Source organism: Lolium perenne, chromosome 2, assembly GCF_019359855.2.
Source record: "Lolium perenne isolate Kyuss_39 chromosome 2, Kyuss_2.0, whole genome shotgun sequence".
NCBI classification, from domain to species: Eukaryota; Viridiplantae; Streptophyta; class Magnoliopsida; order Poales; family Poaceae; genus Lolium; species Lolium perenne.
Genome location: NC_067245.2, coordinates 283944404 through 284007800, shown reverse-complemented (window position 1 = coordinate 284007800; position 63397 = coordinate 283944404). Strand labels below are relative to the sequence as shown.

General features: G+C 47.2%; 3 protein-coding genes, 1 long non-coding RNA gene and 1 pseudogene across 4 annotated transcripts; 2 read left to right on the top strand and 3 right to left on the bottom strand.

The window, feature by feature from the left end:
* The first annotated feature begins 5945 nt into the window (after positions 1-5945).
* Positions 5946-7942, top strand: LOC127329508 (uncharacterized). Its single transcript, XM_051356016.2, has 4 exons — positions 5946-6017; positions 6103-6655; positions 7044-7429; positions 7727-7942. Exons 1-4 carry the CDS (start codon positions 5946-5948, stop codon positions 7940-7942), a joined length of 1227 nt encoding a protein of 408 aa, XP_051211976.2.
* Positions 7943-15864: 7922 nt separating this feature from the next.
* Positions 15865-18196, bottom strand: LOC127329506 (uncharacterized). Its single transcript, XR_011752712.1, has 3 exons — positions 17702-18196; positions 16382-16538; positions 15865-16043 (listed from the first exon to the last, which is right to left on the bottom strand). It is a non-coding gene; the product is annotated as an uncharacterized lncRNA (long non-coding RNA).
* Positions 18197-33886: 15690 nt separating this feature from the next.
* LOC139835088 (uncharacterized) lies at positions 33887-35436 on the top strand (annotated as a pseudogene).
* Positions 35437-35508: 72 nt separating this feature from the next.
* LOC127329505 (subtilisin-like protease SBT1.4) lies at positions 35509-36267 on the bottom strand. Its single transcript, XM_071825069.1, has one exon. The coding sequence runs from the start codon at positions 36214-36216 to the stop codon at positions 35509-35511; it is 708 nt and encodes a 235-aa protein (XP_071681170.1). The 5' UTR covers positions 36217-36267.
* Positions 36268-43057: 6790 nt separating this feature from the next.
* On the bottom strand, positions 43058-45394 carry LOC127336596 (subtilisin-like protease SBT1.4). Its single transcript, XM_051363428.2, has one exon. The coding sequence runs from the start codon at positions 45310-45312 to the stop codon at positions 43165-43167; it is 2148 nt and encodes a 715-aa protein (XP_051219388.2). The 5' UTR covers positions 45313-45394; the 3' UTR covers positions 43058-43164.
* Between the last annotated feature and the right edge of the window lie 18003 nt (positions 45395-63397).

Here is a 63397-nt window from a genome sequence, read left to right as displayed (position 1 = left end):
GCATGTTGCCCGCCGAAAGGCGATGCGTAGTCGGACACAAACCGAGACGACGCGTTGGAAAACCTTGAGCTGAAGCGCTAGACTCTACATGGTTCGTCGAGAACCTGACAACACCCAAGGTGCCAAGAATTAATCCCACATGAAGAACCAAAGGGGGATATGCTTACACCAAGTACAAGAACACATTGGAGTGTCTATGGCGCGATCCAAAGGCATTCAATATATAAGAGTATGTGACGGCAATCGGTGTATGCATATTCCCCCGACCACAAACATGCGGCATCAAAGTGTTGTCACCATGGTCGAAAGTCGGCGCCACCCCAAGACGCCCAAGCAATTTTGCATGGAACACCATAAACACAACCTAGTGGCTATTTTGGGTTTCTAACGAGTTTTTGGTGTGATGTCATGTGTCCCCTAATATACGACTCATAAATATTCTATGTTTTCTTCCAAGCGGTGACTTTGTGTGAATTTTCTCTTTGATAGTAATAATATCATATGACATAGGAGCAACACCAACTCAAAAATAGTCCATGCAAGCGGAGGAGAGTTCCCGACCTTTGCTCGCATATATTTCATGTGAAACCCTAATTCGTGGGTTCTACGATGTGTACCCCTAGCTTTTTCATGTAAAATGCTTATTTCATGTGACTTAATTACTCCTTATTTATGTTAGAATATGTCATAAGGGCATGACCAACACAAAAAAGAAGTTACGCCGCGTCCAAACAAGCGTTAGGTCGATGGCCTCAAAGTCTACATTATAAGTATGGAACCTTCTTAAATGATAATTTTGTTCGTGAAGCAAGTGCCACTTTAGAGTTGAGCGCTAGTTTTTTCACTATACAGCACCCTATATACCCATATAAGGACCTCATGCAAGAGTAGGAGAGTTCTCAACCCTTTCTCACACGTTTTCATGAGAAGCCACGACTCGTGAGCAATATCACCCCTACCTTTTCACTGAAAGTGGTTATTTCACGCGACATAACCTCCTTTCTTCTAGAATATGTCGTGGCAACGCAAGCATCGCAAACATAGGCCATGTGCAAACAAGAGTGGGGGCGATGGCCTCAGAGTGGGAGGTTGCACTATACGTTCACAATCGTCCTAGTGAGTAGTTTTTCTTGCGGAGAACTTGCCAGTTCATAGTTGTATCACTAGTAGGAATTAGCTTATAGGCGTAAAATAATAGTAGTAGCGCACTATAAAAGTTCCATGATGTCGGTATTTGGATAAAATACCATCAGCGTACACAATATTCAAACACCGCTAGTAGTGGCATATCAACGGTGTAGCCAGGGCATGGCACACTGTCACTTTTGTGGGCCCCAGCAACCTGGCCCGAACAAAAAAAAGGGCGGCGTGGCCCACTAAGCTACGCCGCTGACACATACCAGCTATGTAGCCCATTGGGCCAGGCCGCCGACTTTACCACATGACCTACCAACAAAAACCACAACATCCTCTTCCTCGCCTCCCCGGCTCCCCACACTACTTAATCCCACATGTTTGGCTCCCTCCCACTCCCACCCCTGCCCCGTCCATCGCGCCGCAACCATGCGTATATACTTAGGTGTCCACTGTTTGTGTGCATCATGTACACATGACCGGACATGCACGTGACTGGTCTGACTAAGAGCCTAGACAAGGTGCATGCAAGCATGTCGCGAGACAACCCCTTTGAGCGTGACATGCTAGGCTTTGAGACCGCTACCTCACCCCCGAGGCAGTGCGCCCGATAGTCATTCCGCCCATCGATGCTAATTTCGTCAAGAAGAGGTCTATAGATGTCAAAAGATAATAATTATGTGTTTGAAAAATAAAACCGATTGTATTAGTTTGTGAAAGTGGAAAAATGGAAAAAAATATTATTAGTGGATGTTATTGCATTTGCTAAAGGAAAAAAAAAAGTAGAAGCTAGAGCATATGTACCCATTGGTACATTTGATCACAAGGATTAGTCATGAACAAAGAGTGAGTATCCATGAGTGGCCTTGCTAGCTAGAGAAAGAAAGAAAACCAGAATTTCTCAACAAAAAAAAAGATAATCAGAAGCAGTTACATACTAATCAAACCGGCTGACATGCATGCATGTAAGCTGTTAAGGCATCAGCTAGCTAATGGCGACCTCGAACGCAATACTAATAGAATAGATAGTGTAGTGGAGATGGAAAATAGAGAAAATGTGGGCCGGGGTACAAAGCCAAATTCGGCCAACCTGGAGCAAGGAGGCCCGTTACGCTTCCTTCGCGCTCGGCACCGTTCGGAAGATCATCGTGCGGAGTTGATTTATTCGGCCAACCCTAAGCCTACCCACCATTTTCCTCTCCGCTCCCCTTCCCGCTCTGTCCCCTCCAGCGACGAGAGAGAGGCGGCGGCGCTCCAACTCGTCGGCCGGAACCATGTCGGCGCTGTTGGCTTGCTCGCCGGCGCGCGCTGCGTCGTTGCGCGCGGCACCGTCTAGCTCGCCGGACCGCGTCGCGCGCATGGCCGTTGGAGCCCGACTCCTTGCCGTGCGCGATTCGCCGGCGTCTAGCCGGGACGCCGACGGCAATTAGGCCATGGCCGTGCGGCATGTGGACGCGTCCGCGCTCATCCCCGAGGACCACCACGGCCACCAAAGGTCGATTTTTTTTGCCTACTACTGAGGCCAATCTAGCTGTACACCCAAGATCTTGGTCATTGTTGGAGCAGAAATAGAGCTCCTTTCCACGTTTTGGGTTGCAGATAGATGCAAACCAGGTCTATGTGAACATTTGGGAAATATGCAATTTGAACAATTTATAAGGAGATTTGAGTTGTTTCAGTTTAGTAAATTAAGCATGGATTTTTCGTGTGTTAGCAAACTGTCCCTTATCTGCAGCTATTTAGTCAACTAATTTCTATTGTTTAATACTAGTTTCCTCACCAATTGCTCTAATTAGTTAGCTGAAACTTTAGGTTGGTGAAAATAAGATCAAAGTTTGTTTTTTATTGAAGTGGACAGGGTAGTGCTATCAGCTGTTTATGTTATTGCTTTGGCATGCTAGGAGGTCGATTTAGTAGCTTGTTAATTTTATTATGTTAGGAAGTTCACTTATGCTAATCGGCTATTGAGCAGCTCGAGCAGTAGGTGGATTGGACAAATCTTGTGTGGAAATCTTGGATTAGAGTCTCATGTACATATCTAGCTTCCAAAAAATTGTTTCTTTTCTCCTGTTGAATGAAGTGAATTTGTAGGCAGCAGAGGAAGCCTGCATGTATGGGTTACATATTTTTCAGGTTCATAGCATATCAGAGGTCCACCTCCGCCCTCGCTGGCTTGCGCTGGCATCGGAGGCCTTCTTCTTCGATGCCCATGGGTTTCGGTAAGTTACTGGTTCCTACCATTTAGCCTATGTCATGAACATGATTATTTGAAGTGTTTATTGGCATGCCATGCATCAGGTCAGGCTGTTGTATCAGAGTGATGTATAACCATTTAATGGCATGGAAAGTTTTTGATCTGGCCACGTATCGAAATGTACACAATTTGGCTGGGAGTTGCAACATGGGCCTTTGGTGTATTTATGGACCGTCCGTGTGAAGAAGAGCTTCTATGTGTTGGCAGTTTGTCCTTGCCTGTCATGTTAGGATGCCCGCCTTGGCTGAATCTGGTTGAATTTGGTCGTAGTGATCATGCAACTATGTAGCAAATCTGTTCCTGTTGTGTTTCGGCTTTTTAAATGCAAAATGAATGCATATACACGTACCATGTGAGCAGCATGTATACAAAATGTTTAGTGTTGCTGGCATAATGTTTTGCTGAAGCTTTGCTTGTTGAAACATGGCCTTTGTTGTTTTAATTGTATCCATCTGTCGGAAGAGTGTATTTTTGAAGAGCTGTAGAGATTTGCGAAAGTTTAATGGTGTTCCAAGTACAAGACGGCGTGGGTGAGAGTGAGGCTCTGCTGCTTCTTAATTAGAGATGATGCTGTTGGTGCCGTGTTTATGTAAAAAAGATTAGTGTTTCAAGTCTTGTACTGTAGAGTCTTATTTGAGAGATTGTAATAATTGATAGTATCTAAGTAGTAGGTTGGTTTGCAACCTTAGTAGTAGTCGGTTTAGACTGCGTGCTTGAGAATTATCTGGGAAGTGTTGGAATTATTTCTAGATCCGAATGTATCTGGTCTGGATGAATTATACACTGTGTATCTATCTATTTACAAGATATGTGTAGAAACATGTAAATTTGGGACAAGAATTACGGGAGAAATGTAGTAGGTATTTTTTGTTGTATTGAAGAAAAAAATCCTCCATTTCCTGGGCGTTTCTTATTAACACTTGATTGAGTAGTATGTTTGGACGATTAGTTTCTGTAGCAAGGTAGGTAGGTTTGGGTAGTGGGTGGTGCGGTTGAGGTTGAAAGAACAAAGAAGCAAAGCAAGTTTGCAAATGGATGGAGGAAGAGGAGAAAGAATAGGTTTGGTTCAATCGGGAATTCGGCGCGTACAGATGGATGGATGAAGAAAGAAAATGATTGTTTTATTAGTAGGAAACATCATAAATGGCGTGGAGTAGTAGCTGCTGCTGGCGTGCACTTGGGCGAGTTTGAAAATCAATCGACGCAGTTTGCGTGGCGCAGAGTAAAAAAACCAACCCGCGGGGAAAAGCGTCAAGCTTGATTGAATAATAGTACAGTACTAATCAATTAACCGAGCTTAGCAGTGCGTGCGAAACTGCGAACTCCGTCAAGCCAGCCCGGGCCCAGCAGCAGGCGCGCGCGCCCGTGGTGAGAAAAAAGGACGCGGACTTGAGATGGACAGAGAAACAAAAGGACCGACCGAGTCAATCGCGGGCGCGCGGGCGTGAGAGGAGAAGCAACGAACGCGCGCGCGGTGCGTTCTGAATCTTCTTGGCGGCGGCGAACGTACATAGCTCGAGGGCCAGCTCGCCCAACTCCTTGGCGCGAGTGAAGATAGCTTGCCGTTGAAACTCGTACCCCTCGTACAAGGCCTTGGCTCCGACGAGTTTTTTTATAAAGTTTTTCAAACTGAATTTGTTTTCAACTCGGTACAAACCTAAAGTATACTATATTGATACTGTATATCCAAACAGGGCCCTAGGAAAAACCTACACAAACGCAACGGGGGACGAAACCGAACAGCATCGACACCGCTCCCCCGAATCAGGGACTGACGTACCCCGACTCAACGACAGCTCCAAGCTCCCGCCATGGCAGCAGCTTCCGTCGCCGCCGCGACCTCGCGAGCGGTCGAACCCCACCGCAACGCCTCCGCGGAACCGTCATCCCAGGCGCCATCCTCGTCCTCATCGCGCGCCGCAGAGGCAGAGGCGGGACCGGTGTCGCATGATGGCTGCGCCGAGGAGGACGTGCTCCACCTGGACTCCCCGTGGGTCGCGGCGGCTGAGGCGGACTCGAGGCTGGAGGAGGCCGCGGCTGCCGCGGGACTCCGTCTTTGCGCCGAGAACGAGGCAGAAGCAGATGAGATAATGGACAACCTGCAGCGACAGGACGACGAGGTCGGTCTGCTGAAAATCAAATCGGAAATTTTCATCACTAATCTTACCTATGATTTTGATCTGAGCTATAGCGAAAAGTTGCAAAGCATTTTCTCAATTCGTACGGTCGTGACGCTGCGTGTGATTTTGGAAGGTTCTGCTGAAAACTGCATAGAGTGGAGATTATTAGATTACTACTGTAAAACTGGGATATTCTCGTATTTTACTTTCTAAGAAACGAAGTTTAGCTAATTTTCCTTATAAGTTGCACATATACTGCAAAAAAAAGGAAAAAAAAAATGATCGACTTTGTGAGGTTGTGATGGCGTTGCTTTTGGAATTGCACACTGCGTCGCTTCAGGGTTTGCGAACTGCGTTGCTTCATTGTACCATTTGATACTTCACACGATACTAGCATGGCTAATTTTTGCTTCCTCATTTGATCTTCACTACAGATGATGGCACTGGAGGCAATATACGGGGACGATCTCGCTGTACTAGAAAACAAAGGAGCGCTCCGCCATTTTCAGGTTACTTATACTGTCCATCAGTGTTTTGTTTGGGCGATAAAAACTTTGTTTTGATGATTTTTTTTTAAAATTTCTTTAATTCCAGATTTACATACGGTACGAATTGCAAAATGCCGCTGAAGTGTGCGCTAGGTTTTCTCCAGTCAATAGAATTGGAGAAGACAGAGGATGTCCTGATGATTGTCTAGAACAACATGAGGAGGATAAAGGGGATGACTTCTCCTATTCTTGCAGCTTTGAGCACCTACCCCCTCTAATATTGACATGCTTGCTCCCGCAGTCCTATCCAAGCAAAGAGCCCCCATATTTTACAGTCACCGCTAAATGGATGGACGGGCCTAGTGTTTCTCAGCTCTGTGAGATGCTTGACACCGTTTGGGCAGACCTGCCGGGGGAAGAAGTTGTGTACCGATGGATTGAGTGGATACACACTTCTTCTTTGCCACACCTCGGGTTCGACAACAAAATAACATTAGGTCCAGATATTCCTAAGCACAAAGGAGATAGCCGTGCAATCTCTAGAAGTCTCTCATTGGAGTCTGTGATCCCTTTGATGCTCAGTTACAATAGTAGGAAGTGTCATCAAGTTTTTCTTGAGGATCTCCACATGTGCATGATTTGCCTTAACCAGAGCAAAGGTAAGCTTTTTCTTTTTTTTTTCTTTTTTGACTTCTTTTCTGTTCTGCAGTAGTGCCAAATAATGAGCATGCCTAGTTATTATTTTCTGCCGTTGGTGGCTTTATTAATTTAAAGCTGGGCGTAATGCTTTATGTTTAAAAAAAGTTATTATTTTCTTTTATTGGGTCTTCCTTGGAAGAATACCACTTGTTCTATGGCATCTATTCCACGCTGTGCTAGCACTTCTTGAACTGACCCACGGTGGTACCAACCTGTAGTTAAAATTTTCATAGCTCACAGTAGATAGTATAAGAACCGTCTGGCTTCTAATTAAGCATATTAGGAAATTCAATTGGGCTCATGGCATTTTATCCTCCTTGTAGACTAACTTTCATTTGGAAAAATCAGGTTCAAACTTCATCAAGCTTCCGTGCCAGCACTTGTTCTGTGTCAAGTGCATGGAGACCTTATGCAGGATGCATGTGAAGGATGGTACTTTCTTTCAGTTGGTATGCCCTGATACTAAGTGCAATGTTTCTATTCCGCCGTATTTGCTAAAGAGGCTTCTGGGAAAGGAAGAATTTGAGCGTTGGGATAAGCTTACTCTTGAGAAGGCATTGGACTCAATGTCAGACGTGGTCCAGTGTCCAAGGTGTGCAATCAGTTGCTTGGAGGACGAGGATAGCAATGCGCAATGCCCAAAATGTTGTTTTGTTTTCTGTTCGGTGTGCAAGGACCCGCGCCATCCAGGAAAGTTGTGTCTAACTCTGGAAGAAAAGCTCCAGCGGCAGCAGGTAGAAATACATCTAAAATCTTTAATGTTGTATGTTTGAAACTTGCATCTGTTGTTATACCGCGCAATTGGTCCTCACTTTCGTAGTCGGGGTCGGTGTACCTTCATAAAATATCTGTTGTTTTCTTTCCAAATCTTTCAAATATCCAATATGCATTTGATCTGCAAATCTCTCATAGATCTTCGTAGAGTGCCATACGCTTTTGGCACCTCCTTGGGGGCATTACATGTCATATTGACTGCTGAAATATAACTTCAGGTTACTGAACATCTGTCGTCTTCAATTTTATCTTTGCAGGCATCAGGCAAGATGGCCACACGGGGGATGGTGGAGGACATGATTAGTGTAAAACTGCTTTACAACAATGCTAGATCATGTCCGAAATGTCAAATGACCATCAGCAAAACTGACGGATGCAACAAAGTTGTGTGTAGCAGCTGTGATCAGACATTCTGCTTCCGCTGTGGCAAGGCTATCATCGCTGGCTATGCCCATTTCAGGTTGGCAGTCTGAACTATGCAGGGTCTTTTATATAAATAAAGACAAAGGTTCATAATCTAGGCTTACTTATCTTTATGCATGCATGTTTTAACAAACTGCAGCGGGAGATGTGACCTCTTTCATCATAAAGAAAAAGATACAACAGACTGGGGGTGCTGGAACAGTTAGAAACAAGAAATCGCGTACGTACTGAAAAACAACCTGTAGGCAGTACCATAAAATGTCCAAAATGCCGTCAAAAAATTTATAAGGTAATGAACCACATCATTTTTCAGACTGGAACATTCTGTTCCACATTACAGATCAGCCTCTATTGCATCTAACCAGTGGCCATATGCATTCAGGATGATGATAAATATATTTTCTGCTGGTCGTGCCAAGCCAGCTATTGCACACTGTGCAAGAAGCAGGTCCAGTTTGCTGGGGAACAAAGCGAGCACTGGGGCTCACAAGATTGTGTGAAGATAAAGTTCTAGTGTCATATCCCTACTCCCACTGTTACATTCTTTCAGATTAGGTTGCAGTATTGCAGGTTAGGGCTTTCACATTTGATGTATGTTTTATTGGGACACTTTTCTTCTATTCTGAGTAATCATATCCCTTTTTTGCTAGTTCTAGTCGATCACAATTAAGTTAGTTCTAAGTCGACTCTAGTACCGTTAAATTTGTATCGTGATTCATGCACATGAGAATTGCACATATGTGTGCAATTACACATATTTTTCTCAGTGCACATGAATTGCACATAAAACTTAGTGATGTCATAGAATTTATCTAGTTCTAGGTCGAGCAAAGTACTAGCCGCATGCAATCAATTAAACATGACATGCGTGTATAACAACAAAGGGTGATTACTTACTCCCTCGGTTGGGTTTATTAGTTTTGCATTATCCCTAAGAATCAACTTCACCTATATAATATAAATCACATCTCAAGTTTGTAGTGATATATTTTTTGCAATATATATGAGTGGAATTTTTTTTGGCTCCAGGGCACCAAGATCCTATTATTTTAATAAATCCGGAAATCATATTTACAAATTTCAAAATAATTTGAAAAAAATCTGGATGTACCCAATCATGTATCCACAAACGTGCAAAACATTAATTTTAAATACTTTGTATTCAAAGCTACACAACAATGACAAACATGTGGATTTGAGTATGCATATTTAAAAATATTTAAATTTTATCAGAAATTTTCATTTTTGTGTTGCCCGCAATACAAACAATTTCGCGTTGCGATTTTGCATACTTGTAGTTCACTTCATTGGCTATGGTAGGATTTCTTTTCAAAAAAAAATTAAACTTGTAAATATATATTTTTTATACCCTTTATAACAACGGGTTCACTAGTGCTCAGAAGGCAAAGAGACTTTTCGTAATAAGTAAATTGATAATTTATAGGAATACTAATATACCCGACCGACGGGAGTATGGTCATGCATGGTATGTTACCTTTATTTGCTGGAACGGAGATGCATGCGATTGCAACACCTGGATGCTATATTTTGAATTCGTGTTTGTATGTCAATCCTATATTTTGAAGCGCATTTCTATCATATTCTTGTGTTTTATTTATTTATTATGTTTGTAGAATTCTGCAAACCAAGCATGCCCTCAACGAGAGAAGCCCTAAGTACCCATCACAAAACTACAAGCAACAATAACACGAAGTGCAAGGTTACATCATCTCTACCGACAACCCCAAATAGAAGCCCAAAACAGCATTTGACAAGCCGTTTTGGGGGCACCAACACAATGTCACTCTATTGTTGACATATATCCAAAGCGGCGCCTCCAATACAGTCTACCCCAAAAAAAAAAGTTAAAAGCAAAATTCAAACAGACCAACAAAAAAATAATCAAATAGTTAGAAATTTATAAAAATCTGAACGGAAAATTTGAAACAGCCTAAAACCTAGAGCTGCTTGCGGACACACTCCGGTCTAGGACGCTATTGTCTGCATTGTCGCCATTGTCGTCGTTGTCATTGCCATCCCAAAAGGACGACGAGAGGTTGCTAGGGCTATTCGGGCCACTATTTTCGCTGCTACCATCGTCGTTGTCGGCTAGGTCGATGACCGCGCGTCAACCACCATTTGTTGAACTCTTTAGTCGCCAACAGAACAACATCCACCAATTCACTAAGAGCATGCTTAACCACCGACTAGTTGGTCGGATTGTCTAGATCGTATAGTGTTGCCTGCAGCCGGAGATCCTTTAGCCACTTATCCTCCAGCTACGACTTCACCTTCTTTGGCGGCAATGGCAGGAGTTGCCTCCTTCTCCTTCTTGGGGACGAGGAGGGGAACGTTCTCCTACTTCGGGGCGACTAGCGGCATTCAGAAAGGTGACACCAGATGTGCTAGCTAGGCATTGGGGTAGATGAAGTGCGCGATGCGGAGGAACACGACGATGAAGACCTCGACACAGAGTGTGGAGGCTTGGGGATGGGGATAGCAACCGGTGTGCATCGTTAGGTAGGACATGCCCGTAGCGGACGAGGATGATGTCCATATCCCAACGTCACACCATTAGGGTCGTTGTGTTGGTCCAACGGCCCGCTATAGAGCGTCGTGAGCTTGGATACCCTCTCCACCTAAAAGAGTGGCATGCCGTGAGGGGCACGGTGGGGCTTCTGCCGGCGCCCGGAGGTCGGCCGGCGGTGCAGTCCAGGGTTGCGGCGGGTGTGGCGGCCGTGATGGTGATGGTGGTTGAGGGAAGGGAGGTGGTCTGGCCAGAAGCATGAAGCAGGATGGCGTGATAAGCTCCGGGCTAATTCCTTGTCCTCGGTGGCTGGCCGGCCGCAGCTGGTCGAGGCCGGCGATGGCGACGGCTTCGGGCATCGCTTCCTTCTTGAAGGCATCGCCGAGGTGATGTTTTGTCATCCTGTCGGGAAAAGCTCCGGGGTAATCCCTAGATCCGCCGTGATCGGTCGATGGCGGCGCTCTTGTGTCGTCTTCCCTCTTGAGGGCATCGATTTGGAGCTGCTTTGGTCGGAGGGACCCGTGGAAGATGGTTGGTGTTGGCGTCGTGGGCTGTGTGGCAACGATGACAATGGTGAGCGGATCGGAGTTGCGGCATGTCCTTCGTCACCCCTGCCGTGATGGTGAAGTCGGAGCTGCGAGGCGACTTGTGGCAACGATGCCACTTGATTGGTGCTTGCGTCGATGCAAGGAGTGCAACTTTCTCCTATGAAGGTCACGGTTGAAGTCGGAGTTTCCTCCTCCTCGACGTGCTTGGGGGTCGACTGTTTGGCATAGGCTCACATTGGCTCCAGTGTCGTTCGTGGCGAGGGTCTCGGTGGCGGTCGTCTAAGGTGAAGTCGGAATCGCTGGCTCGTGGAGGAGTGACGACGATGACGCTCGATGACATCCTCATCGATGGCCTTTCTTCTCGATGGCGTGTGTGCTCCGTGTGGGTAGCCAGGCTGGCCAGGATGTCCAGTGTGTGTTGTTGGTTTTCGCCCAATTTTCTTCTAAAAATTGGGCATTTTCTTCTTAATTAATGGATGAGGTAAAGGTTTTACCTCCGTTTTAAAAAAAACATTTATGGGGTTGCCGCTACACCCGGCCTTCCCATCGTTGCACGCCACGAAAACCTACGCGGTGGGTGCTGGGAATTGGGAATGGGGAGGGGAGACGATGCAAGGATACCAGCAGAGAAACTAATTGAACGGCTACTCAATCATAAGTCGTGCAAATAGAAATGATGAATATGGCATGTGAAGTTTCCAGCGATACGATACAAGCAGCGAAACTAATCAATCTACTGAACCATACATCAAGTCAACAGGAGTGAAATAATGAATATGATAAAATAAGGCAAATAACACAACACATCTGATAGATTATAAATATGCATATGATAAGGTTATTGGTATTTCATTTCCCAGGCAAAACATTCTACATAAGTTGCAGGTCGGAAGAGACATGAAGGATGAGCAAGAGTGCCTACAGGAAAGGTCGAATCCTCATTGGGGCCGGCCGGCCGGCGATCCATTGCCTCTTGCGGCCACCCCCAGTCTCTTGGTAGGAGATCATGTCGACGACGAGATGTACGTGTAGATGAGCTTCTTCTCACCGGCCATGGCCATCTCATCTCATCTCCTCGCCGACGCCAAAGTCCAAAGTCACAAGTCACACACACGATCCCCGCACGCGGTGTATGACAATAGACTTGTATTTATAGAGGAGGGAGGCAGGTTTGAATTTTCATCGAGGGAATAGCTGAGCGGGAAAGAGTTTTCAGCTCTTCTCTCCTCTGCTCTTGGTTCGTAGCTTGATGGTTGGTTTCATGGATTACTTATGTGAGTTGCCTAGAGAAGACAAACAAACACCCTATAAATTAGGCACCCTTCCTTAATTATGCGAGCTAGCGCAGAAGTTGAGCATACGATGGGAGTAATTGCTGGTGCAGGTCAGGGGCTGGATTCCTGTCCCATATTGATTAAGTAATTCCTTAATTCACGGACTGGTTTCATATCCAAGTTTCTTTTTTTGTGTCCCCAAGGTCTTTCCTTATCTACCATTTGCCAGTTCGGCTGAAATTAGTGCGTGGGCAGACTCGAAAACCCTTCATATGGATTAATTTGCAAATATTCACTTTCTCCATTATCTTGCCTAGCTATTTCATCAATCACAATGGTTGGCGTGGTGGATTCTTCCGCATGTCGTACGATCGGTCAAGATTCTCTAGATGATGCATTGACCTCGTGAAACATGGACTAGAGTAGTTAAGTAGGCCCAGAATTTGGGAACCATGAATCACACAATCGAGGTTACCAAATCAGAGCACCCTATCTATGAGGTTGAAATCCCAGATAAATAGACATGAATCCAGCATGTAAAATATTCTCTTTCAATAGTTTTTTATTTAGCCTGGTAGAAAGGACTTTTTTGCAACCGCTAGCCCCACGCATAGTCAACTCGAGCTAGCAAGCTCATCAGGCTTGTGTAACGGTGACTTGCAGGATTGACCATGGTGTGGGTGGGGTTGACCGCGATAAAAGGAACAAGACATATCAGGTCTAGCTAACTTGTAAAACCAACATGACTTGAAATATTCCTGGTATTAAAAAGATGAAGCACGTTGGTAATTACTCATGGAAGGAGCTCAATCGACGGCTGAAGTGTTGGAAATTGCCGACATGACCTTAACTCTATTTTGGACATCCACATCACTTCGCAAACAAAGAACTACTAGTACTATGCATAACTCATAGGTATTTAAGTATACATGGAGTATATGAATGTACTAAAGATGACAAGTGCAAGTAGAGAATAAAGAAATACAGAGGGAAAGAACTACACCTACTGATTTGGACGACACAATTCGACTACTTAGTGTTACAACAAATGGAGCAGTACTGCATACGCCGCCGGGTCAAGGCATAACGGACCGGAGGCAAGCCGCACCGCCCGAGCCAGTTGGCGATAGACCATGTCTGCGGAGTCGCACGAGGACGGGCCGTGTAGTGTTCCAATGACTACTTCTTTACAAGACACCTTTACAAAATGTTGCCGCCTGGATGAACTTCCACCACTAGGGCTGCACAACATACAAAACAATGCTATAAGACAATAGCAAGGCTAGAAAGAAAGTAGAACCAACAACATGTTAGAATCTCTTCTGCTTGTGGCCACGAACATGCATAAAACAATTTATGTTGATGGATTTCTAATCATAAATAACTTCAAAATGACTAGTACCTACTATCTCCTATTCACATCAAGCACTGGCTTAATGTATCACCACCACCTGCTTAAATATATTTGTCCCAGATGATGAAAACCAAGAGGCTCAGGTACCAGCAACCAAATGTAACAGAATTTAAGTCACATATGTAAAGATGCATTATTGCAAGGGTTGGACGTGTGCCTTGTAACATAGTATATGTTTTATTATAAAATCATATAAGAAACTAGTGTCAACACCTATTAAATAAGAAACCAACATATAGAGCAAGACCACACAAGGTACAGTAGTACCAGCTATGCATCAGTAGCATAGACTCAAATCCCAAGCAATGATTTGTATTAGAGTAAAGTCTGATTTCAATCTTGAATTCGTAGTAGATGTATGGATCAAACCCTCAACTCTCAATCCCTGAAATCACCACCCTGTATTTATCAATACCAGTCAATCTAAACCTTAAACATGTTGAGTTTTGTTTGGTGCACTGGAATCCCAGCCGGGAATACATTGCTCTCACGGACTACCATAGCCCATACGCCATGTTTATCTTTCTTTATATTCTCCCAAATCAATTCCCCTTTGCCGTGCTAACCTCAATCAGTTATCCTCATTGCATCCCTAGCTAGCCTCACGGAAGAACAACGGCAAGCTCGAACTCGTAGGCGGCGACATCTCTGAAGTTTCTCTACCAGTGGAGCAACGGCGGGCGGGCGTCTAGCGGCGCTGCATCGGACCTCGCGTCAGCGCCGCTCCTACTCGGAGGCCTCCCTATCCCTGGCCTCCTCCCAATTCTGGCCCTCCCCATCCTCCTGCTCCAGCGGCGGCTCCAACCGCACCTCTCTGGCCTGCCGCCAACATGCGTCTCTGCGGACTCCCTGTCTGTCTGCGGACTCCAGGTCCTCCAAGATTGAGGCGTGTGTAATCTATTTGCCTAGTTCAGAAATATCTCGGAGCCAATTTGTAATCAGATTTGCGGCGATGTCATATTGATATCGTTGAGCAGTAGCTAGCAGGGAATGGGAAAGAGGATATTTATGCCGAGTGTGGAGTTGAGAGAGAAATAAATAAGAGAGAGATATGAACATGACATACAGTGAGGTAGAGAGCTATCCTGGCCAGGATCTTTTCATTTCCGGTGTGCCTAACTTCCCCGAACTGTTTCAGGGTTTAGATTGAACAATATTTTGCCCTCAAATTAGCGAAAGTGCCCATGCTCAAATTTTGATTAAGGAAATTAGTTAGAGAAACTAAAAATCTAATCTTTCCATGCAGGAATCACATTTTCCCACTAGCAAACATAAACAACACAGTCAACGGAAAACAGGGAGACCTTCCGAGGGGGGACGTTGTGATGTAGGAGATGTCCAGGTCGAAGAAGGCAAGGGCAGCAGGTCGTACTAGACTGCCAGCAGCACCAGCGGCAGCAGGAGTTCCCGTGGTTGCCGGCAGCAGCTCCGGTGAACAACACCACCAGAGGACACCACCACCAGAATACCAACGGAGGGCACCGCCACCAGAACACCGACGGAGGGCGCCAGCGCCACCACACCACCACCAGAACAACAACTTGACCTGAGCAAAATGGAATCGAAGCATGCATTCAAACGCAGATCTGAGCCAAGCGGTTCAAGGAGGAGGGAGATGGAAAGAAAAGTGCTTACTTTTGGGCATGGGGACGCAGTTGGAGCATCAGCTCCAGGTCGAAGAAGGCAAGGGCAGCAGGTTGTACTGGATGCCAGCAACACTAGTAGGCCAGAGCTCACGTGGTTGCCGCTAGCAGCTCTGGTGGACAACACCACCAGAGGGCACCACCACCGGAACACACAAAGGGCACCACCACAAGAACACCATCGGAGGGCACCAACGCCACCACACCACCACTGGAACAACAATGTGACCTGAGCAAAATGGAATCAAAGCATGAATTCAAATGCATATCCGAGCCAAGCAATTCAAGGAGGAGGGAGAATAGAAATAAAGGTGCTTACTTTTGGACACGGGGACGTAGTTGGAGCATTAGTTCTCCTACAGGTCAGAGAAGCAACAGGCCTGGTCGATGTAGTGAGCTAGCAAGGACGAGCACAAGAACAAACTAGTTACTTCAGGTCTTAGCTCTTTTCTTCTTTACCTGAAAATCACAAATAGAAAGATCAGCCTCAAATGTTTAGTATATGAAATTACAATTTGAACTCCTAAATAAATGTACAGAGTTCGAGCCAAAGAACACAACCAGTCACCTTCACGGTAGTGTTTGAACTAGGTTTAGAACCATTGTTCCCCTTGGCGTTCCTAGCAGAAGTAAAACATCTTGTTGTGCACATGGAGTCTTCTAAGTGGAAACTGCTACATATTGCTCGACATGAACATAATGATGGCCTATGGAGTGCTTTTGCAGACCAACTCAAGACCCAGACCTGAAACACAGTTATGCTTACATCAAGTAAGGTGGTTGTGGTTATGGAGTAACACATTTGATTTTTTGGAGACACGAATATAGGTATTTCACGAAGGTCTGCTATTGAAAAACAAACAAGACATGAATTTTTGGACTAGAACAACGTTCTTGGAGACCTAGAAACACTACAATTTTAAATGAATATATACAAGTACAACCTCATGTGTCAAGGGGTATTCAAACATGTCGTCCTCATCAACATCAACACAAGACGCACACGAACACACACACTACCAGGCCAGGAGGGCCATGATTTAGAGCACCACAGGGGGGTTGCAAGATAGAAGGAGCATGTACCGTTCGGTTGTAGCAGAAGAACACCACCGCCTGTGAGCCCACCACCATCAGGCTAACGGCGGAAAGAGATCAATCAACACGAGAACAGATGCTCAATCTTGCATTCCACGACTGTAGATTCAACCTCCAAACTATTCAATTAAACAAAGGCCGAACCCTGCATTTCATAGTTGGTGAATCAGTAAGAAGCTACACCTCCATGAGTATCAAGTTTGAAAAACACTCTGGCTGAAGAAGAAAACTAATGAGCATATGTGAAAAATCCTCAAAAGCCAACAATTGCACATATGAATGGCATATCAGTCTACCAGACTTAGTACATCTTTCATCAACAAGAATGTAAAGATGAATGTATTCAGATATTTGAATCCACCATTCTAAAACGAATAAGAAACATGCACAAGCTTCACTAATATATGCATATATATATATATACTTACCAGAGAAGCATCACCCAGACGGACATACCATTGATAATTCTTGAATAGAAATCTCAACAAAATTTATTTATGGACGATGCATAGCCATTCTGGACCAACAAAATCTCACCCAGACGGACATAGCCATTCTGGACCAACAAAATTTATTTATGGACGATGCTAAAAATCCTATCAGTCTAACATATTAAGCTCAAACTCTTGCATCAACAGGAAAATAAAGATGAACCTATTTCACAATTTGAGTTAACAGTTCTAAATCACAAGCACATGCTTCCCTTTCAGTCAATACAATTAATCTTCATGCTGACTCTGTGTACATAGACATGCACATGCTTACACAGCTCATTCACTTGTCCCTCAAGAAAAACATGGACACACTACTGGCATCTGATGATGGCTCGAACATGTTCTTCCAACGGAACTTGGGGAGAATGCATATTGTTTTTTGAATCAAATCAAATGAATGGCAAGACACTTTCTTTAGTCCATGCACACGCTAACCAGTAAATATCAGCACTAAAGCATACAACAATACCGAGTATACCATCAGATCAACTTTTTTGCCAACAATAGAATTTCAGTATAAAACTTGGTCATGTACTACCCATACTGCACCCCATCTTCTTTTGGCTATCTGCTGCTTCACTCACTCCACCAAAGAAAATGATAAGCAAATAATGGTTTCAGTCAAACCAATGAATAATAAATCAAGAATGTGTATTTTCGTTGTGTTTGAGTGAATCAACACTTGCTTAAAGACACAAAAATTCTGGCAGCTGAATTCTTATTCTTGTCTAACCTATTTATTTGCATTTGGCAAGAAGATAATGCACATCTGAAGTAACAATAACAAAGCGCCAGGCTTAAGAGAGTAGATTACCTTTATGCCATTTAACTTGCGCTCGAGCTCATCCACAACCAAGCAACAAGACGTTGGCAGTGGCCTCTCCGCCGACATCACAAAGGGCAGAAACATGTGTCCCATAGAGCAACCAAGGGTGCGTTGCAGAAAAAAACAGTAGGTACAGATAATCATGATAAAAATTAATTGCTATAGTTCAGTACATGAAAAGTATAAGCATGCATGACATTCTCTATGCTTGGCATGCAGAATTTTCAAGAATAGAAATTAAATGCTAAAAATCAGTACATGTTCCTAAATAAAAAGTATTACCTCCATTCCGAAATATGAGCCTTATATTTTGGAATGGAGGTGGTATCACTTTATCATGCTGATTGAACTACAATTGCTTAAGTTCTTCTAGATCCAAAGAGATGATTTTTTTTCCAGGAGAGTAAAAATGCTGAAGTGGGTGGTATACAACAAGGTCTGAGATTCCAAACAAAGGACAACAGACCATCTCAGACTCAATAGATTGCTATATTTGATGTTGTGCAACTTAAAAATGAATGGACATGTTCATGTAATTTTCTCCCTATAGCCGCTACACTAAATAGCTCATGTTTCCCTACTGTAAGAGGGTTTCCTAACGCAAACAATCTCTTCTATGTCCAGACAAACAAACCAGCAATCTAGGTTCACGTATCCATGAAAAGGTACTAGCTAGTCAAATTGTTAAAGTAGATAAGTAGAGAAAAGCTTTGGTTTAGCTAGCAAAATATGAAACTTTACCACGGTATGGTAAGCAGGCTCATCCTCATCAGCCCCCCCCCCCCCCCCCCACAGAATAAATTCTTGAGCTCAGAGCGGAAAACAACACATCAATCAATAGTAATAGTCACGAGAAAAGAAAGTTTATCTGGCAGCACCGGACATGCCACGAGTTCTACTTGCCACTGGGAGAAAGTGAGGTCCTGCTAGTCAGAGGGAAGCTCAAAGAGGAAGGCAAGACGAGGGGTGCCGCCCTGGAACTCGTTCCTAGTCGCCCCCATCGCATTGGCAAAGTCGAACTACCGAGGAAGAGCCTCAAACACATGTACCCAAGCTCCGATCTTGTCGCCTAAAGAAATCAACATGTCAAAGATAATGAGGGGGTCGCTAAAAATTGACAACTGAAAGTATTATCAGGTGACCCGAAACAGTGCTTCTTTTGTTTTTTAGTGTTATCATAGAAAAAGAACATGGTTATTCTAACTACCATGCACTCTAGGAAATAAAAATTAACAGCTGCTAAAGGGAAAGATATCTATATCCATTAAGGATACAAAAAAACTTCAAATCTAGCTTGGATATCTGACATGTAGCTTTGACAGTCATAATCTTTTCAGAACCACCAAAGATGGTTACCAGCACATATATCTAATGGGAATGTAAGAAAACACTAGTGAATCAAACCTCAAATAGATTGTGAAATAGATTGTCACTGATATGATATCTTACTTCTAGTTTCAACTTTCAACATCATACATCAACATAACATGCAACCTGGAGGCTCGGACCAGCTAGAAGGTGACTAGGTCTAGGTGGTATTAAGATAATATCGGAACAAAAATGTCAAGGAAGTAATAGATAGGAATGTACCAATCAAACAGAACCAAAACCTACATGTCAGCTACTTGGCTCAACACAAATCAGATGATCTTGAAAATTAATGATATATCTAACATTGTCACAACTTCACAAATTACAACAGGATGTGACAAAGCATTTTAGACAAATACAACTCAATTTTATAGAAGTAATTTTGGTCAAAATTCACTGAATTTGAAACACAATTCAGTCATATCCCAAATAAATTCGGCAGACAATCTATTTATTTATACCATCTCAACTTGGACATATTCAAATCAATTTCAAAAAGATATGAACTCTAAGTACAGATAATGAATGCATCTTGGACTGAAAATGAGAGAGAAAATAACTTAGTAAACATACCTACTATCTACACAGATGAGCATGAAAAGCCAGTTACTATCGACAAAGGCAGACAATAGCAGCGTTGGGTCCGTCGCACGCCTCTCAGCCCTTGGTCTGGGTGACAGGGAGGCTCAGGCAGGAGGGTGGAGGTGCTGGTCACCATTTGGCGTCGACGCCGGGCAAGAGCACCGATGCGGTCGTAACCGCGGGCAAGCTGCAGAGCTCCTCTCCAGCTCAATATCTCTCCCACAAGATGGTCAAGATGACATTGATCTACAAGTCGGAGAAATATTTCATGCTATAATCAATCACACAAGCTACCCACTCAGTAGTCATATGGAAGTGCAATGAACTGAAGGAAACACACGCACATCATTCAGACTAAGAAGTGACAGATTGATCTTGCTCTGAATCCCATAGATCCAACGAGCCCTGCTACTCCAACCGATGACAAGACTGGGCATCGATGTTGGACATACCAGGAGCAAACATGTAGGTGCAAAACTCTGAAATACTCACAACATGGGGAAAATGTAAACCAATAGCTCGATGGAACAAAAATAAATAAGAAAATTCAAGGAAGGCACAACCCTTCCCCAACCTGGTCTGTAACAAGTGCTAGTTTCTCGATGTGACGCAAGCCAAGAGGATGCAACATCGTAATAGAGAAATAGCACTAACTACAACCTTAACATGGGTGAACCAAATTTCCATAATCCAATAGAAAAACATCACCAGTTATGATACAATGATACAGTCCGTTCAGCTAATTGAACAAAATGAAAAGATTATGTGCCTTATAGATAAAGCAAGCATAAGAAATGTAGAAATATAGATAAGAGTCACTACAAGATTACCAAGCTTTGCCCTTTGCATCGGTAGCTAGCAGCCGTGATAAATTAAAGTAGGAGAATCTCAGATACAAGGAAAGCATATCGCACATGATTTCATAGCATCAGACAAGCGCAAACTCGGGGCCTTCAGAGCTTAATCACAACAACAGATAGCACTCACCAAGAACATGAAGAGAAGCTCCCGGAGGTCGCGGGCCTCGCTGGTACTATCGCTGGCCTTGTAGCTCATAGTAGAGGCAGCATTCTGGCAACCGGTGTTCATACCGGCCCTTCGACAGTAGAATGTCCCAGTGAGTAAAGCATGGATATCAACTTCTAAAAAGATACATTACATCGAAACTTAAAAAAGACTCAGATATTGGCAAAAGGGATTTCATTCTACTCACAACATAAGAAAATCAATAGTCAGCTGTTATCACTTTACTCTTAAGCCTATCCCAAGTAAGGAAAATACTCCTAGTCAAACCATCAAGAGGGCTAACTACTGGAGGACAATACGACTGTGTTAATCAGGTAAATAAAGAGCATGACAAAATAAGTGTACTTTCGCAAGCTAAAACCATTATCAGGAATTACATATATATAGATGGGAAAAGTAAGTGCAAAATAAGAAATTCTAGCGTAAACCATGATTGAGCTGAGTACATTGAAATGCAACCAATGGTTGACACGTTAATAAGTAGCGCCTGCCATGTCAGCAAAAAGAAACAAGAACTTGAGTTAACAAGTTAGGAAAATAGCTTCCAAAAAATGGAGCTAAATCAGCTATAGCTTGAGTTTTTGTTGCTCAAATGAATCGCCAAAAATCCGGTAACCTTCTAGAGATTTATTATTTTAGTACAAAAGCTGAATCCATTATCATGATACGAGAACAATGATTAATCAGGACTACCAAGTAATTTGTACAAAGCAATCACCTAGATACCCAAAAGATGGCTGGAGCAGGACATAGCAAGTAGGCTAGAGGACAAGGTAAAAAATGGACCTTTTGCATGGCATCATCAACATCTCCCTCGAGCTCGAGATGGGGATGGACGAATTCCTCATCGAGATTATCTAGCTCATTCTCCTCCACCCCTTCTGGATCATCATCCACGTCCATACCCTACTCCATCCCACTCCTTGCTCCAGGTGGCACGGACAGTGAACAAACATAGGAGTTGCTGATGGAGGTGCGGGCCATCAACCTCTCTATCCAAGCGGCGGGGAGGGCCGAGTAGGGCAACAGAGAACATAGCGTGGAGGTGTCACTGTTCGTTGGCAAGAGTTGTGTTGTACATGGTTGTCACCTTCCAGTGAGGCACGCATCTCCTCTCTCTGTCTACCACAACAAACCACCCGCTAATCATGTATAAAACGAGTAGCATGAGCAAATATGTTTTACTTTTGAAAGTTGAAACCATTATGAAGAATTGCATGTATAGAGATAGGAAATAAACAAAGTGAATACATTGAAATGCAAACAATGATACTTGAAAAGATAATAAGTAGAACCTGCCATGCCATGTTAGTAAGTAGAAACAAAAACCTTTTCTGTTAATAACTTGAGAAGATAGCTTTTTATTTCATGAGACACAGCCGTGGTCATACAAATGTACGGAGATGCACTCAAATGTTCAAGATATAGAGCTAAATCCGGCTTGGTTTTGTTAATCAAATGAATCACCAAAAAATACGTGCTACCAGAGATCGATTCCAAAACATCTCAGCAACAGTAGCTATATGTGGATGTTTTGAATTGCATACTGTAACTAAGAGAAGAAAGAACTAACTAGCATATCATTCACAGACAGAAAAACACTTGAAATAGACCTAGAAATAAGTGAGAGGTCTACCTCACTATGGCAGAACAAACTAAACGAAGACATGCAGTAGTAGCAGCTGCTAGCAGCCTTGGTTCGTCAGCTAGGTCAGGGCAGCAACGCTCCAAATGCATCTCAGCTCTTGGTCCGAGGGCAGGGAGGACCGAGAAGGAGTGCAGATGGCGTTGCGGTGAAGTTGGTCACTGTCCGACTTCGGCGCCAACAAGAGTGCCACTGTGGTCACCACTTCACGGCAAGATGCACAGCGTCTCCTATTCAATCTCTCTCACATAGGTGCTCAAGAATATGTCTGATCAATCTGCAAATTATTTCCACAAGCACGACTAAAGAGTTTAACTCCCAAATTTGATAAGATTATAGAGAAATAAAATCATTTCGCAGATAATGTCAATATACGAACAGGTTTTTCATTTACAAGTAAAAAAAACAGAAGCGGTGAAATGATCTAGGTAATGTAATGTAACACCGTACTAACATCAAGCACAACAAGATTCTTGATGGCCGCTGTACCAAAATCAGGACATACCAAATCAGGTCGGAATTCCTATCTTAGTGACTCCGGCGCTAGTACATAAAAAGGTGAATCAATACATCGATACCCAGATTTGATCATTATATGATGAACTACAATCCAAACCAATATTTAATACATTAGGTGCTTTCCAAAAGAAAATTGCATCTCACCAACCAAAATTCATGAATGTTTTTCGATAAAGGGCGCTTTATTACTCAAAAAGTTTTGAAGCAATACACCCAGCCTCTGCATAACCAGGATGCACACAGCCGTTCAAAGAAACAAAAGTTTAAACAAAAAATAAAACAAGTGTCTGACATAGGCTAATCCTCATTTGCTTCAATTCGCCTATTATGTTGCCATCCATGTTGGGAAATAAACTCCTTTGCCGTGTTCTCCAAACGTGTAGACACCTCCGTAAAGAGGTCGCGGTCCTCCAAGCGTTGGAGTGGCGACCATGAACGGAGCAAAGCCGTAACGCGGTAGACAACCTGCAAGAGAGAGGAAGATTTGTCATTAAAAACCTTGTCATTTCTACATAGCCAGAGCGACCAAACGACAGCAATCGCTCCCACTCGGATAAGTGTTTTGTACCTAGCGTCAACCCCATTTAGCCAATTGCCAAAAATATTTGCAATGCTACGAGGTGGATATAAGGTAGAACCTATCTGAATGATTGACCATATAGACCTAGCAACCGGACAACTGAAGAAAAGATGTTTTATTGTCTCTTGTTCATGACAAAAAACACATTTCGTACAGCCGTGCCAATTGCGTTTGGCAAGGTTGTCCTTAGTAAGAATCACACCCCGACGAAGATACCATGCAAAAACCTTCGTTTTCAGAGGTATCTTCATCTTCCAGATGTACTTATTATTCATGATCGGTTGATTGGGTATAATTAAAGCCTTGTACATGGAGCTAACCGAGAATTTACCATTCTTGGTTAGATTCCAGCGAAACTCATCAGCCCCTGGGACCAACTGGATTGAAGCTAACCTTTGTAGCAATTCGTTCCATGAAACCAGTCTAGGGCCAGTGATATCTCGCCTGAAAGACATAGAGGGTGGAGAGGTTTCCATTACCTTTTGCAAGGTATCACTCTTGTGTCGAACAATGTTGTACAAAGCCGGATATTGTTCACGGAGAGTGGTTGTACCCAACCATCTATCCTCCCAGAACCTTATCTCTGACCCATTCCTAATGGAGAACGAACCAAACGGGAAAAAGTACTTTTTGGTTGCCATAATGCCTGCCCAAAAGTGGGAATCTCCTGGTTTCCAATAAACCTGAGATATTGCTTTCGAGCCCACATACTTTCTCCGTAAAAGTTGCTGCCATCTACCCTCCTCAGTTAACAACCTGGCAAGCCATTTTCCTAGCAAGGCCTTGTTTTTAACTTCAAGATCATGAACCCCTAGTCCACCTTGATCTTTTGGGCGGCAAACAACACTCCATTTGGTCAACCGATATTTTTTCTTCTCATTATCCCCTTGCCAAAAGAATCTTGATCGGAAATAATCCAATCTATGTAAGACTCCTTTAGGCAACTGGAAGAAAGAAATCATATACAGTACCATATTTGTAAGTACTGAATTAATGAGAACTAATCTTCCACCAAGGGATAAAAGTTTTCCTTTCCAACTACTGAGGCGTTTCTGGAGTCTTTCCTCGACAATTTTCCACTCGGCTAGAGTAAGCCTCCGGTAATGTACCGGAATGCCAAGATAGCTGATTGGAAAACATCCCAACCCACATCCGAATAATTCGGCATATAGGTTGGCATCGTCTTTGGCCTCACCGAAACAAAACAATTCGCTTTTATGGAAGTTTATCTTAAGTCCGGACAATTGCTCAAAAGCTGAGAGAATTAACTTCAGATTTCTTGCCTTATCCAAATCATGATCCATAAATAGAATTGTGTCATCGGCGTATTGAAGGATAGATAAACCCCCATCAACTAAATGAGGGACTACCCCTTCAATCTGACCATCAAGTTTAGCTCGCTCAATTATAATAGCAAGCATATCCGCTACAATGTTAAACAACAATGGGGAGATGGGATCGCCTTGCCTCAAACCTTTTTTTGTCTGGAAATATCTACCAACGTCATCATTGACCTTGATGGCAACACTTCCTCCAAAAACAAAGTTATTAATTAGAGCGCGCCACTCATCGGAAAAACCTTTCATCCTGAGCGTCTGTTGAAGGAAAGACCACTTAACCTTATCATAGGCTTTTTCAAAGTCGATTTTGAGTATTACCCCATTCAACTTTTTGCGGTGCATCTCATGTATTGTTTCGTGCAAAGTGACAACACCATCTAGGATGTATCTACCTTGCATGAAAGCCGTCTGAGATGGAAGTACCACTTGATCAGCCACAGAATTAAGTCTAATAGTGGCCACTTTTGTGAAAATCTTAAAGCAAACATTAAGGAGGCAAATAGGTCGGTACTGTTGAATCCGTTCCGCATCAATTACTTTTGGTAATAGAATGATTTCACCAAAATTGATGCGGAAAAGATCAAGTTGCCCCTTATGAAGTTCACTAAAGAGTTCCAAAAGATCAACCTTAATAATGTCCCAGAAGGATTGATAAAATTCAGCTGGGAAACCATCGGGACCTGGCGCCTTATTATGTTCCATCTGGAAAACCGCTTTCCTTATTTCTTCCTCGGAATAGGGAGAAGTGAGAATAGCATTTTCTTGTGGAGACACTTGAGGTATATCATCAGTCCTGGACTCGTCCATGGATATATCAGATTCCTCAGGGGTGCCAAACAGCCCTTTATAAAACGTGGTAATATATGACTTGAGCTGCTCATGACCCTCAATCACACCCTCTTCCTGTACTAGAGAATGAATGAGTTTCTTTCTGTGTCTGCCATTGGCAACACTATGAAAGTATCTCGTATTCGAATCTCCTTCCAGTAAAAATTGGGACTTAGATCGTTGGTACCATTTGAGTTCCTCCTCCCGTAGCAGACCCGCTAACTTTGCATTGAGTTGACTCTTAAGATCAATCTCGTGCGTAGTTAGAGGTCGTACCTCGGCGATTGCCTCTAAATCATCAATTGTTGATGATAGGCTGAGCTTCTCCTTTTTGAGTTGCCCAGTCATGTGCTTAGACCAACCCCCAAGGTATCTACGCATCGAGCGCATTTTATTATTCCACCTTTGGATTGGACTGTTTCCAGCAACTGGCTTATCCCAAATAAATTTAATCATATCTGAGAAACCCTCCCGCAGTAGCCATCCGAGTTCAAATTTGAATTGGCGTCTACGCTGAGGAGACGGTGTCCCGGTCGAAAGTAAAATAGATGCATGATCCGACAAAGCTTCTATACGAGGCAGGACCCGTACCGAGACTAGAGGAAATTTTAATTCCCAATCTGAGTCCATCAATACTCGATCTAGCTTCTCATAAGTAGGCTCTGGGAGACTATTTGCCCAAGTAAATTGTCTCCCAACCATTGAAACCTCTTTTAAATCCAAGCTATCAATGACAGCATTGAATAAGAAAGGCCAATGTGTGTCGAATCTGCCCCTGCTCTTCTCTTGAGGGTATCTTAGCATATTAAAATCGCCCCCAATAATGATTGGGTGTGGATTATCTTTTGCTAGATTAACCAACTCACGAAGAAAAGCGGGTTTAGCCGCATCTTGGGCAGCCCCATAGACTGAAACCAAACTCCAAGTGAAATTATCAGATTTATTCCGAATGTGGAGTTTTATATGAAAATCTCCTCCAGAATTATCTAAAATTTCCATAGTTGAAGTTCGGACCCCAACTAGAAGGCCACCAGAGCGCCCCCGAGGTAGGCGGGATACCCAAGCAAAGTCTTCCCCGCCTGAAAGGCGATTTAGAAAACTTGTTGAGTAATTCCGCTTGCCCGTCTCGGAAATGGCAATAAAATCTAGAGCATGTTCCCTAATACAATCAGCAATGTGTAAGTGTTTAGCCAAGTCCTTTAGACCTCTGCTATTCCTAAACATGCCATTCATTTGGAAACTATGGAAGATTTAGATGTCTTAGCCTTTTTGTTAGGCCAAGCATTTCTTTTAAGAGATGAGGCTCTGGATTTACGTGTCGCCGCATGTAGTTCAATGCATGAACCCAACGTCTCGTCATCCAGACCAACCTCCGATACCTCTCCAACTAGATGCGTGAGAAGCTGTCCGTCTGAGACGGCATACACTTCCTCATCATCTTCGTCAGTAAATAAGGTATCTGGCTTACTCAAAGTCATAGGAGCAACTTTAATTCATGAATGTTTGATTGCATCTTGTAATAAAAATGAGAGATAGCTAGCAGATCACACATAGAACAAGCGTGCAATTAAACAGACCTGGAAAAAGAACAGACCCATAAAGAGATTCTATTATGATCTGATGAACCAAACAGAGGACGGAGAACCAATGTCTGTGGATGACGTACTATTATTTAAAAACATGGTGAATCGATGAACCAACACACAGCTTTGATTGTGAAATCCAAACGATTTTGCAGGGGAAAAAAATGACCTTTTGCGGGGCGGCGTCATGGAGGGTGCCTCCGTCGAGCTGGGGCTGGGCGAGCTCGAGGATGTCCTCCCCTCATCCCCTTCTGCCATCGGAGGAGGCTGTCCCTGCAGCTACTGCAATCCATTCGAGATGGAGAAAAGGGCGGAGGAGGAGGGTCAGCGGGAGATGCAGACACCCGGGGCACTCGGACGCGCTCGCCGGCGGTGATGCGGGGCCCAAGATGGGCGACCGGCGCTACAACGTGGACGCCTGCATCCGCGAGGGCCGCGGCTGGTGGCTGGCTACGTCTGCTGCAGGTGGCCGCCGAGCCGCCCCACCGACTTAGCTATTCCTCGCTGTGGGACTAGAGAGGATGGGAGGGGGAGAGGGGGAGATTGGATGGGAATGCGTTGGGGAGAGGAGGAGGCGGCGACCTCGACCATGGTGTGCTGCGGGCGGAGTGAATGCCGGCGGGTGGCGGCGGAGTGAATGCCGGCGGGTGGATGGCGGGGGTATCGAAAGGACAAATTAAGGGGAACGAGGTTGGGTCGCGTCTTCGGGAGGCTCGAGGCGTTGGATTTCTGTTGTCGCATTGGCACGATCAAGAGGCTAAATTTTCTCCGCTAATTTCAGCATCTCCAAAATTTCAGCGGCGTGCTCGACTCCATTTTCGTTTCGCGCTGGATTTTGTTTTAAAATGGGAGGTGCTGGAGTACAGGATTTGCAATATGGCCACGCGTGCATCCACACCTGTTACGAACTCCCTCCTTACTAGTAAAATGTAGTGCATATAAATTTTTAGACAAATCAATGTAAAATTTGACCAAGTATGTGTAGAATTAAATATCAACATTTGGAATACCAAATGAAATACCATTAGATTTATCATCATTTATATTTTCATACAGTATACATTAAGTCTTGTAGATAAAAATAATTTTATCTATAAATACTTTTGAAATATGTTATACACACTACACTGTGGCAATGAGGGTAAAAAGTTTTATCTCGAAAAAGCGGTTTGTGGCCTGATGATGGTGGATGACCTACGGAGCCCAAAGACCGAGCCACGTGCATGAGCATGTTGCCCGCCAAAAGGCGATGCGGAGTCGGACACAAACCGAGACGACGCGTTGGAAAACCTTGAGCTGAAGCGCTAGACTCTACATGGTTCGTCGAGAACCTGACAACACCCAAGGTGCCAAGAATTAATCCCAAATGAAGAACCAAAGGGGGATATGCATACACCAAGTACAAGAACACATTGGAGTGTCTATGGCGCGATCGAAAGGCATTCAATATATAAGAGTATGTGACGGCAATCGGTGTATGCATATTCCCCCGACCACAAACATGTGATGTCAAAGTGTTGCCACCATGGTCGAAAGTCGGCGCCACCCCAAGACGCCCAAGCAATTTTGCATGGAACACCATAAACACAACCTAGTGGCTATTTTGGGTTTCTAACGGTTTTCTTTTTGTGTGATGTCATGTGTCCCCCTAATATACGGCTCATAAATATGCTATGTTTTCTTCCAAGCGGTGACTTTTCTCTTTGATAGTAATAATATATCATATGACATAGGAACAACACCAAGTCAAAAATAGTCCATGCAAGCGGAGGAGAGTTCTCGACCTTTCCTCGCATATATTTCATGTGAAACCCTAATTCATGGGTTCTCTGACATGTACCCCTAGCTTTTCATCTAAAATGCTTATTTCATGTGACTTAATTACTCCTTATTTATGTTAGAATATTTCATAAGGTCATGACCAACACAAAAAAAAATTTACCCCGCGTCCAAACAAGAGTTAGGTCGATGGCCTCAAAGTTTGCATTATAAGTGTAGAACCTTCTTAAATGATAATTTTGTTCGTGAAGAAAGTGTCACTTCAAAGTTGAGCGCTATATTTTTCTCTATATAGGACCCTATATACCCATATAAGGACCTCATGCAAGAGTAGGAGAGTTTTCGACCCTTTTTCACACATTTTCATGAGAAGCCCTGACACGTGAGCAATATCACCCCTAGCTTTTCATCGAAAGTGGTTATTTCATGTGACATAACCTCCTTTCTTCTAGAATATGCCGTTGCAACGCAATCATCCCAAAAAGAGACCACGTTCAAACAAGAGTGGGGTCGATGGCTTCAGAGCGGGAGTTTGCACTATAAGTTCACAATCTTCCTAGCGGGTAGTTTTTCTTGCAGATAATAAGTTGTCAGTTCGTAGTTGTGTCACTAGTAGGAATTAGCTTATAGGCATAAAAATAGTAGTGGCGCACTATAAAAGTTCCATGATGTCGGTATTTGGACAAAATACCATTGGCGTACACAATGTTCGAACACCGCTAGTAGTGGCATATCAACGGTGTAGCCAGGGCATGGCACACTGTCACTTTTGTGGGGCCCGGCAACCTGGCCCGAACAGAAAAGGGCGGCGTGGCCCACTAGGCGACGCCGCTGACACATACCAGCGACGTAGCCCATTGGGCCAGGACGCCGACTTTTCCACATGACCTACCAACAAAAGCCGCCACATCCTCTTCCTCACCTCCCCGGCTCCTCACACTACTTAATCCCACATGTCTGGCTCCCTGCCACTCCCACCCCCACCCATTCGTCGCGCCGCCACCAAAAGATAGCTAGTGTACTAGAACCAATGAATCAATCACATGCACGACACTTGCTACTTACTAGTACTGATCCATGAAATATATACTAGTACTTTCCATTGCTGGTCATGACAATCATCAAATTTAGATGATCAAGATTAACAAAACTAAAATGATCACAATGTGGGTTCAACGGCGGGGTCTACCAGGAGATTTGGCCATGCGTATATACTTAGGTGTCCTTTGTTTGTGTGCATCATGTACACGTGACCGGACATGCACGTGACTGGTCCGACTAAGAGCCTAGACAGTGCATGCAAGCATGTCGTGAGACAACCCCTTTGAGTGTGACATGCTAGGCTTTGAGACCGCTACCTCACCCCCGAGGCAGTGCGCCCGATAGTCATTCCGCCCATCGATGCCAATTTCGTCAAGAAGAGGTCTATAGATGTCAAAAGATAATAATTATGTGTTTGAAAAATAAAAACGATTGATTCGTTTGTGAAAGTGGAAAAATGGAAAGAAAATATTATTAGTGGATGTTATTGCATTTGCTAAAGGAAAAAAAGTAGAAGCTAGAGCATATGTACCCGTTGTTACATTTGATCACAAGGATTATCCATGAACAAAGAGTGAGTATGCATGAGTGGCCTTGCTAGCTAGAGAGAGAAAGAAAGAAAGAAAAAAAATCAGAATTTTTCAACAACAAATAAAAGATAACCAGAACCAGTTACATACTCCAAACCGGCTGACATGTATGCATGTAAGCTGTCAAGGCATCAGCTAGCTAATGGCGAAAATAGAGAAAATGTGGGCCGGGGTACATAGCCAAATTCGGCCAACCTGCAGCAAGGAGGCCCGTTCTGCTTCCTTCTATGGCAAATTGGAAGATCATCGGCTGGAGTTGATTTATTAGACCAGAAAAAAATTCAATCGAACCCTAAGCCTACCCACCATTTTCCTCTCCGCTCCCCTTCCCGCTCTGTCCCCTCCCGCGACGAGAGAGGCGGCGGCGCCCCAACTCGTCGGCGCGGTTGGCTTGCTCGCCGGACCGCGTCGCGCGCATGGCCGTTGGAGCCCGACTCCTTGCCGTGCGCCGATTCGCCGACGTTTGGCCGGGACGCCGACGGCAATTAGGCCATGGCCGTGCGGCATGTGGACGCGTCCGCGCTCATCCCCGAGGACCACCACGGCCACCAAAGGTCGATTTTTTTTTGCCTGCTACTGAGAACAATCTAGCTGTACACCCAAGATCTTGATTTTTGTTGGAGCAGAAATAGAGCTCCTTTCCACGTTTTGGGTTGCAGATAGATGCAAAGCAGGTCTATGTTAACATTTGTGAAATATGCATTTTGAACAATTTATAAGGAGATTTGAGTTGTTTCAGTTTAGTAAATTAAGCATGGATTTTTTGTGTGTTAGCAAACTGTTCCTTATCTGCAGCTATTTAGTCAACTAATTTCAATTGTTTAATATACTAGTTTCCTCACCAATTGCTCTAATTAGTTAGCTGAAACTTTAGGTTGGTGAAAAAAAGATCAAAGTTTGTTTTTTATTGAAGTGGACAGTGTAGTGCAATCAGCTGTTTATGTTATTGCTTTGGCGTGCCAGGAGGTCGATTTAGTAGCTTGTTAATTTTATTATGTTAGGAAGTTCACTTATGCTAATCGGCTATTGAGCAGCTCGAGCAGTAGGTGGATTGGACAAATCTTGTGTGGACATCTTGGATTAGAGTCTCATGTACATCTCTAGCTTCCAAAAAATTGTTTCTTTTCTCCTGTTGAATAAACTGAATTTGTAGGCAGCAGAGGAAGCCTGCATGTATGGGTTACATATTTTTCAGGTTCATAGCATATCGGAGGGGGAGGGGAGCAGAAGGGAGGTAAGCTCAATGTCATCAGCGACGTCCACCTCCGCCCTTGCTGGCTTGCGCTGGCATCGTAGGCGTTCTTCTTCGATGCCCATGGGTTTAGGTAAGTTACTGGTTCCTACCATTGAGCCTATGTCATGAACATGATTATTTGAAGTGTTTATTGGCATGCCATGCATCAGGTCAGGCTGTTGTATCAGAGTGATGTATAACCATTTAATGGCATGGAAAGATTTTGATCTGACCACGTATCGAAATGTACACAATTTGGCTGGGAGTTGCAACATGGGCCTTTGGTGTTTTTATGGACCGTCCGTGTGAAGAAGAGCTTGTATGTGTTGGCAGTTTGTCCTTGCCTGTCATGTTAGGATGCCCGCCTTGGCTGAATCTGGTTGAATTTGGTCGTAGTGATCATGCAACTATGTAGCAAATCTGTTCCTGTTGTGTTTCGGCTTTTTAAATGCAAAATGAATGCATATACACGTACCATGTGAGCAGCATGTATACAAAATGTTTAGTGTTGCTGGCATAATGTTTTGCTGAAGCTTTGCTTGTTGAAACATGCCCTTTGTTGTTTTAATGGTATCCATCTGTCGGAAGAGTGTAGTTTTGAAGAGCTGTACAGATTTGCGAAAGTTTAATGGTGTTCAAGTACAAGACGGCGTGGGTGAGAGTGAGGCTCTGCTGCTTCTTGGAGATGATGCTGTTGGTGCCGTGTTTATGTAGAAAGATTAGTGCTTCAAGTCTTGTACTGTAGAGTCTTATTTCAGAGATTGTAATTGATAGTATGTACTCGGTTTGCAACCTTATTAGTACTCGGTTGAAAAAATAAATCCTCCATTTCCTGGGCGTTTCTTATTAACACTTATTTAGTAGTACGTATATGTTTGGACGATTTGTTTTTGTAGCAGGTTTGGCTAGTGGGTGGTGCGATTGAAAGAAGCAAAGCAAGTTTGCAAATGGATGGAGGAAGAGAAAAAATAGGTTTGGTTCAATCAGGAATTCGTTGCGTACAGATGGTGGAATCGATGGATGGATCAAGAAAGAAAATGATTGAAACATCATAAATGGAGTCGAGTAGTAGCTGCCGCTGGGGTGCACGTACTTGGGCGAGTTTGAAAATCAATCGACGCAGTTAAAGAGGCAAGTTTGGGTGGCGCAGAGTAAAAAACCAAACCCGCGGGGAAAAGCGTCAAGCTTGATTGAATAATAATAATAATGAATTGATTGGATTAAGCAAACGGATGAAAAGGAAGGAAACGGGAACCTGTGCGCTGTATCGTCGTGCCCGTGTTTACAGTAAGTAGTTATTTTTTTCCTTTGATTTTGTGGTTTAGCGTGCAGGGAGCGAGCGAAGAAACAAAAGAGCGCGTCTTATTATTTTTTTTCCTTTGATATTATTTGCGGGAGAAAAGAAAAGAAAAGAAGTATAGCAAACAGTGACCGAACCAGGGCGATGCTAAATAGCGCGCACGCTGTTTGCCGATTCTGAGTGCACGCGCTATTTATTTGTTTGGGCGAAGAAGAAAAAAAAAAGGAGAGGGTGGTAGGACTCCGCGAAAATGTATCGCTTCAACAAAGAAAAAGAAAAAGGAGGCCGGCATCCAAATAGTGCCTTCCATGCATCGATCGGCCGTGCGCGAACCAGCCGGCTGAACCCAACCATCTTTCTCTATTTTTCGTAACGCAGTCTCTTTTTCTTTTCTTTTGATTGCACCGAAACGGAACAAACGTGGGAAGAAAGTCAAGAAACCCGCGCGCAATTATTACCAAGTCAATCGCGGACGTGACAGCTGTAGCGTAGCGGGTAAGATTTGGGGGCCAGCTCACCCAACTCCTTGGCGCCCGTGTACATAGCTTGCCGTTGAAACTCGTACCACGAGTTTTTTTATAAAGTTTTTCAAACTGAATTTGTTTTCAACTCGGTACAAACCTAAAAGTATAATTGCGTATACATCCAAACAGGGCCCAGGAAACCTACACAAACGCAACGGGGGACGATCGGCCGAAAAAACCGAAACAGCATCGACACCGCTCCCCCGAATCAGGGACTGACCCCGACTCAACGGCAACTCCGAGCTCCCTCCATGGCAGCAGCTTCCGTCGCCGCCGCGACCTCGCGAGCGGTCGAACCCCACCGCAACGCCTCCCCGGAACCGTCATCCCAGGCGCCCTCCTCGTCCTCATCGCGCGCCGCAGAGGCAGAGGCGGGACCGGTGTCCTTTGATGGCGGCGCCGAGGAGGGCGAGCTCCACCTCGACTCCCCGTGGGTCGCGCCGGCTGAGGCGGACTCGAGGCTGGAGGAGGCCGCGGCTGCCGCGGGACTCCGTCTTTGCGCCGAGAACGAGGCAGAAGCAGATGAGATACGGGACAACCTGCTGCGACAGGACGACGAGGTCGGTCTACCAAAATCAAAATTGGAATTTTTCATCACTAATCTTACCTATGATCTTGATCTGAGCTATAGCGAAAAGTTGCAATGCATTTTCTCAATTCGTACGGTCGTGACGCTGCGTCTGATTTGTTATTTTGGAAGGTTCTGCTGAAAACTGCATAGAGTGGATATTAGATTACTTACTGTAAAACTGGGATATTCTCGTATTTCAATTTCTAAGAAACGAAGTTTAGCTAATTTTCCTTATAAGTTGCGCATATACTGTAAAAAAAAGGAAAAAAAATGACTTTTTGAGGTTGTGATGGCGTTGCTTTTGGAATTACGAACTGCGTCGCTTCAGGGTTTGCCAACAGCGTTGCTTCATTGTACAATTTGATACTTCACGATACTAGCATGGCTAATTTTTGCTTCCTCATTTGATCTTCACTACAGATGATGGCACTGGAGGCAATATACGGGGACGATCTCGCTGTACTAGAAAACAAAGGAGCGCTCCGCCATTTTCAGGTTACTTATACTGTCCATCAGTGTTTTGTCTGGGTGATAAAAGCTTTGTTCTGATGATTTTTTTAAAAAATTTCTTTAATTCCAGATTTACATACGGTACGAATTGCAAAATGCCGCTGAAGTGTGCGCTAGGTTTTCTCCTGTCAATAGAATTGGAGAAGACAGAGGATGTCCTGATGATTGTATAGAACAACATGAGGAGGATAAAGGGGATGACTTCTCCTATTCTTGCAGCTTTGAGCACCTACCCCCTCTAATATTGACATGCTTGCTCCCGCAGTCCTATCCAAGCAAAGAGCCCCCCATATTTTACAGTCACCGCTAAATGGATGGACGGGCCTAGTGTTTCTCAGCTCTGTGAGATGCTTGACACCATTTGGGCAGAGATGCCGGGGGAAGAAGTTGTGTACCGATGGATTGAGTGGATACACACTTCTTCTTTGCCACACCTCGGGTTCGACAACAAAATAACATTAGGTCCAGATATTCCTAAGCACAAAGGAGATAGCCGTGCAATCTCTAGAAGTCTATCATTGGAGTCTGTGATCCCTTTGATGCTCAGTTACAATAGTAGGAAGTGTCATCAAGTTTTTCTTGAGGATCTCCACATGTGCATGATTTGCCTTAACCAGAGCAAAGGTAAGCTTTTTTTTTTTTTTTTCTTTTTTGACTTCTTTTCTGTTCTGCAGTAGTGCCAAATAATGAGCATGCCTAGTTATTATTTTCTGGCCGTTGGTGGCTTTATTAATTTAAAGCTGGGCGTAATGCCTTATGTTTAAAAAAGTTATTATTTTCTTTTATTGGGTCTTCCTTGGAAGAATACCACTTGTTCTATGGCATCTATTCCACGCTGCGCTAGCTCTTCTACGTCAGAGGTCATGCACCCGTATTTCCAGCACACCTTGTAGGACGCGATGCGCGCGCCCGGGGCCATGCCGACGGCTTTCCCTCTGGCATAGCCGTACAAGGCCGCGTCCGCCACAGCGGATCCGGCGGCTGTGGACGCGGTGTGCGTGCCATGGCCGTTGGTGTCGAGCGGCGACCTCGACTCCTCCATCTCGTTCATTGAACGCCCAAGTTCTAGCTCGTACCCCTCGTAGAAGGCCTTGGCGCCGACGAGCTTGCCGTTGCAGTACGCGGAGGCATTGAACGACGGAGCTGAGATGCAGCTCCCTCTGAACTTGCCAGGCGGAAGTGGCGGCACCGATGGGTCCGCCGCGAATGAGGCCCGGTCGATGGGGTACACGCCGGTGTCCATGACGCCGATGACGACGTCCGTGGCGCCGTTGGACGCCGGGAGCAAGCCGGACGAAGAGGAGAGGCCGAGGAAAGACGGCGTCAGCGTGGTGTGGAGCTGAAGCGTCGCGTCGGGGACGACGGCGAGGACGGAACGCTGGGACGCTAGGTGTGCGGCCTGGCGTCCCGTGAGGCGCGCTGCGAAGCCCGTCGCCGCGTGGGAGTAGGAGTAGAGCACCCTCGGCGCCGGGACGGACATGTGCACGGGGATGTGGTCACGCAGGAACGCGAGCCTTACGCTCCGGTGGCTAGCAGTCCGCCGCGGCCTGGCAGCAGCGGCGCGTGCTTGTGCGCGACGTGCACAATGTATGAGGACTGCTTCTCTGTTTCCTCCGCCGCTGCCGCAGCGAAAACGACGGCGAGCAGGATACATAGAGCCCCGCAACGTGGTCGGTTCGTCGCAAACTATCAGTGAAGGATGCTGTGGTGGTGGTGGTGTGATCGGAGGCGCGAATTAATAATAGAGGCAGATGAGCTTGAGCCCCGCATCGTGCTGGACTACTGCAGTCTGAGGGACCGGCAGTAATCATGTGTTATTGATTGCAATAAAGGAAAGGTTACTTTCAATGTTGATGATAGGGAGCATACCGTTTATTTTCCCAAGAGGATTGAGAAAGCGTGTGGAGTTAATACTATTTCTAATGTGAGAACTATCAAAGTGGGAACTATTGATTGTCCTATATATGAGCCTAAAGAAGAATATCAAACTCTCGTGATTGGATCCATATCAATACAATTCAAGGTAACATGATCGATTTGAGGTTTATTTCTTCTTATGCTATGAAAAATTTATTTGGTGGCAAGACTTGATCAACCTTGTTAACAAATACTTTTTATATGCATAGAGGCGGTAAACAACATCTCTTTCTCACCCCACTTGTCTTACTTGCTGTAGCATTTTTAATTTGCAAGGTTCCTTAGTTATTTGGAGATTTCAAAATTTTTCCTGGCCAGTAATAATAAATTAAATACCCAGAAATGTGCATTTTTCAAAGTTTTCAAAAATTCACAAAAATTATACCGTTGGTCCTATTTTTCGACGAGGCACCTGGGAGCACCAGAGGATGACCTGTGGGGCACCAGAGGGTGCCACACCACAGGCCGGCGCGGCCAAGGAGGGGGGCGCGCCACCCTGTGGTGTGGGCCCCTCCTTGCCCCACTTTGCCATCTCTTTCTCCCAGCACCTTCTCTCTCCCGAAAAAACTCGTACCAGGTTCCTCTCACTCGCGTTTTTGCTCAAGAGCTCCAGATTTTTCGATCTCTTTGCTCAGCCCAGATTTCTTGCTGAAATTTGGCACATTTGCTCCTTGGTATGTGACTCCTCCACCCATCCAAGTAGAATTTTGTTTGGTTGAGTATATCTTGAATATTTTGCTGCTGTAGGTAACATGTTTAGTGAGCTTGCATGCTTGTTCTAAGTGGTAGAAACTAGTTTTGATGCATGATTAGTACTCTAGCAAGTTCCTATGGTAGTTTCCCTCAAATTATATGTCACCAAACCAAATTTTATATCACTTGTTGAAAATTTCAGAGAAGAGATGAAGAAGTTCAACTTTGGAGAGTTGTTCAAGAAAGGAACAACCAGCACCGGGAGGCCTTCTAGGGCCGCCACCCGGATTAGGCGATCGTACAATGAGGATATTATCGCGCCTAGCTTCGCGCCCGAAGAGGACAATGGGGCTCCTAATGCTTCGTCTTTTCCATGCTATGATTTTCTGAGGAATGCAGGGATATTGGAGGATTTCTTCACCATTGTCAACAGGGCGGGCTTAGCCACCTATGTGGGAGATGAAAGGGAGCAATACTACATGCTCACCAAAATCTTCGTCGAGAGCTTCAAGTTCCACAACAAGCAATATGAGCCGACAGTTGCATTCAAGATATATGGTAATCCTGTTACTATGAGATTGGAAGATTTTTGTCGTGCATTGGATATTGCCCCTGTAGGTACAGCAAGTAGGATTGATGACAACCCCCGGGACTTGTTGGAGCTTTATCGAGGGATTACCGATGATGATTGTCGCACCATTCAGCGTGGCGAGATAAGAAACATTCAACTCCCCGCCATTAAGTATTTTGCATATTATATTGCTACTAGCATTCTTGGTAGGGAGAACACTAGCAATATTTCTAGTTACCATCTTGCTTTCTTGAATATTGCACTTACTGGTCAGACATCTTATCATCTTGGTTCTCTTATTGCTCGCTTTGACTAACGGGGGCCTATTTTTGGAGGAACTATTGCATCGCTGCGTTTTAACATATCTAAGGCTTCCTCTTGATCCTAATGATGTGCCATTGGCCCCTAGGAAACTTGATATTGCTGCTATGAAGAGTCATCATTTTGTTACCGCTGATTCTACTGTAGATAATATGGTCTATAGAATGTTATTTTCTGACGGGGATGAGAAGGAAATCCCTCTTCCCCAACCAGGTTTGTTCAGTATTGACAGGCAATCATGGTCGTGCACCAAGGAGGAGGTGGATGAACATATGAAGATACAAGACTTCCACCAGCAGCATGACTCCGAGGACGCCGAGCCCTCTTATGACTACACCGTCACGTATCCGGGTGCCTCTTCTAGCACATACCCGGAAGATGATCCATCTTCATCGTACTACGGAGATACTACCTCATGGGATCGATGAGATTGAACTCCGTTTAGGCCAAAAGCCTAAGCTTGGGGGGAGGTATACCGGCATCACTCATTCTTTGCATATTATGATTGCTGGATACTTGTACATACTTGTTTTGTTCGTTTGAGTGGTTTTCTAATGAGAGGAAGATGATATTTGGGGAAGTGCTGCCCGAAAACAGATTCTAGACTGTTACTAGAAAAATTCGTGCGCACAGCCAGAGCGTTATTTTGAGTTGCCAATTTTTGTGCAGGTTCCCCAGGTTATTATCTAACTTTCATTAGTTGAACACTTTTCGAGCTGAGCAACGTAAGATTTTTGTAAAAATCGATTTCTGTACTGCTGTCAGGTTTTGGCAGATTTCTGTCATCCTGCTGTCATGTGTTTCTTTTTAGTTTGCTATTTCTTGTTTTTGCTTTGTTTCCTTCCCAAAACACAAAAAGACCAAAAATATTTCTGTTTTTTCTCTTCACCATTTGTTTGCTTTGGTTTCTTGCATTTGTTTCGCTTTATTTGCTGTTGCTAGTTTGTTATAAGAAAACCCAAAAAGATTTTGCTTTGTTTGCTTGTTTCCTTTTGTTCTTGTTTCAAATTCGAAAACACCAAAAATATTTGCTGTTCTTCTTTGGTTTGTAAAGTTCTTTATGAGTTCAATGGTCTTCGGTGGCTGGAGCGTGGTTTTCATTTCATATTATCCAAGCTACACAAGTGAAAAGGCAATAATGACGATCTACGACAATCTGATTGTGGTGAGAGGCTGGTATGAACTCTATTTGTTTTCATTTTTGTACATATACTCATCCATGTGAGCATGCTTAGTTGGTTCATGTGAGGTATATGTTATTTGAGAAAGTCTAGTAGTTTATGATCTCTCATGTTTAACTCCAATTTATTAATATGAGTAGCATGTCATGGATGTTTGCTTGCATTGTTTTATTCATAAGTAAGTATGACATTGTGGTATCCTCCTCTGAATAATTCATTTATATCGACTTGGCACATGCTCACGCATGCATATGACTGAACAAAAAGTCAATTAAGCCTCGATGATCTATATTGCTTCAGAGTTCTTGTATCACTTTTATGCCTCCGTTAATTTATTTTGCCGCAAGCATGATTATGACGATTCTTTGCTCTCTTGATTTGTCGCTCCCTAGTCTATTGCTAGCCTTCACTTGTACTGAGCGGGAACGCTGCTCGTGCTTCCAAACACATGAAAACCAAGTTATTCCAGAGTGTCCACCATAAATACCTATGCATGGCATTTCAAACCATTCCAAGTAAATTCTCATGCGCTACCTTTAAAACCTTCAAAATGCTTCTCAATTTGTGTTTATGTTTCATAGCTCATGAGGAAGTATGTGGTGTTTAGCTTTCAACCTTGTCATTTACTTTTGACGGACTCTCATATGGAGTAGTGGCACATCCGCTTATCCAATAATTTTGCAAAAAGAGCTGGCAATGGGATTCCCAGTCCCGAATTAATTAACTTAATAGACACTCCTCCATGGTTTGTGATTGTTGGACGGCACCCGAAGGATTCGGTTAGCCATGGCTTGTGTAAGCAAAGGTTGGGGGGAGTGTCATCATCATAATAAAACTAAAATAGAAAAGGGGCACTCCTTCATGGTATGAGATTGTTGGCAGGCACCCGAAGGATTCGGTTAGCCATGGTTTGTGAAAGAAAGGTTGGAAGGAGTGCCAAATAAATATGCAATAATTCATGGGAGCCGCTCTTGGAAGTCCGGTTGGCGAGGTAGTTAGTGTACCCATTACCATTCGTTGACAACAACAAACACCTCTCAAAATAATTTTACTCCTGATTTCAAAAATGAAAAGCTCTAGCGCATGTTAATCCCTGCTTCCCTCTGCGAAGGGTCAATCTTTTACTTTTATGTTGTGTCTCCATTATTTCTTTGAGCACTATCTTGAGAGCACAACTGTCATTCTTAGTATAATATGCTTGTCTCAAAATATGATTGATTGTGGTATAACTTTGATGCTTTTATCTTTGACAATCACTACTTCTAGTCTTTCTATGAACTCCAGAGGTGCCCGGGCATTTATGTTTTGCCAATCAAACACAGGCAAGCGAGATACCACTTTATCATACTCTCTTATGAACATTGCAATCCTGCTTATATACATGATTCATGATGCTTATTATTAATTGTTGGTACCTCTCCATGATTGACATAGCTGTTAGATGATCTTATTTGCATGTATCTCATTATGAACTGCTTAAGTATTAGCCATAACATGAGAATATATACATCATATGAGCAAATGTGTTCGTGAAAGTTATTTTATCGCTCAGTTGTTAACTGAATTGCTTGAGGACAAGCAATAAGCTAAGCTTGGGGGGAGTTGATACGTCCAAAACGTATCTACTTTCCCGAACACTTTTGCTATTGTTTTGCCTCTAATTTGTGTATTTTGGATGCAACTAACACGGACTAACGCTGTTTTCAGCAGAACTGTTCTGGTGTCTCGTTTTTGTGCAGAAATCCAACTTTCGGGAAAATCCTCGGAATTTATGCAGAAGGCCCTATTTTCCCGGAACCGACGGAGCCAGAAGGACAAACCAGGTGGAGGCCCGAGGGCCCCACACCATAGGGCGGCGCGGCCCAGGGGGGGCCGCGCGGCCATGTGGTGTGGCCCCCTCGGCCGGCCTCCGACGCCCTCCTTCGGACTATTTATTGGCCTCGACCTAAAAACGCACAGAAAAAAGTCGAAGTCGCCAGAAACCCTCCAGAACGCCGCCACATCGCGAAACTTCGTCGCGGGAGCCAGAAGTCTCCGTTCTGGCACTCCGCCGGGACGGGGAATTGGAGGAGATCATCACCGCCATCACCGCCAACGCCTCTACATCAACCAGCCATGTTTCCCCCATCCATGTGTGAGTAATTCCCCCGCTGTAGGCCGAAGGGGATGGTAGGGATTGGATGAGATTGGTCATGTAATAGCATAAGATTGTTAGGGCATAGTGCCTAGTGTCCGTAATTGGTACTTTGATGATATTGTTGCAACTTGTTATGCTTAATGCTTGTCAATAGGGCCCGAGTGCCATGATCTCAGATCTGAACATGTTATTGTTTCATCAAGATAATCATTGTTTATGGTCTTACCTATAAGTTGTATACACATGTCGCTGTCCGGAACCGATGGCCCCGAAGTGATAGAAATCGGGACAACCGGAGGGAATGGTAGTGATGTGAGGATCACATGTGTTCACGGAGTGTTAATGCTTTGCTCTGGTACTCTATTAAAAGGAGTACCTTAATATCCAGTAGTTTCCCTTGAGGCCCGGCTGCCACCGGCTGGTAGGACAAAAGATGTTGTGCAAGTTTCTCATTGCGAGCACGCACGACTATATATGGAACACATGCCTATTGATTGCTTTGTACTTGGACACCGTTTTATTATTATCTGCAAATGCCCTGCTATGATTGTTACATGAGTTTCTCTCATCCATGCAACGCCCGTCATCCGTCCCCGTGCCTACAGTATTTTAATCCTGCTGTTTACTAAAATCACTACTGCTGTCTCTGTTGCTCGTGCTTGTTATTTCACTACACTCTTTGCTATAAAGCATTACATCGATAAACTCTTGCGAGCAAGTCTGTTTTCAGGTGCAGCTGAATTGACAACTCCGCTGTTAAGGCTTCCAAGTGTTCTTTGTCTCCCCTTGTGTCGAATCAATAAATTGGGTTTTACTTCCCTCGAAGACTGTTGCGATCCCCTATACTTGTGGGTCATCAACTACTATCACATACATGCGCGCGAAGCACTTGGATACGGGATGGAAAGGAACTTGAAAGTTAAGCGTGCTAGTGCTAGAGTAGTGGGAGGATGGGTGACCGAGCGGGAAGTCTAAGCACGAGTAAGTAATTAGACTAGAGATAAGGGTAGTTAGATACTAAACTTGTGAAATAACTAAAATAATAGAAATTCTGAAAAAAAAGGAAAAAGAAAAGGAGTGAAAAATAATTCGAAAAAAATTACGGTAGCGGGGTTCTACCGCGGCAGCGTTTTGGGACATTTTCCTGCCGCGGCAGACCCTTTAGCACCGGTTCGTAATACGAACCGGTGCTAAAGGTCCTCTCGCTCGGGCGCCCGACAGCCGCCACGTGGTGCCCATTTAGCACCGGTTCGCAACTGAACCGGTGCAAAAGAGGGGGCCTTTTGCACCGGATGATTTGCACCGGTTGGGCATCCGGTGCATATGGCCCTTACCAATCGGTGCAAAAGCACCATTTTCCACTAGTGTAGAGCTTGACTTCACCACCAAAGCGGCAGTGGCGAAGCTTGGGCTGAATATCGCACCTGCAACTCGAACCATGGGTGGGCGAGCTCAGGCCGTTAAGTCAGTGCTTGGTTCTCCTAGGGTGTGAATTCTGAAATCTCACATATATAGTAGTATTCTCATGTGTGGTTCATCATATCTTTGCAACTTTAGGGCAGTGAGGGGACACACCGCCAGCCAGCAACTGCAAAACCAACCCACACATCATATATCCGCTATTTTGCTCGTCGACGGCCAAGTTATTGCGATGGGGCTCGTCACCGTGTGCTCGCCGTCGCTCCACACGATCGACCCGAAAGTGTAGGCCTCCTTGATGCTCCCTGCGGCTCGCTTGAAGGTGATTTCGTACTCCTGCGTCTCTTTGGTCACGTTGAACCGTAGCTTTGGCGGATTCACCGTGACGCGCACGCCGACGGGACTGGTGACCGTGGCATTATAGGTGGCCTCGGTGTTTCCGCCGACGTTGCGCACCATACGGCGCTGAGTGATGACCTTGTGTTTTTTCGAGCTGAACACCGCCGCGAAGGCCGGGTAGTTAAGGTCCCCGACGGAGGAGCCCGCGTGCGCCCAGCAGTTGGTCGCCGGTCCATCTCTCGTGAAGATGGCTACCTGATCATCGGTGTAGCCGAGCGCGCAGAGGAAGGTGATGTAGTCCTCGGCGCCGGCGTCGTACACCAGGCCTGGGTCGACGGCGCGGTTGGGGTCCACGTGTCCGGCCCCGCGCCCGAACGGCGTGGACGCCTTGCCGGTGGACGTGTCGCCGATGAGACCGCCGGTGCTGTCTAAGTTGTACGCGGTGGTCATCAGCGCAGACTTAATGGCGGCGGGGCTCCACTCCGGCCTGGCCTGCCGGAGCAACGCCGCGATGCCGCTCACGTGCGGGCACGACATGGACGTCCCTGACACGATGTTGTATTGCACTCGCCTCGTGTCCCACTCGAGGCCCGAAGGCGAGCTGGCGCCGGTCCAAGCAGCGAGGATTTCCACGCCGGGGGCAGTGATGTCCGGCTTGAGGATCTCCGGCGCGAGGACGTTTGGCCCGCGGCTCGAGAAGGACGCCATTCTAGGGGAAGGAGGTGTCGGGCCGCCGATGACGGTGCCCTGGAACACGATCGTCCCCATGGGGGATGCATTCTTGCTTATGTATTTCTGAATCTTCTTGGCGGCGGCGAAGGTGACGGCTGTAGCGGGGAGGATTTGGGGGCTGCCGAACGCCTGCTCGCCCAACTCCTTGGCGCTCGTGAAGATGGCTCCCACGCCGCCAGCGAGTTTCACAGCGTCCCCTTGCTCGAAATTCACGCCGGGGCCGCATAGAACGATCTTCCCGGCGACCAGGCTGGCGTTCAGCTTCCCGGCTTCACAGGTCTTTGAGCCGACGGTCCGGCCGTATATCAGCGGTACCTTGGTTGCGCCAAGCGGGGGGCCGGCGTAGAAGGAAGAGCCTGGGAATGTATCGCCGTTGCCGAGAACCACGTCCGCTGCGAACCGGCGGTTGACGGTTGACGCGCCGACTGTGAGCAACCACGGCGCGACGTTGCGGGCAGTAGACTCGCCGGGACCGGAGTTTCCCGTGGAGGCCGAGACTAGGATTCCCTTGCGGACGGTGCTGAAGGCGCCCACGGCCATGATATCCATATCAAACGGCTCTACCGAGCCCGTGGAGCCGAGCGAAGTGGAGATGACGTCCACCCCGTCGGCGATAGCCTCGTCAAAGGCGGCGAGGACGTCAGAGGTCATGCAACCGTATTTCCAGCACACCTTGTAGGACGCGATGCGCGCGCCCGGGGCCATGCCGACGGCTTTCCCTCTGGCGTAGCCGTACAAGGCCGCGTCCGCCACGGCGGATCCGGCGGCTGTGGACGCGGTGTGCGTGCCATGGCCGTTGGTGTCGAGCGGCGACCTCGACTCCTCCGTCTCGTTGATCAGGCGACCAAGTTGAAGCTCGTAACCCTCGTAGAAAGCCTTGGCGCCGACCAGCTTGCCGTTGCAGTACGCGGAGGCATTGAACGACGGAGCCGAGACGCAGCTCCCTCGGAACTTGCCAGGCGGAAGCGGCGGCAGCGACGGGTCCGCCGCGAACGAGGCGCGGTCGATGGGGTACACGCTGGAGTCCATGACGCCAATGACGACGTCCGTGGCGCCATTGGACGCCGGGAGCAAGCCGGACGAAGAGGAGAGGCCGAGGAAGGACGGCGTCAGCGTGGTGTGCAGCTGAAGCGTCGCGTCGGGGACGACGGCGAGGACGGAACGCTGGGCCGCTAGGTGCGCAGCCTGGCGTCCCGTGAGGCGCGCCGCGAAGCCCGTTGCCGCGTGGGAGTAGGAGTAGAGCACCCTTGGCGCCGGGACGGACATGTGCACGGGGATGTGGTCACGCAGGAACGAGCCGTATGCTCCGGTGGCTAGCAGTCCGCCGCGGCCTGGCAGCAGCGGCGCGTGCTTGTGCGCGACGTGCACAATGTACGTGGACTGGTTGTCTGTTTCCTCCGCCGCTGCCGCAGCGAAAACGACGGCGAGCAGGATGCATAGAGCCCCGCATCGTGGTCGGGCCATCAGTTCGTCGCACACTAACAGTGAAGGATGCTGTGGTGGTGGTGGTGTGATCGGAGGCGCGAATTAGTAAACAGTAAAATGGAACCACCTACGGCCATCTACAGTGATTTGAGCACGTCAGCCGTCGGATATTACTTCCAAACGGACACGATCATTTCATCAGCCCGCACATTAACTTGCACGTTGTTAGATTCTTCATTTTGCCGGTAACAGCGGGCGAGCGTAGCTGGGCCTCTACTCTAGAGGTTGATTTCGGCGCCCAGATGTTAATTGGGCTCATAGTGAATCAAATGAGCCGACGAATGTGTACGGGAGGCGCTTTGATTTCTTTTATTCTCAGCTGATCCTGTTCGCTTTTCCGGGCTTCCGGCGCTACGAGGTTATCTTTTCGAATCCGTTTCTGCAGCCCCATAATTAACCATTCATGATGACAATACCCGACTGTTTCCTTGCGTGGTAATAATGGTGATTGAGATCCATCGGGCGCTTGGGCTGACTTATTTTCTTCTATTTAGATGGGAGGCGCCGGGTACATCCCATCTTTCTTGGTTCGCCCACCTACTTCGTCTTGAGAATAAACCTGGCTGTTTGTCTTCTCCACCCGTCAAAACACAGATCTAGACGTGGATGTTGCTGGTGCCTGGTGAGTCCCTTTGCAGCAGCAGCCCGATCAACTACTTTTAGCACATGTTTTTCTTAATATTGAGGCGCTAATATTTCTTAGTTCTCCCTTGGATAGAAGAGACTAGCAGAAATTGATTCTCGCAATAACTCTGCAACCACAACCGCGGTTGTTTTCATTTCTTCCTTTAGGTCTCTTTTTTATTCACGACTCCAATTTCTCAAGATTTTTTTGCGGAAGAATTTCTCAAGAGTTAATTCTTGTAGTTATCATGTGAATTTCTTTCCACACAGATTGGAAAAGGTATAAAAATCAGGGTTTCAATTGTTCAAAAGAAGAAACAGAAAACTATCGTCAGACGCAATGAGGTTTCCTTCTTCTCACATATGTTTCGAACAATTATTATTACGGTGTAGCAGGAATTAGACTTTTTTTTTGTTGAATCCAATTTGACACACATGATGGGGCAAAAAAACTACCAAAACATGGCGATGTTGTATTATGTGCAAGAAGTCAAATAGGATATGCATAAGATGATGCTACCTACAGTCCACCCTTTTCCCGAATTGAGTAACTTAGCGCCACTGCATTCACTGAAAATGATATACACAAACATGCATGTGCCCAAGCAGGAGCAAGAAACAGTTCGCCAGAACAATTTTTTCTTTTTGATACAATCATCACCGTCTGACCTCAAAACACAAGAACTAGCGCTACATGTTATTATCACAACAGGGAACTTCAACACAACAAATCAAAAATCCCTTCTTGTCGAATTGGAGTGGCATCATGGATATCGCCACTCATGGTATGGCACTGGCAATAGTGGTTTGTGGCAAGGATGGCAGTGGCGACGGACGCTTGGCAGATGCAGGTATGATCTGCCACCCTCCCTCTATCGTCGAGGGATATTCAATCAAATGCTATATTTTGATCTACTAAATGTGCATGATGGCAGGCTGGCAACAATGAGGTTATGCTGACTTCGGGTATTGGCATGCGATCAAGTTGTTCGACTAAACGATAAACATCATTAAAAAGGGTGACTTTTGCTGCAATAAAATATATTGGCCTCAAGTCATCCCACAGTAGTAAATAGAAGGCATAGATCGTTTTTTTTCCGAAGCAAACATGTATGTTTAATATCTGTTTAGTCTTGATAGACTGGGACAAGTTGATACAACTACATACATATCAAGGATGTGGCTGCAAACAAGTCAATCGGAAGATAGATTTGTCCACGCGGTGGCGCCGGGATTCTCAATATCATGTTTATGGCAACCAATTCAATATGAGATGTTTTTTCTCTCTGCCTCCTTCATTTGAGTTTCTCTCGGTTTCTTCATTTCCAAAGGTAGCTAATGATAATTCTTTATGATATTTGACAAAATTTCAAAGGAAACTTTGCCTTGTAGACTTCATGCATACTTATGTTTTTGTTATGTCCAGCACACTGATCTCATGTTTGTGCCATAGCCCATAGAAACATGCTACGTTTCACTACTTATCTCTTGATTGTACAAAACATCACAGACCGTGACCTCTCACTCTATGAAACATGTACTTTTGTAGTTCATCAGGTTTGATCTTTTATATGATAGTTAACTAGACATTATTTATTATCAAGTAGCTTCCTACTCCCGTCTTCACAGATGAGCTTTGTTTTCAAGCGGCCCAAGGTATTTTACGACAGTGCGTCTAATAGCTGCAAGCACGCACAAGGGCTATCTTTCACAGTTTCACTGACATCTATGGCTTACCCGTTTGCCGTGATTACTATATTTTTCTCTCGATTTACTTGCATTGTGATTAACAGTTTTAGGAATCAGCAAAAAAACTAAAGCAATCGTTAATTGAGACTTCATACATTCTTGTATGGGATCGAGTTACTACTGAAGTACTGGGCCAAGGACTGAGAGACAAAGTAACTAAAGAAGTATGGGAAATGCCTTTCTGATCCCGGGCTCAGATGCTCCCTATTTCTAAACCAATCACGTTCACCTTCTCTCTGCATTCCAGTGTATTTGCTCATGTATTTTAAGTGTATTCTTTATTGTGAATAGTGCATGGACCACCACATAAGAGCTCATCAATGTGCTCACGGCCGTCTCCGTTGCATCAATCCATCCAAGCTACAGCGCGGCCGGAGGGGAATCTACCCAGCTCCTTCGCAATTGAGAAATTTTCTGTGGGAACGTAATGTTTTGACGGAGAGACGCAGTTTCATTTTCTTTCCCCAACCCAGCACCACGATTCGGCATCACCTCCCATCGCACAAGACCAAGGAGGCGTTCGTTGTGGCGCACGAGGCGGCGTCGGAGGCCGGGCACACGCAGATTCTGCGGCTGCTCGTCTCGGCCGCTGACCGCCGCCGGCCCATCTCGCCGTTCTTCCACCCACGCCCGAGACAGTGACGAGCTGAAGGCAGCAGCCCCCGCCGCCGGCCTGAGAGGCTGAGAGAGAGAGAGAGAGAGAGAGAGAGAGAGAGAGAGAGAGAGAGAGAAGTAGAGGAGGCTGTGAAGCCAACGATGCCGTCCGCGTTCGATCCAGCGCCGCCCAAGGTCCAGCCGCCGAGTTTGTGTCGACCGATTTTTTGCCGCCGCTCGCCTTAGCTCCATCTGCAGGCTAATCCAGGCCTACATATTACACAGACGCGTGTTTCTGTACCAAGGTCCATGTAATTCCTGCGATATGTCCCCGCAGTCCAGGAACGTCATGCCTCCACGGCCATCACTTTTGGCCTACCGTACACGGCGAGGTCCATAATTTACGCCATTTATTGCTGAGGTGTAGTTCAGCGGAAAAGCTGCTGGGACGTAGATCCCTACACTCCACGCACGGTTCAGATAAAGGGTGTATCTGTGCTCGGGACCAGAAACACCTCTCCCAAGAAGTATAGTTATTTTTCCCAGTGAGACGTATATCAAACACGTCATTTATAACTTATAGGTGATTCCAGTTGAGCTGATTACTCCCTCCGGTTCGAAATAATGGCTTAAAATGAATGCATTTATATGATTACTACTATGTACTTGTGTTTGACGTACAACTATTATACATTACTAATATGTAAAATAAGTGTGGGACCGTGGGGTGGTATGTCAAGGAAAGGTAATGAAACAAACAAGCTTGACCTTCTATGCCCAGGCTTTTTTTGTAAATAAAAATTCAAGTTTTATGGTATGTTTGTCCTGCTCCACTTTTTGAAGTAGTTCTTTCATATTTTCTTCACAATGGACGGGCGGCGAAGCGCGCCATAATGGTCTAGTTAATAATAGAGGCAGTTGAGCTTGAGCCCCGCATCGTGCTGGACTTACTGCAGTCTGAGGGACCGGCAGCAATCATATATGATACACACAGGAACCAAATCAAGCGAAATTGCTTGAATATCGAGAGGTTTATCTCGAGCCAGCAATCCCGTTATGTAGGTCTAGTCCAAATCAAACTGGTTGGAGCTTCCAATGTGTGACGCGCTAACAGCACATTTGGATTGCTCACTCGCACTGGAAACAAATTCAGCACATGCATCAATTGATGCAGAAAACCCTTTTTACTAAGGATTTATATAAAGTCTTATTAAAGATGTATTATAGCTCATGGATCACGTAAAGTCTCCACACGAACCAACCATCTAAAAAGTACTTGCCACTATCATTTCAATCTTCGATCAGCAGGTCAACCGTATCGGCTGTAGAAATTTCATGCCACCATTGCCAAATGGTTACACCTAAACTCCATGGCATGAACACCCTCCACCGGCTGAGATAAGACCACATATGGATCCAATACGTAGCCAAAAGAATAACCTGCAAAAATGATAGGATTTTTTTTTTGTTAAAGATAAAGTCAGTTTACATTTTCCATATATAGTCCAAAGTAAACGCACACATCAACTATAATGTGGTCTTTATTTTTTTTAGCTAATCTATTAAACCAATTCCGAAACATGTAATATTGGCGGGAGGTGGGATATTGAAAGTCATGTATACAATCCTCCATACATTAAATAAAGGCATGGGAATAAAAAGATGTTGAATTGTCTCATCTTGACCACTGTTCGATGAATTTTTGGCGTTTAAATGACAGAGTTCGGCTGCTAAATTATCAGCAAATTTTATATACGTATAAGTATGCAGAGCTCTAAGGTCTGAAAAGACCTAACATATACGTGAGCTAGCTCATCACGCGTACATGAGTATGCATCGATCGGCCAGGTCCACTCGTCAGCCAAGAAACCATTTAAATACATGTGTATGTATACCTCTGGTATGCTAATGGATTCAGCACGTATACGAGCATGATGTTGTCCGGCCCAGCATCTCCCCGCGCACGCGACGAACCGATCAGCCGAGAGTCCGATGCATAACAACTTGGTTCAGAAGAGAATCTTCTAGAAGCAAAACAGATAAAATTTTAAACAGCAGACGTGCGGTCGACGAAAGAAATCAGAGGAATCCATCGGGGAGTTTGTTCCGGAAAACACGCTGCGATCTTTATCTTGATGCTGGGCAGGCCGCCTATAAATAGAAGCAACCATGCACCGTGCGAGGAGACAGAGAAAAAGATACAGAGAAGACGCGAAGGGAGGAGTTGGCAAGGGAGAGATCGCATCCAGCACTCAACCATAGCCAGCGGCAACCGCACTTGGAGCAAGACGTACAGGTTCAAGAAGGAGGAGCGGCCATGGAAGCGAAGATGAGCTTCTCCAATGGTGAGAATCACGGTTAATATTGCCAAACTCTCCCTATTTCTCTCTACAGCACACACACCGGCAAGGCCGTGGACGGTGACGATGTACCGGCGCCGGAGCTGCCGGCGTGCAGCCCACCGCCATCTCCATCGCCATGAGCTAGGCCAAGTCAAGGACGCCGAGGCGCTGCGGCCGTGCAGCCCATCGACGCGGACTTCACCGGAGCCTGCGCGACGGTGTTCAGTGCGGTACCAAGGCCGCGACTCATCAGAGGTCGAAGGCAATGACCAAGGAGAGCCATGCCGTCGGCGTGCAAGTTCAGGCGCAGCCCAGGACGTTGATGGATCGACGCAGTCCCAGGAGGTTGACGTACACGTACACGCTTGGACGTACTCCCGGCAGCTCGACGGCGACAGGCATGAGCAGTACAGGTGCAACTCGGAGCTCGAAACAGCTCGGCGGTTGGCGGACAGGTGCAGCCAGGCGGTGACGTACAGGGCAGTTCGACGGCGCTTGGTGCACAGGGGCAATGCCAAGCTACAAGCTCGGCGCGGCGGACAGGTTTCACTCCGCGCAAGCTCGACATACTGCTTGGTGGACAGGTCGAGGGGAAGCATCACCGATGTACAGGTTTAATACGGAGCGCCGGTGCAGCGCACGTCGCGGCCATCTCCACACCTTGAACCAGGGACGAGACAATGGCACCGAGGCGCTGCGGGTGTGCAGCCTGTTACTGCTGGCTTCATTGAACCCTCGGAGGCACCTACGGGCCTATGTTCATCGGCGTACAAGTTCGACTTGACGTGCATCTCGGCGTATAGTAGCAGCGCACATCATGGCGAACAGATATAGCTGCAGCTTGCCGGCGTGGGACTCGGTTTGTCCCTGATGTACAGGTTCAAGTGGCGCAGATGAGGAGCAGCAGCGGAGGCAGCTATGCATGTATACAGCTTGCAGAGTCCAAGTACACGTGATGCACTAGACCATGGTGTGTGATGCACCAGGCCATGAGTGTTCCATGCAGGCTGATGAACTGACCAACTCGAGACGACGAGCCATGAGCTGCTATGCTTGCGACGTACAGGTTGCTCGCGACATACATGTTGTTGCGGTGCTGCTTCAAGTACCATACCACTACGATGCACCGCTGGACGGCGCCCCGACACGGACTCTACCGTGACCTCGTGAGACGGCGCCCAAGCTGCGCTGACAGCCGTGTACTCGGCGTCAGGCCCAGTCACGGCGCTGACCACACTGGCCATGCCGACATGAGCGCGTGTTGGTTTTACACCGACGCCGGTCTCCCGATAATTTACTCCCACGAGGCGTACCCCTTGCGCACCCCGACGATGCCGCTAAGTCGTCAAGAAGTCCTAGCTAACCGGACTGCATCATGCTACTTCAACAACACTCATCATCGCCGCTCAAGACCGACGAGGCGCGACGGCGAGGGCGGGCGAGGCCGCAGCACAGGCCACGCTTACAGCGGCGCATGTACCGACGAGGACATGGGCTCTGCCGCTGCCCACACACATTTTCACCACCATCATGCATGCAGGACGTGAAGCGAAGACGACGAAGACGACCACACGGCTTAATCGGAGGTGTCTCGCGGCGTAACCCGCGGGAGTAATTAACCGGGAGCCTTCCGAGGCCTCGGGAATCAGGAGACTGCAATCGCCCTAGTCAGGCTGGCCGCGCTAGTAGGCCACGGAGCGCAACACATGGGAATTGTATTTGTTAACTATATGATTAATGAAATACTGTTCCCGCATCTCTTTTCTTTTGTTACTTTGTGTATCATTATACACTGGCACGCCCACATCTTTTTCCTCTACCGATCCCCGGTGCGCATGAGAGAAACCACGCCCTTCCGCCCTACTCGCGGGAGTCGTGTCGTACGTTTTTCTCGTGTCAAACAAATTGGCACGCCCGGTGGGACATGGTTCTCCTCCCATCTTTGCTTCGCTGTGGTCGTCGGAATCGTCTTCGCCCGTCCATCCATCTGCACATCATGCTGCATGACAAGGCAAAGGTATAGAGCTCCGCTGATCGAAGATATCTTATGCAGGAGGACTATACAAGTACACGGAGCCGATGACGATCCACTTTGGGACCCGGCCTCCGACAGTTTTCTTCGAGGTCGGCGCCAAGGTGTACATGCACCAAGCGCAGGACCCTGCACAATTCCAAGTTGTGCAGTCCAAGAAGGCGCAAAGGCGAGCGGCCGCCAAAGCGAAGAAGGAGCGCCGCGAGCTTATGCTTGAGGCCCGCGCCCTGTTGAAGGAGTCAACAAGGGCCGAAATGCGAGGTGATGTGGAGGCGGCTGAACGCCTCCGCATCATGGCCAACAATAGGCAAACAGGTGCGGCGTCACTGCGCGCGCCTACCCCAACACCACCTCCAGCGCTGCCTGCACCAACAACCGGGCGCACTGAGGTCGAGCTCCTCGAGGGCTTGGAAGCGGCATCCTACGACTTGCGGAGGCTAATGGCGAGTGCACGCTTGTCCGATAGCCCGCACCCGCTTCGAAACTACAGGAGGAAGTACCGTAAGGTACAAAACCTCCAACAACAGATAAGCTCCCGCATCGCTCAATGCGCGGTGCCGGAGGAAGATTGGTCCCTTGATGCAAAGGACCTTGCTGACAAGGTGTTCACCTACGCGAATACCTTGACCCCGCCCTACAACTTGTTCCCCGATGAATGGGCGAACGAGCCGTTGAGGGTCAAGGAGATGGTGCGGCGAACCATCATGAAGGAATTTTGGAAGCGGCGCTCACGCAAAGAGCCCGTTCTTCCAGGTCCTACGGTCTCCATCAACCTTGAAGACTATAGGCGGGGCACATGGGCAACATGCCTCCACACGTCGACGGTGGACGGGAGGTCACTTCCCAATGACAATAGGTTCTCCGTTCTTCGGAGCGAGGCACCTGCGCCACGCAACGAGGACCTGCGGCGAGAATTTCGTCAATTGCAGGACCAAATGGACAACATCCAACGGCGGCTTCGTGATCAAGGGGCGCCACGTACATCGCCGACGCGAGCTGGGGGCAGGACGACGCGCCAAGTCCCGAGTTATCGACCTCAACATGAGCGTCGAACCTTGGCGCCTCGACGTCCGCCTTCACCAACTCGACCCATCTATGGGAGGCATCCTAACATGCCCCCGCGATGGAACCGATGGTCACGCCATCAAGACGAGGAGCGGGACTCTCGCCCCACGCAAGTGTGGCGACCAAGGGATCCTCCACGGGCGCCGCTTCCCCCTCGACCTTCTTCCCCTCATAGGCGGGGAGAGCAACTTCAGGCACGCTTACCAAGAGAAGCGGCCACTTCATCTACCCGTGATGCACCACCAATTCTTCCCACCCCGCAGGTACCTTCGAGGGCCGCCACGGAAAACCAATGCAAGCGTGAGAGACGCCGAAGGAACCGACGAGTTCTGTACAAAGAACTCGAGGACTTGGTGTTGCGGTACACCCAAGTTCGTGTGCGACCCGATGGCGGGGTCGTGCAAGAAAATGACAGGATCGGCTTCCGCATCTCCCCCGAGTTGGAGCGTCATGAGCGGTACAATTACCTGCTCAACCGCCTAACGCCGAAGCCACGCAAGACACCCCCAAGACCAGCGGAGGCAAAGAGTGCAGAGATTCCACCCTCGCTTCCTTCAGCAACTCCTCGACAAGATGATGAGCAGGTGAAGGTTACCACGACACCTGCATCTTCGGCGAACAAGAAGGCGCCAACGTCAACACCTACGCCCATGGAAGGCGTCGAGGGAACTCATGCCCCGTTCTCCTCCAACAACGGAGTGGATCTTGGGGCGGCAACCAATGCCGCCTCGGGACAAGGCACGATGCTCTCCGCGGAACCTTCTCTTGTTTTACTTTCAGGTGTAGAACAAGACAAGGAAGCTATCGCACGACGAAAGGCTGAAGATGAGAAGGCGTCCTCAGAGAAGAACCTCGCTTTGTGCGGCACTGTAGCAGTGCGCCCACGGCTGGAGCAAAATGAAGAATGGAAGCCTCCCCAAGTCACCCACGAGTTCGACTATCCCTCAGATGAGGAGATTGTCCCAAACCCAAAAGCGGACTTCAAGATGGCGTTCCTACCACGTCTTGGCCATGTACGCTCATGGTTCAAGGGCGCCGATGCAGGGGCGAAGTCAAGCACATCCACGTCAGAGGAGGGAGCAAGATCGACTGCCCCATGTCTTCCTATCATGACCGGGAAGGGCTCACTTTCCGATGGAGACTCGGGATATCATCCGGATATATCACCGCGTCACTACACCGACATAACCTCGAGACTTCCACAGGATCGAGATGAACTTTGGCAGGTAGCAAGTCGGCCTGGACCAAGCACACGACTAAAGTCCATTGCACTTCGAAGTGTGACAGATGGGTCAGCCGGAGAGGAGGGCACGGACGATGACCACAATGACGAAGAAAGCTTCTCCGACGCCTCTTCATCATCTTCGTTGCAGAACCTTCCACACTCTCCGCCGTACCACGAACTCGCTCCTTCCGAGTTGTCGGATCGCGAGGACGGACTTGAAGATCTCCACACCGCACCTGCCCACATGGCGATAGACGAGGTGAACAAGGATGGCACCGCATCTGCGGAAGCAAGCGCGCCAACGGCGCGAGAGATGGCCCTGGAAGAACAAGTGAAGAAGCAGGGCGAGACGCTTGACAACCTGACGACAAAGCTTGACACATTCATCGAGGTCATGATGAATAGAGCGAACACCACCAACAACGGCGCTTCACCATCAAGCTTGCCACACAGAGTGGTAGACCCACAGGAGAAGGAGCTTCAAGATGGCGCTGCAGCAGCAACGCAGCTCAACGATGGGCGCCAACTTCAAGAACCAAACACACACGCTCGACAGTGGGCAAGCCCGGCAGGTGCTTCCAATGAAGCACCACAACCAAGCGTGTTAAAAGGATACCACGACTTCATTGAGGACATGGTGACCAAGAGGTTCAAGCAGCTGACGGTCGATCAAACCCCTCAAACCTCAGAGAGCGAGCTAGAAAAGCCATACGAAGCATGGCACGATGGGGTGTCATTCCCCGCTGGATGGCACCCACCAAAGTTCCGTCAATTTGATGGGACTGGCGACGCAAGGGAGCACTTGGCATACTTCGAGGCGGCGTGCGGCGACACCGCAAATAGCTCATCCCTTCTCCTTCGCCAATTTTCAGGGTCATTAACCGGCCCCGCCTTCCACTGGTATAGCCGCTTGCCGGTCGGAGCCATCGGAAGTTGGGCAGGCATGAAGGAGGTCTTCAAAAAGCACTTTGTCGCCATGAAGAAGGACTTCTCTATTGTTGAACTATCGCAGGTCCGACAGCGTCGAGAAGAGTCCATCGACGAGTACATCATCCGCTTCCGCAACAGCTACGTGCGTCTCGCTCGGGAGATGCACCTTGAGGACGCCATCGAGATGTGTGTCCATGGGATGCAGCAACATTGGTCGCTTGAGGTATCTCGGCGTGAGCCAAGAACCTTTAGTGCCTTAAGCTCGGCGGTGGCAGCCACGAAGTTAGAGTTCGAGAAATCACCGCAGATCATGGAGCTCTATAAGAACGCCAGCGCATTCGACCCCAATAGATGCTTCGCATCAACATCCAAGCCAACGAACAATGGAGGCAAGATGAAGGCACCTGCGGAGGCGAACGCCACCAGGGTTTTCTCCTCGACACCACAAGGCAATGTGCCCTTCTTGGGTGCAAGAGGTGATCAAGCCGGAGGGAGGCAACGCCCATCATTACAGGAACTCCTCAAGAAGCAATACATCTTCCGCAGGGAGCTAGTAAAGGACATGTTCAATCAACTGATGGAACATCGAGCCTTGAACCTACCAGAACCTCAAAGACCCAACCAGGTGAGAATGACGGATAATGCTCTGTTTTGCCCGTATCATAGGTACGTGGGTCATGTCATCGAGGACTGCATCGCCTTCAAAGAATGGCTACAAAGAGCTGTCAACGAAAAGAGGATCAACCTGGACCCGGAAGCCATCAATCCCGACTACCATGCGGTGAACATGGTGAGCGTCACGCCAACCTCTACACCAAGCCAAGGCATAGAGTGCGAAGATGCATGGGTGCCGCTTTCACAAGTTGAGAGCCAGCTATCCAACGTTGTCCTTGCGGCGGTACCCATGCCCATCTCTCAAAGGCATGCGACCCCGACCGCATGCAAGGAGGAGCCATGGAGCATGGCGCGTAGAAGGTCTTACTCAAGGAACCTTCCACCTCCGCCTCATCGCTCAACATCATCAACACGCGCGCCCCCAACAATCTTAAAACGATTCAACCCAAGTCAACGCCGCCCTCCGTCAAGGTTTGTCCCTCGATCAGAGGGAGACGAGGCGTTCCCTCGCCGGGGGCACGTTCTGCCCACTTTGGCAGAGTTCATGCCGAAGAAGAAGGTGCCAAGCGATGGGACGGAGGAAGTACAAGCGGAAGCTACCTCTTCCCAATCATCCAACGTCGTGAGCTGCAACGTCATCCTTGACTACAAGGACACGCCTAGTTCCGATTCCGATGGCGTGCTTACTCCCGAAGAACAGGAGTCTTTCCTTGCTGAAGACGCCATGAAGAACTTGCAGGTGGAAGAGGTGAACATGAACCTGCGTGGAGGCAAAGTTCTACCCGACCCCGTGAAGACCAAGCAAGCTAGAGTTGACAAGCCAGCGGCCCAAAAGGAGGTTCCTTCGCACGAGGAAGCGCCAGAAGGTCATGGCGAAGGGAAGACGAAGCCACATGACATCGACTACAACATCATCGCCCACCTCAAGAGGATCCCTGCACTTCTGAGCGTGCATGATGCACTCATGATGGTCCCGGACCTTCGCGAAGCCCTTGTCAAGGCGCTCCAAGCTCCAGAACTCTACGAGGTGTGCATGGCAAAACACCGCCTCTTCTCCAACCCCTTGTTCGTGAATGAGATCACGTTTGACGAAGAGGACAACCTCATAGAAGATGGCGCCCACAACCGTCCGCTCTATGTGGAGGGAAACATTGGCGTTGCGTACCTTCGTCGGATCCTCATCGACCCAGAATCTGCGGTAAACATCTTGCCCCTTCGGAGTCTGAAGCGGGCCGGTTTCACGGAAGAAGACTTGGAGTCCACAGACGTGATGATATGCGGCTTCGACAATCAAGGAAAGCCGACGTTGGGCGCCATCACGGTGAAGATCCAAATGTCAACTTTCAGCTTCAAGGTGCGGTTCTTCGTTATCGAAGCGAACACCTCTTACTCGGCCCTCTTGGGGAGGCCATGGATACATAAGTATCGTGTGGTGCCTTCTACTCTTCACCAATGCCTGAAGTTCCTCGACGGCAACGGCACACATCAACGCATCATTGGCAACACCAACCCCTACACCGTCCAAGAGTCACATCATGCAGATGCGAAGTACTACTTCCCCGTCGAAGATAGCGACCAGAAGATGGGGCGTACAACACCAGCGGTTGACGTTTTAGTCAAACCAGGTGTCACATCCGAAGCGGAGACAAGACGCCTCATCATGCCGTGTTCTCCGGCCGACGTACAGGGCACTCCCTCCCGGAGTCGCAAACACGTTGGGCGTAGACGATCTTCCTCAACAGCGCAACATCAATACAAGCACTCCTTCCCACCGGGGGCGGGAGGTTCTACTCCAACCTCGCTGGGGGCAGGCTCTTCGACGCCTACCCCATCGGCACCGCTGCTATTGAAGGCGAGATTACCATCACCGAAAACAATCACTTTGAGGTCGACCACGACGCCTTCAAGCGAGACTACCACATCCTCATCGACTTTGGCGCACCATGAGCCCGGTTGTTTAACTCTTGGAAGCTCTGCAGGTGCCCAGGTGGACTCGAAGCTTCCTATCGGCAGCAGTGATGCGCCGGCGCCCATCACGCTGCGAGCACGCGGCGCTCGAAAGGACGAGCACATGCCCGCGCAAGGAGGGGTGGTTAGAAGAAGAATACAAGAGATGGAAGAGGTAGCAAGGGGAGCTCAATGCATGCAGCCCCCATCTCTTTACATATCTATGACTTCCCCATTGGAGGTTTGGGCTATCCCAAGTTTGTCTGGGTCTAAAACCCAAACCATTTTCTATAAAGTTCCGCAGGTACAACATTGTGATTCTATATTCGAACTTCCTCAACCTCGCGGTGATACAGAAGAAGCGCTATCCACTATGAAGGCTGAGCCCAAGATGGCTCGCTTGATGGAGAAAGCCGGCTTTACTCTTCAGCGAAACAACAGGATACCCCCACCACCCGCGGTGTGCGAGGAGTGGTGGAGGCAAGCAGAAGATCTCATCAAAAGGAAGCACAAGGCTCGTCCCAAGTTCGGGCTTGGCTACATCAAGCTCGAAGGATCCGACGAGGAAGAGGAGGGCTCACGATTCACTTGTCATGCTACTTTCGTTTCTTCAGGGGACGATGCCGAAAGTTCACATCGCGGTATTCACCGACAAAGCTACCACGACGGTGAGCCATCGGAGGTAGAGGAGGAGCTCGGGTCTACATCAGCTCCACCAGAGTTAGAAGATGGCGGACAACCCACCGTCGATGAGCTCGTTGAAATCAACCTTGGGACGGAAGATGATCCACGCCCAACTTTTGTTAGTGCCACGCTGACAGAAGAGGAGCGAGAAGGCTATCGATGCTTTCTAATGGAGTACAGGGATTGCTTTGCCTGGAACTACAAGGAGATGCCGGGCCTCGACCCTCGTGTCGCCACTCACAAGCTGGCGATTGACCCATATCACCGTCCGGTCAAGCAGCCTCCGCGACGCTTACGTCCAGAGTTTGAAGACCAGGTCATCGCCGAGGTAGACAAACTTATCCTTGCAGGTTTCATCAAGGAGGCTAAGTACACCCGGTGGCTCGCAAATATCGTGCCCGTGGAGAAGAAGAACGGCCAGGTACGGGTCTGCCAGGACTTCCGCGACCTAAACCGAGCATGCCCCAAGGACGACTTTCCCTTGCCCATCACGGAGATGGTCGTCGACTCCACCACGGGCCATGGCGCACTGTCCTTTATGGATGGTTCGTCTGGCTATAATCAGATCAAGATGGACCCAGAAGACGCCATCGACACCGCGTTCCGGACCCCGAAGGGCAACTTCTACTACACCGTCATGCCATTCGGCTTGAAGAATGCAGGTGCAACATACCAACGCGCCATGACGTACATACTCGGAGACCTCATCCATCAGTCGGTGGAATGCTACGTCGACGACATGGTGGTCAAGACCAAAGAACGCCAAGATCACAAGGAGGACCTGCGGGTTGTCTTTGAGCGTCTACGTCGACACCAGCTCAAGATGAACCCGTTGAAATGCGCCTTCGCCGTGCAATCAGGGCTCTTCCTCGGCTTCGTCGTTCACCATCGAGGCATAGAGATCGAGCCCAAGAAGATCAAGGCCATCCTCAACATGCCGCCACCCTGCAATCTCAAGGAGTTGCGGGCCTTGCAGGGAAAGCTGGCATACATTCGTCGTTTCATCTCCAACCTCTCCGGACGCATTCAGCCCTTCTCAAGCCTTATGAAGAAAGGAACTCCGTTCGTATGGGATGAAGCTTGTCAAAGAGGCTTCGATGACATCAAGAGGTACTTGCTTAGTCCACCCGTCTTGGCAGCTCCTGTAAAAGGGCGCCCCCTTATTCTGTATATTGCAGCGCAGCCTGCTTCGATAGGCGCTCTACTCGCTCAACACAATGATGAAGGGAAGGAGGTGGCTTGCTACTACCTAAGCCGCACCATGGTGGGTGCCGAGCAGAACTACTCTCCAATAGAGAAGTTATGCTTAGCGCTAATTTTCTCCTTGAAGAAGTTGAGACACTACATGCTAGCGCTACAAATCCACCTCGTTGCAAGAGCGGATCCTATAAGGTACGTACTAAGCCAGCCTGCGTTGATGGGGCGACTAGGAAAATGGGCACTCCTCATGATGGAGTTTGACCTAACCTTTGTCCCCCAGAAAGCGATCAAGGGGCAAGCCTTGGCAGATTTCCTTGCAGCGCACCCCATCCCCGAGGACTCCCCGCTCATCACCAACCTTCCTGATGAGGAGGTGTTCACCGCCGAGCTCGAAGGTCCATGGGAGCTCTACTTCGACGGTGCTTCCCGTACGGAGGCCAATTCAGACGGAACCCCAAGACGAAGAGCCGGCGCAGGACTGGTGTTCAAGACTCCACGAGGGGAGGTGATGTATCACTCCTTCTCCCTTCTTAAGGAGGAGTGCTCCAACAACGAGGCGGAGTACGAGGCACTCATCTTTGGCCTCCTCCTGGCTCTCTCTATGGATGTCCGTTCTTTACGGGCCTATGGAGATTCTCAGCTCATCGTCAGGCAGGTCAACGGTATCTATGAAGTACGCAAGCCTGAACTGGTGCCGTACTACAATGCGGCCCGGAATCTCATGGGGAAATTTCTTCAGATTGAAGTTCTCCATGTGCCACGAAGCAGAAACGCGCCTGCGGACGCCTTGGCGAAACTGGCGGCAGCACTGGTGCTTCCAGATGATAAATCCATGCAGGTGACGGTCGAAGAAAGGTGGCTTCTTCCCGCTGTTCTGGAACTCATCCCACCGGAGTACGAAGTCAACTCCATCACAACAAACATGGTGGAAGAGGATGAGTGGCTGCAACCCTTCCTCGACTACTTCAAGCACGGCAGCCTCCCCGACGACCCCGTCAAGAGGCGCCAACTCCAAAGACGATTGCCCTCCTACGTCTATAAGGCCGGTGTCTTATACAAACGGTCTCATGGGCAGGAGATCCTACTTAGGTGTGTCAACCGAGGTGAGGCTGAAAAGATTTTGCAGGAAATGCACCACGGAGTCTGTGGCGGACACCAAGGCGGAGCAAAGATGTACCACGGCATACGCTTAGCTGGGTACTATTGGCCCGGTATCATGACGGACTGCCTTCGGGTAGCCAAGTCATGCCACGGCTGCCAAATCCACGGCGACTTCAAGCATCAACCGCCGGTTCCTCTACACCCCACTGTTCCCTCCTGGCCATTCGACGCCTGGGGAATCGACGTCATCGGCCCGATCGATCCACCTTCCTCGAGGGGCCATCGTTTTATCCTTGCAGCGACAGACTACTTCTCCAAATGGGCGGAAGCTGTCCCGCTGCGGGAGGTGAAGAGCGACAACGTCATCAACTTCCTAGAGCGAAATATTATATATCGCTTTGGGATTCCACATCGCATCACCTCGGACAACGGCAAGGCCTTCAAGTCCAAGAAGATGTACAGGTTCATGGCGAAGTACAAGATCAAGTGGAACTACTCCACCGGCTACTACCCTCAAGCCAATGGAGCCATCGAAGCCTTCAACAAGACGCTCGGCAAGATACTCAAGAAGACGGTGACAAGACATAGAAGAGACTGGCATGACCGTCTCTTCGAGTCTTTATGGGCGTACCGCGTCACGGTCCGTACCCCAACTCAATCTACTCCCTACTCCCTCGTTTATGGAAGTGAAGCCGTACTTCCATTGGAGGTCCAGCTACCCTCTCTACGGGTGGCCATTCAAGATGAACTCACCAAGAACGAACAGGTACACCTGCGATTCCAGGAGCTCGACGCCCTCGAGGAGGAGCGTCTTTATGCCCTGCAGAACTTGGAGCTTTATCGCCAGAACATGGTGAGAGCCTACGACAGGCTCGTCAAGCATCGCGTGTTCCGGAAAGGTGAACTAGTCCTTGTGCTAAGGCACCCTATCGTTGTCACACATAAGACGAAAGGGAAGTTCGAGCCAAAGTGGGAAGGACCCTACGCCATCGAGCAAGTCTACGACGGGGGTGCATACCAGCTGGTCGATTCTCGAGGATCCCGGCCTATGCCCCCAATCAACGGAAGGTTCCTCAAGAAGTATTTTTGTTGAATTTGCCTCTTCCGTTGCCATTTTTTTTTTTCCCCTTGGCGTTTCTTGTGATGGGGAACTCTTCAGTCGGCTCGAATCCATGGTGCATTCACATATGCATGGCGTGGATATTCATTTCCCCATTTTCAAAAAAAAAAGGCTTTCCCTCAACATACCAGGCTGGTGATGGAAGATTGGGCTGCCTTAGGACTCGTCGGAGGGCGGCACAAAGTGTTGCGAACAAAGCAACCAACACACCCGCAAATCACGACACGTACCAAGTGTATGCTTCCGGAGGCAGTGGAGAAGATTACTTGGGCACTTCATTGTACCGAGGCTCCGCGCCCCTATGTTTCCCGGTGGGCCACTCACTCACAGAGGCTCACGCCCCGGGGAAGCCCCTAGGAAAAAGATCATTGAACGGCCGCCTGACCGACGCAAGTTGGACTGGGTGAGAAGCCGCGTGACAACCCTGGGGTGTGCCACCATAAGCTCCAGATAAAGTGCCGGAGGGTTCCTTAGTCCACCAAGGTGAGTGGTTGCCTTCCAAGTTCTCAAGGTGGGTCCCCCATCAAGCAACGAAGAATCTCGAAAAAGTCCAAGCAACGAAGAATCCCAAAGAAGCTCAAGCAATCCAAGAAAATCACAAAGAAGTACAAGAAGTCTCATGAAGTCCATGGCCGTTC

What these genes read in the sequence shown, in the direction of transcription:
- LOC127329508 (XM_051356016.2), top strand. Translation starts at nt 5,946, where the DNA reads ATGGCACTGGAGGCAATATACGGGGACGATCTCGCTGTACTAGAAAAC. An exon ending in GAGCGCTCCGCCATTTTCAG is followed by an intron (nt 6,018 to 6,102) that starts GTTACTTATACT and finishes CTTTAATTCCAG; the next exon opens with ATTTACATACGGTACGAATT. An exon ending in AAAAGCTCCAGCGGCAGCAG is followed by an intron (nt 7,430 to 7,726) that starts GTAGAAATACAT and finishes TTATCTTTGCAG; the next exon opens with GCATCAGGCAAGATGGCCAC.
- LOC127329505 (XM_071825069.1), bottom strand. Translation starts at nt 36,216, where the DNA reads ATGTCCGTCCCGGCGCCGAGGGTGCTCTACTCCTACTCCCACGCGGCG.
- LOC127336596 (XM_051363428.2), bottom strand. Translation starts at nt 45,312, where the DNA reads ATGTCCGTCCCGGCGCCAAGGGTGCTCTACTCCTACTCCCACGCGGCA.